The 56,177-nt window shown below is 44.5% G+C and overlaps 2 protein-coding genes across 3 annotated transcripts; one reads left to right on the top strand and one right to left on the bottom strand.

The window, feature by feature from the left end:
- The first annotated feature begins 11,135 nt into the window (after positions 1-11,135).
- Positions 11,136-40,669, top strand: TEKT1 (tektin 1). 2 transcript variants are annotated; one of them, XM_087440604.1, is made up of 8 exons: positions 11,136-11,962; positions 13,181-13,387; positions 22,731-22,896; positions 28,126-28,254; positions 28,722-28,934; positions 30,797-31,019; positions 39,779-39,975; positions 40,422-40,669. In XM_087440604.1, exons 2-8 carry the CDS (start codon positions 13,198-13,200, stop codon positions 40,627-40,629), a joined length of 1,326 nt encoding a protein of 441 aa, XP_087296730.1. In that variant the 5' UTR covers positions 11,136-11,962; positions 13,181-13,197; the 3' UTR covers positions 40,630-40,669. The 2 variants fall into 2 exon arrangements, with proteins under 2 accessions (XP_087296730.1, XP_014645143.1); XM_014789657.2 differs by having other exon boundaries at positions 11,137-11,962; positions 28,791-28,934.
- An 8,453-nt stretch (positions 40,670-49,122) lies between these two features.
- FBXO39 (F-box protein 39) lies at positions 49,123-53,573 on the bottom strand. The gene is made up of 3 exons (XM_014789655.2): positions 52,494-53,573; positions 50,672-50,848; positions 49,123-50,374 (listed from the first exon to the last, which is right to left on the bottom strand). The coding sequence occupies exons 1-3, from the start codon at positions 53,517-53,519 to the stop codon at positions 50,246-50,248; spliced, it is 1,332 nt and encodes a 443-aa protein (XP_014645141.1). The 5' UTR covers positions 53,520-53,573; the 3' UTR covers positions 49,123-50,245.
- Between the last annotated feature and the right edge of the window lie 2,604 nt (positions 53,574-56,177).

Genomic DNA, 56,177 nt, shown 5'->3' with positions numbered 1-56,177 from the left:
GTTAAATACAAAATTTATGTTTAAAAAATGCCTTTCAAGGAAAAAAAAAGCCCTCAAACTTTACTTTTGGAAGATTCTGGTTTTTTAATTAGGAAATACAATCCAGTTTAATCATGTATTTTGAATTTTTTGGCATTCATTTAAAAAAAAGATTACTAAGTGGTTATTCTGTTCCAGGTGCCCTTCTCAGTATTGGCCCAAATTCATCTTTAAAGCAATTTTCAGTGAATATAATATATACTAATTATATGTTAATTATATGACTACGACTAATATAAGATGGAATAGTTAATTTCAAAATAAATTATTTTCTTGGGCATCATTTTAGCAGAAGTTCTGCTTCCTTTGCTTTCATGCAGAGGAAACGTGTTTTCTCCCAGTGCAGTGAGCGGCCGGGAGGGAACTGCTTTCTATCAGCTGATGGACTCAAGGGGTGGCGTTATTCTAGCACCTGTAGGACAGGTGGCAAAAGTGTTCTCATGTCCTGGTTGTTGTCACTGACAGCTCAGGAGCTCCCTTGAGATCACGCCTGCAAGTTCTACACCTCACATAATGAGGCACTGGGGAGAGAGAAAGAATTTCCAATTAAAAAATATGCAAAAGTCAGTGTGTTTTGACGTACTCTTACTCAAATCACTTAGCATAATATATGCTGTTTTAATTTACATTAGGTGCATGATACAGTTTTCAAACGCAACATTTATTTTTTAGGAAAGACTAAAATTCAGAATTCCTTGTAAGGTGAATACGAGGATTTTAAGAGATTGTAATAATATTTTTTTCTCTAAAGATCACTGGGTCTAATTCTTCATTCACTAGATAGGGAATCCATCTGAGAATTACGTAGAAGTGGAAGAAATATTTTTTTGTGGTAAATGGGAAATATGTCATGGGAGAAGAAGTGGATATAAAGAAAAATTGTTCATAATGAATGAACAGATAGGAAATATCATCAAAGAGAAACTATTTAAAAAAATAACCAATGTTGAATTCTAGAACTAAAAATATATAATATTTGAAATATAACATTCACTGGATGGGTTCACAGCAGAATGGAATGAGCAAAAAATAAATAAAGAGTCACTGTACTTGAAGACAGAACAATATAAATTATCTGATCTGAAGAACACAGAGAAAAAAGATTGGAAAAAAATGAGACATATCTTTGGAAAAAAATCAATGCCCCTTGGGAGGGGAATAGGAGCCAGGGGGATGGGGATGGGAGGGAGATTCATTTCTCATTGCACACCCCTTTATGTTATTTCAGTTTTTAATCATCAGCATGTATTACCTATTTACAGAGGAAATAAGTACGTACTATCTTCATATGCCCCCGCCCCACCCTGGTGATTCTGACTGAGTAGGTCTAAGGAAAACTTTCTAAAAAGGTTTTCAGTTGATGCTGATGTGAACCGCTGGTTAGGAAGTACCAACCTATGGTATACGCTGTTTGTATCACTTATTTGATGCAATATACTGCCCTATAAATGAGTGATCCTCTGAGAATGTCAAGACACCAAACACCTTAAAGAAAAGGGACATAAAATATTTATTGAGCATCTAGCAGGTGACAGCACTTTACATATATTATTTCGTTTAATCCATATAGTGCCCAATAGGGTAGACATGGTCGTGCCTATTTTTTACAGATGAGGAAATGAGATACAGAGAGACAAGTCCTTTGTCCTAGATCACACGGCTGATATGAGCCTGAACGGGATTTGAACTCAGGTCTGATTCCAGAGGCTGACTCCACACTGCCCAACCTAAAACATCTAGAACAGTGTTATGCAGCAAGTGGAGTGCAAAAAGGGATTTGTTAAATGAATGCGTAAATAATGTAAAATTCTTTCTGAAATAAGGCACACATCTAATTAGATATTCAGGAAAACTACAAAATTTCTATTCATTATTACGCCTGGACTCCTTCTGGGCTGTGCCTAACTACAATAAGAAACGATTATTGGAACTGAAATTTCAAGAGAATCATACAAATGTAGCTTACATAATGGCTTCACCAAAGCAGAAATTTGATTTCAGCTTTTTTTTTCTTTTTGTGAGGAAGATCAGCCCTGAGCTAATATCCATGCCAGTTCTCCTCTTTTTGCTGAAGAAGACTGCCCCTGGGCTAACATCTGTGCCCATCTTCCTCCACTTTATGTGGGACGCTGCCACAGCATGGCCTGACAAGCAGTGCGTCGGTGCGCACCCGGGATCCGAACCTGCGAACCCCGGGCCACCCAAGCTGAGGGCGCGCACTTAACTGCTGCGCCACCAGGCCGGCTCCCTGCACGTTGGTTGTCGTTGTTTTTCACTTAACATTATCCCTTGGAGATCATTTCATTTGGCTACATAAGGACTTTCCATGTTCTTTTATAGCCTCATAGTTTACAACTGTAAGATGTATTTTATTTTATTTAACGAGCCCCCATTGATGGGCATTGTAAGTTGTTTCTAGTTTTTTACTGTTATCAACAAGGCTGATAAATAACATAATAACATAAATAACACTATGCACGTGAGCATCATTTTAAAGCCATCTCCGAGTTTCATTCTTGCTTACTTTTGATTACATTTGGCCCTATTTCTGGAGTGCCTGTGGAGCCCGGAATATTTTCACATGTTCAACATTTGGTTTGGTTAAGAGCAAGCCTTCTAAGTCTGGTCAAATACATATGTACTCCCTGAGTGTCTCCAGAGCAAAAACTGAAAAGACTTGAAACAAAAGACATTTCATAAAAGTTACTCCAGCAATCTTGGAGATGAGGGACTGCATGTTATCCTCAAAGTCAAACTCCCAAAGCACTGTCAAGACTCTGCTGTGATCCGGAGCCCAGACTTCTGGAGGTAGGACAGCCTGGAGGCAGGGCTCCTGCCCAGGATGTTGTCGGCGGGGAGCAGCTTACAGGAGAGCCCATAGTGGCAGATGGGGAGCGTTCACAGGGTCACTCATGCAGCCCGCTTTTTCATAAGGAGAATCATATAGCACATGGTGAAGGACGTAAGATGGCGACTTAGCTCAGACTCCAGAAGGCAAATATGGGCTAGATGTCTCACCAGATTCAGAAAACGGCTCAGTCAAGCCTCCAGCATTACACTTTGAAAAGGTCACTTTGGACTACCTTGAAAATGACCAGCTTGTCTCTTGTGAGCACATCTGTGAGTGCAGTGCTCAGATAACGGGCACAGTGGATGGATTACAGCCTCCACAGTCAGGTCCTTAAAATCCCACTTTTTTGCCCAGACAACTCAGCTCATAAGAGGTGGAGCTGGGATTCCAGTCACAGTACTGTATCAGCTTCAGGATCAATTACTTTTTTCTTTATTTAAAAATTTAGCTGCATAATAATGAGAAAATCCCAGATACGTAGTAGCAAATGATATTAACTTATTTTCCAGACTTGCAAACTCAATATATTCTTCAGCCAAAGACTGATTCCAAAGCTTGTAAGAGGAATTAGTGGAAAATTTTGGTTTCAAAGTATGCACACTCACAATATCTCTCATTCCTTGTCATAATTATAAATGTCAGACAAATATCATCTTAAATATAATTAGAACTAAAGCTGGTCTTGGCTCTCCTGTGACTGTACAGCTCGCTACTGCGTTACGACAAGAGAACACATCCCTACGGGTGGCCTGAGCCTTGCCTGGCACTGGCTGATGTGGCATCTATGTCCTCACTAGAACAATTTTATATGAATAGACACACACAGGCCTGGATTTTAAAAAAGCTCTGCTGAATAAACCTTTCCTAATCAGTGACACTTTTAGATGTAGTTCGAAAATATAAAAATATGACAAAGCTGTTTTTAGCCTGAGGTCTGCAGCAGAATCTTGGTTGACTCCAATGAGCTAAATGGGCATATAACATTTTTAATACAGGACAGATTTGATTGTACATGTTTTTATTACGGTTTTAAAAATAAAGACTTCAAAATGAAAATCAAACATTTGTGAAACCACTGAAATGCCTATGCAGAACCCTGGAATCCTGGGGTTACGTGGTGTCCTCCTTGTCATTCTACAAATGAGGAAAGGGCGGTCCAGGGAGGGGAAGCAACTTGCTCGAGGGGTCATTGGTGAACTGGGATGAGAAGCCCCGCTTCACACTGCTGACCCAGGCTCCTGCCACTCAACCTCTCCTGGGCAGTTCATTTCAGGCTCTGCAAAGGGCCAGGGTTAATCAATTGCACTACAATCAAAAGCTCTTGTTCTGGGTATTTTGATGCTAAAAAGTCATCCTATGAAATCTATTCCATTAAAATAATAGCCCCTTCTGGTATGGGAGTATGATGTACAATTCTGGCCTATAGGTAAACTGAGATAAGTCAAGAGAAGAGAGGGTGTGATGGAAGGTTAGAAACGCTGTCATGTGAAGAAGGGCTGAAGGAACCTGACTACGTAGCCTGGAAAAGAGACTTCTTAGAGGAGAAAGGGCAGATGTTTTAAAACACCTAAAGGTAGCTTATGTAGAGGAAAAAGCAGGTTTATTTTGCATAGCATGTAAACTAGTACCCATGGATGGAAACTACAGGAAGGCCTTTCCAGCACAGGAGCCCAAAGAAGGACTGTCACGGGACGTGATGAGTTCCCCATCAGCAGGCGCATTCAAGGACTGGAAAACTTCTGGCAGGAATGCTACAGAGGATATTTCAACATCAGATTGGACCAGATAACCTGTCAAGTTCCTTGCAATTCCAAGAATTAGATTCTCTTAAAAAGTATCTCAAAAACTCAAAAGTAAACCTCTAGGTTTAAAAACAACCAAAATTGCTTGCCAAAGTTCTTTCACGCAAAATAAAGATGAGTAGAAACTCTACTACCATATACACTAAGTGCTTAAAAAGTTTGAAGGAATGGAACTATAAGCTGTACCTAAGCTGTCAGAAATGTACATCAAAAGGAGCACTGGGATGAAATAACGGTGTAATGGCACCCTTTCCTAATCTTCTCAAGCCTAAAATAGGTAATCAGGAGAAACAATAAAAAAAATTACACTCAGGGGCCGGCCCCGTGCCTTAGCGGTTAAGTGAGCGCGATCCGCTATTGGCGGCCCAGATTCTGATCCCGGCTGCGCACCGACGCACCGCTTCTCCGGCCATGCTGAGGCGGCATCCCACAAACAGCAACTAGAAGGATGTGCAACTATGGCATACAACTATCTACTGGGGCTTTGGGGAAAAAAAGGAGGAGGCTTGGCAACAGATGTTAGCTCAGGGCCGGTCTTCCTCAGCAAAAAGAGGAGGATTGGCATGGATGTTAGCTCAGGGCTGATCTTCCTCTCAAAAAAAAAATTACACTCAAATTGCATGTTTTCTAAGGTCTTGAAGTATTTTAGTTTTTCTGATAAGGAATTCATAAATGTATAATAATCTTAAAGAAACCTTCATAATTACCTTGACTCTTGATAGGAAAGCAAAGCAAGCTTAAAAAGAGAATGTTTCTCACAGCCTTTTCTCTGTGGAACAAAATGATATTTAACAAAAAGTAGCTAAACAGTGATTGGGTGACACAAGTCAGAAAGAGCTAGCACATTGATTTCTTTACTGAGTAGTTTGTTTCCTGATATTAACACTAATTTAGGCTACAGGACTTGCTTAGACATCTCCCTGCCACTTAGGGGAACTGGATTCTTATGTCAATGCTGCTCACTTTCATTACGGCTGGAGAGCTCCATTGATTAGAGACATTCATTCCACGTACACTTATCGGGCACACACTATATGCGCAAGGAGGCTAGGCACTGTGGGTGTAATAAGATTTAGTCATAGCCCAAAAGGAACTCACACTTTAGTGAAGGGAATGTGCTAGGTCCTGGGTTCAATCTCTGGGAAGTCCAGTTAGCTTCGTGGCCAGCCATCCCCCAGATGCATGCTCTGAATAACAAGAACCGGCAGAATTCACGATGCATTGTAGACTTGGGGAAAATACTACTGGCCTTGCGGATTTGCTGTGACCACATGAAAGAAAGATGGCTGAGAGATCTCTTAGTCCTTTTTGGCAGTGGAAATGGGCTATTTCAAAAGAGAAGCATGTGCTTCACGTCCTCTTTATCTTCTAAGGACCTCAAAAACACACACCAGTTATTTGGTAGGTTAGTGGAAGTCTAAAATTCCAGTGAAAAGCTCTTAAGTTATTATGTTTCTTAACTGCTGACTTTTGAATAGAGCCGTACAACAGAGGAGTGACTCCCTGATACAGACCCAGGACGCTTCATACAATGAATGGCCTATGCTATTGAGACTTAATATGAAGAATATAGAGAATAAACGTTCATGGTTTCTTATCAATAAACTCGCTGTTCCACAGTGAAACCTAAGATAGAAAACAATTCAGCTCTTACCAACACCCTCATATGGAGGAAGATATTTTTTTCCTCATCCAGGTGCAGTTGGGTAGGGAAGCTGATACAGGGCCTAAGACCACTGGCAATGCTACCGAAACAGAGTTCAAGGGTCATGGTGGCACTGTATGAAACTTAAACAAGAAATTAATAATATTGGATGCTTTGGTAGCATTTTTGCATCCACAAAATACTCTCCTATGACTGTCGTAAGCCAAGCAAGACAGGTATTAATGTGGATAAAGAAAACTGAGGCTAGGTAAGTGGTGGGATCCAGGCTGGAAGCCAGGCTTCGGGCCTCTGGCTAGTGTATTTTCCACCATGCCATGCTGCCACCATTAGCTTCCTTCAGAATTCTTTTGGTTTCAAAACGACAATTTAGCTCTGCCCCAATCCTTTCCACATCTGCTCTTCTCTTGGCTGCCCTATTTGTGTCATCCATTTACTTAAATGATTTATTATTATAAAGAGCTTTTACATTTTTTAAAAGTGATCAGATATTGTACACCTCTCAAATGGTAGAAAAGTATTCCGTGAAATCTCCCTCCCCCTCCAGACCCCAGCCATGTAGATCCCTTCCCAGAGGCAACCAGCAAGTTACCAGTTTCTTACGTATCTTTCTAGGGAAATTCTATGTGTACACAATTACGTTTTACGTTTATTCTATCATGACAATGGTAGAATACTATGTATCTTCGTCTGAACCTTATTTATTTACTTTCATTGACTATGTCTTGGCGGAAGATGGCTGCTGTAACTCGAGGCCTCACACTCAAGTCAGGGAAGAAGGGAGAAGGTGGTGGTGCTAAATATACCTGCTCTTTTTTGTCTCAATCAAAAAAGCAAATGATTTTCCAGAAGTCCCCCAGTAGACCTCCATTTATGTTGCATTGGCCAGAACCACATCATATGGCTCCCCCTATATGCTAGCAAGCAGAGGAAGCAAGCACCCCGCTCCTCCAGTCTCTACAGTGGTAGGAGGTAAGGGAGAAGGTTGGGAATGGGTGTTTATTTAGCCAACCAAGTGTTAACATATACCACAAATTCTAATCACAATCTCGTTTTCTCATTCAAACTGTTCTGTCTCCTCAAGTAGAATGTAAATTCCAGAAAAGGAATCTTTACCTTGCTCACCAACGTGGTACCAGACATGTAGTTATCAGTTGGATGAATAAATAGCTTTAATGCCTTGGTGGTTATTTCATATCAAAGATATACAAAAAGATTCCTAATTATACATTTTGCAGCTGAAAAGTATCCCACTCAATGACTGTTTTATGATTTATTTAATCAGTTTCCTCTTGGTAGACATTTAAGTTATTAAAATTTTTTTTCTATTAAAAACAATGCTGCAATGAATAACCTTTTAGATACATCATTTTGCACAGGTGCAGATGTATCTGTCAGATAAATATTTAGATGTGGAATGGAACTGCCATGTCAAACAGCATGTGCATTTGTAACTTTGATAGATATAATAGCTATTAATAATAATAATAAACTATGGAGCTCTCACTGTGGAAAAGTTTTGTGCAGGTTACTTTTGGGTAAATGCAAATATAGATTAGACTTAAACTCTTCTATTCAGGAAAAGATAAGATGTAAAAATAAAGAATTTACAAGGTATATGGTGCCATTTGAGTCAGAGTAAAAAAGAGCTGGCTTATAAACTCCATAAAAAGACAGGGAGCATGTCTTCTTGCCATCTTCCATCCTCAGTGCCCAGCACAGGTCCTGGGACTTCGCAGATGTTCAATAAATATTTGGACAAATTAATGAATGAGTTAGGGAATTCAGAGAATGAGCTCAGAGAATAGTCAATAAATCGCTGTTGAATGAATCAATGAATGAGTACAGAGAATGAATGAGTTCAGCTGGAGTGATCAGTAATGCCTTCACAAGGGGGTGGTGACACTCGGCACCATTTCTTGTATTTCATATATGACTGAAAAATGACATCAAATTTTAAGTTTCTTCATAGTTATAACCTTCTTGTACAACTTTTTAATTTTCTCAGAATTTCTATTTGTCTTTCTTTTTATTGGTCAGAAGAGACATATAATTTCAACTCACCAGGATATAATTCTGGGTTATGAATCACATACTTTGTGTAATTCTGCTTAAAGTTATTCTTCAGGAACTCTTCTTTCAGTTATAATTTGAACTGATTGTTGATACTGAGGTTTCTTTTCATCATAGTTCCACTGCTTCTTATAGTTAATGTCTTCCCCTTTCTGGATTTTTCACTTTTTGCTCTAGCAAATTTTTTTCCCAAAAGAATGTATGCTCAACTTTTAGAGTATTAGCATGTCCAAAAAAATCTTTATTTTTCTCTCATACATGAGGTGTTTCGAGTGGTTATTGAATTTCAGATTTGAAGTCATTTTCTCTAGAATTTGGAAGACATTATTCCAGCATCTTTTCTAGCAACATGTGTCATAGATGAAAAACTTGATACCTATTCATTCCTTTCCTTATTCTTTGAATTAAGAACTTTCATTGGAACAGGTAGGGGTGTGTGTGTGTGTGTGTGTGTGTGTGTGTGTGTGTGTGTGTAAATTGTTTCAGGTGGGTCTTTCAATCTAAAGACTTGAGTCTTCAGCTCAAGGACATTCTCTCTTTCCTTTATCTTTGTTTGCCATTCTCTTTTTTCCCCCCTTCTGGAAGTTCTACTTGAAAAATATTAAATCTCCTGGATCCATCCTCTCTGACAATTTTTCTCGTATTTTCCATCTCTCAGTGGACACAGAGGGACTTGGGGGTAGTTTGCCTGGGCCTCCTGCCCTGTCAGTTGCCCATTCAGGCCTTCCTGCCAGCAGGAAGAGGCCAGGTGTGGAAACAGACTTATACCAACTCTGGAGGAAACTCATTGTCGCTTAACTGGTTTCCTGGTTAAAACCCTTCAATTCCAGGGGGAAAGTGTCAAGAGATGAGGCCAGATAATTAAAGGACTTTGTGCTGGAGAATTCTGGGGTTCACCATATCTCGTTCTCCTCTCCTTTCTGGGCCCATAGGAATATTCTTAGCTCCCTGCTGGACAAAAGTCACCAATTTTGAGGAGTAACTATATCTTTTAACCTTTTTAAATATGTTTACTGGTGAGTTGAGATTCCTAGTTCTGATAAACACCAAAACTAAAAAACAAGTGGTCTTTAACATCAAGCCAAATATCTATTTATTAGAAATAGGTCCATTCTTTTTACTGAAGAACTTGCTTTTAGATGTGATTTTTTTAAACAATAGGTTAGATTTATCACTACTTTTATCTCATTGTTTTAAATATTAAATTTTGTGATATTGTTTTGTTTCATGTTATTTATTTTTATCGTTACTTGCCATCATGCAGTTGATACTAGTTTTCCACTTACGGTAGTGAGGTAAAGTCTCCTTTTAAAATAATTATGCTTACATGTAAAAATGAGTGTATTTGAAAAAAACATCAAAATGATTTTACAGGTGGTGCGTGGATGTCAAAAATTAAGAAGTTGGTACTAGAAGGACTGAAGTTTGGGAAACAGCTTTTTTCCAACCAACCAAAATCTCAAAATCATTTAAAACTTTAATGCACCTTGCTTGAGTATTTCTACTTTGAATATAAGCTTTGGTTGTATGCTTATTACTTTAGCAAATTCTAAGGCCTTGTGCTGGCTATCTGCTTTACATTCCATTATTCCCTACCCACATACTAGTGCCAGATATACACTGAGTAATTGTTGATAATAAGTTGTTCCACATTTCCTCTGTTGGACTCATTCCTTTGCTGGCCTGTGTGTGTGCAAAATAAGCTTTTTCTTTTGAAAATATTTTCAAATGCTTGCAATTACACTTACACTCCAGAATAAATAGCTGAAGTTTTTTTTTTTTTTTTTAAAGCATATCAAGAAATGCAACACCATCCAACATTAGGCCTTTCAGAGCGCAGAACACCAGCAGAAGTGAGGTGTTTTGACTCAACTATCAGCCTTAGTTCCTCGGTGAGGGTCTCAAGGTTTTTTAATCCCCCTCCACCCAGAGGGGAAGTGAGGAGGACTAAATTTGTATACTGATGCAAAATATAATGGTGACCTATGATCATAATTCATATAGCTAATTTCACGTACTTTGGCCAGTTTCTATCATGTTTCCAACAGTTCCAAGAAACGTCCCATTCTGTAACCTAGGGAGCGACTCCAGGGTCGGGGCCTTCAAAGCGGGGCCTGCTCAGGAAACCGTAGATGCCATTCAGGGTTGGCTCGCTCCATCAGGACACGGCCCCTTCTCGCCTAAGTAGAAGGAGACGTTCCCCGAAGAGGGCACCTCCCCCGAGGCCCGCTCGCCGCTCTCTGACCACTGAGCACGCCCACCCGGCGCACATGGGAGCCGGGGCCAGCTTCTTCAGGTGTCCGTGAGAACGCAGTGCTGGCGCTGGGAAGCGGGCAGTTTCCGCCGGCTCGCCTTCCCGGGATGGAAAACCCGGGCACCGCGACCTGAACATCCCCCTGGAGCCGGGACTAGGCACGCTCCCGCGGGGGTGGAGGTGGGGGCGGGGAAGACGACTACACCACACGAGCTCTTCCACGTGCTATTGGACAGGCGGCGTGTTTAATATTCATGACGCTGCGTGGTGCCTTCGGGGCTCCCACCGCCTCGCGAGACCTAGGGGGCGGGCTCCACGAGGCAAAGCCTCCTCTGATTGGGTGTTCTCAGAGAGAGGTTGCATTCGATTGGCTGGTGTAAAGGACGACGCAGCGGTTTACCATGTGGGCGGGAGATTTGAATACCCATTTTCTGTGTTTCAGGCTGTGTGGACAGGATTTAGGTCAGCGTTTCCAATCCGCGTTTCTTCTCCACGGTGTTATCCCTTTATTTTCTATATAATAGTGCTTGCCAGCACAACAACCATAAAAGATATATTTCAAGCGCTGTACTCTTAGTTTGGGAGCTCCAATACGCTCATTTTGTAGATGGAGAAAATACTCTGACTCCTAGCTCTGGGTCCAGCCACCGCTCCGGGCTAGAGACGGCCATCCGCCGAAGGGGTGGGCCCGGGGCGCAGGGCCCAGCGCCTGCTCCATCTCCTCCTCCTTACTGGTCCCGGCCGCGGCAGTGCCAGGAATCTCTCACGCCTCCTCCCTGCAGCACCGGGTCTGGGGCTTAGTGGTCCGGGTCCGGCCTGTGGCTGCGAGGGCCTGGAGGCACCGTCCAGCCCAACTCCGCTGAACACCTGGGTGCGTCCGACCCAGCAGTAGCAGTGCGGCCCGCGGTGAGCCAGCCCGAGGCAGGGCCAGGGCTAGACGCAGGTCTCCTGACTCCCAGCTTGGGGTTTTGGTCGCTGTCTCCTGGTTGGCGTCCCGCGTCTTCGTGATAAGTTGAGATGGCCGAGCATCTGGCCCTACCATTCCCAGGCCCTATCCCTGTATCTCCAGCGCAGGGGGTGGGGACGGAGGAACCCGCGCCTGCGCAGAGCCTTCCGGCGATGGGGCTTCACCACGGAACACGCCCCCTTTTCTCCGGTGACGCGTCACGGGTTGCCATGGAGACTGCGCTGTTTATCTCTCCGTTCTGCAAGAGCCCCGAGCTCCAGTTGGAAGGAGGCTCCCATCCTGGGCTTGTGTAGATGTTCTTTGTGGCGCTGAGGTGAGTAAATGCCGGTTCCACCCCGCCAACCCTTAACTGCCCTACCCAAAGCTATGTGCCCGCTGGGGTCAGCCCTAATTTCGACCTAGTTTAGCCCTAGTTTCGATTTCTCTAGGGGCTACTCAGAGTTATCCAGGAATCTTGGGCTAAAGTTTGAGCCCCACACTCAAACAAATTTGGGAGAGGCCATAGGAGGCACTGGAGTAGGAGACCCCGTGTTGTCTGAGGGGGCTGGGTGGCCTGGGGTGCTCACCCTGGTTATGATCTGACTCCAGTTCCCTCCTTGTATGTTTGAAGGACTTCAGAGATCCAGAGGCCCTTAAGGGCAGGCACTTAGACTTTTGGTAGGGATGTGGATGGGGCAGATTTTAGCCCTGTCTGAGGAAGGCAGTTCTCACAGTCAGTCAGAGCTGTGTGCCAACGAGGTGGGGAAATTTTAGTCTTTCTGTTGCTGCCTGCCTCTGCCTGCTGCCTTCTTATGTGCTCCCCTTCCTGTTCTCTCCTTTTCTTTGTCCTAGGAAGGTTTTGTTACTTTCATCTGCTGAATAGGCTCAATACCCCGTTGTCAGTTTACAGATGTCACATTTGTTCATTCTTTAAGAAAACGTGTCGAGGTTCATTTGTTGGGCAGTATCTACTAAAACTGAACACTGTTGTATGATCCAGCAATTCTGACGAGTCCTAGAAATGCACACATGTGTTCACCAAATGACACATATGAGAATATTCATAGCATTCTCATGATAGCCCCAAACAGAAAACAACCCAAATATCCATAAACTGTAGAAAAGGCGGATAAAGTTTGGTATATTCATACAACGGTACACCACACGGCAATGGAAATGAACAAACTACTACTAAATGAACAATACAGATGAATCTTACAAACGTTGAGCAAAAGAAGTCAGATACAAAAGAGTACATACTGTATGATCCCATTTATAAGTTCAAAAACAGCAAAACTAATTTATAGCATTAAAAGTCGGGAGAGTGGTTCTGCTGTGGGGGTGGGGGTGGAGAAGAGTGACGGGAAAGAGGCATGAGCTGCAAGTAATGCTTATTGCTTGATCTGGGTGCTGGCTACACAGATGTGTTCATTTTGTGTACAAATTATGATTTATGCACTTTTTGGTATGTATGTCACACTTCAATAAAAACCGACATCTAAAAAAGGACAAATTGCTTTCAGTGAATCTAAATAAGTCTGCCTTTAATCAGGACTTTGGAAGCCTCAAATGGCCAAACTACTGCAACCTCCGCCCAAGTTCCTGCCCTCGGAGTGGCACATCGCTAACAAGAGCCAGTACCACAGAGCAGAGGCCCAAAGGTCCCGGTCCGAGCGCCTGGTGGCAGAAAGCCAGAGGCTTGTGGATGAAATTGAAAAGACCACAAGAAAATCTCAAAGTGATGTGAACAAGAAACTAGGTAAGACAGTACACTTGGTATATTTGTAAATGTATTTGGGTGAGACTGTTGGGGTTTAGTTATACTCTCATTTGCATTTTATGTTCAGGAGTGGCAATGTATTTTTCTTGAAACATTAGGGAAAAACATGCGTATTCTCCAGGTTCTATGTTTAAGTTCACTGCCCTAAGATAGAGACATGGTAACTAGTTTGATTTTCAGCCACCCATCATTCATTATTTTACTGATTTGATACACATTTATTGAGCATCTAAGAGCATCCACAGACTAAGCACTGGGAATATCACAGGGAATGATCAGAATCTCTGCTTTTTAGGAGCTCTTAGCTTGAGAAAGATACAAATTGATAATCAGAGAATAACCAGATAGGTGCTGGGGTAAGGGGTACAAAAATAGGGATGAGGTGGACACTGGAGAATTGGAAAGATTTTCTAGAGAGGAACATTTGAGCTGAGTCTTAAAGGATGAGTAATTTTCTCTTGACAATTCCATTCTTAAAAATACTATTTAAAAGGCAGTGCCCTTAAATAAACAAAACAAAACTAAACGTAAAATGAAACAAACAAAACCTTCCAAATACCAAAAAGTGACGAACCAGAGGTTACAAAGTCAATGGTCTATAAGGGGTGGCCAGGTAACCTAGGGGGTTGAATAAGTCCCCCTAAGACAGTCGAGAGTGGTGGGGACGGTGGGACCTGGAGGTCACGTGCTCCATCTAAGGAGGCAGCTGCTACTCAATTTCAACCTGTTTTTTCCAGGAAAGATTATGGGCCCAGCGTTGCCTGATTGTCTGATTTTTTTCCTAAAGAAAATCTGGAAAGCTGGAATTTTACCCACTTTTTAAATGTTGGGAACTGATTTAATGTATTTATAACACTGGGCAGGATGAACAAACACATCTGTAGATAAAGCCTGGTCTAAGAGCTCATACTTTTTCGACCTGTAATAAACCAAAGCTTCATTCAGGCCTGCAATGTTAGAAGTTAGGTTTCTCCTGGTGGGTTGATTCTTATCCCTGATACCAGCTGATAGGCAGGGCTGTTCTAAATAATTGTGCAAATAGGTAGGTGTTGGAAACAAGGATGCACCGTTCATCTTTGATTCATTGACTCATATCAAAAACTAGCCATTTAAGGGGCCGGCCTGGTGGCGCAAGTGGTTAAGTGCGCGCACTCCACTGTGGTGGCCTGGGGTTTGCCGGTTCGGATCCCGGGCGCGCACTGACGCACTGCCTGGGCTTGCTGTGGTGGCGTCCCATATAAAGTGGAGGAAGATGAGCATGGATGTTAGCCCAGGGCCAGTCTTCCTCAGCAAAAAAAAGAGGAGGATTGGCAGATGTTAGCTCAGGGCCGATCTTCCTCACAAAAACAAACAAACAAAAAAAAACTAGCCATTTAAAATGGCATTAAAAAACATCAGATATCTAGGATAAATGTAGCAAAAGATATGCAAGAGTTCTACACTGAACTATAAACTGTTATTGAAGAAAGTTAAAGAAATTCTAAATGTATGCAGGGATATATCAGTTAATGGATTGGAAGAGTTAATATTTTAAAGATGTCAATTCTCCTGAAATTAATCTGTAGATTCAATGCAGTTGAAATCAATGCAGTTGAAAAAAATCTCAGCAAGTTTTTTTGTGAAATTGGCAAACTGCTTCTAAAATTCATATGGAAATGCAAAGTGTCAAGAATGACACAGCTGTCTTGGAGAAGAACAAAGCTGGAAGACTTTCAGTGTAGATTTAAGACTTGTTATAAAGCTGTAGTAATTAAGACAGTGAGATATAGGTAAGGATAGGTCAGTCATTGACCAATGAAACGTAACAGTCCACAAGCAAACCCACACATATACATTCATCTGGTTTATGAAAAAAACAATCATGTGGTGTAGTGGGAAAAGGATGGCCTTTCCAATAAATTGTCCAATTGGATATTCATATGGAAGAAATTATATCCTGACCCTGAGTCAAATATATATATATTTAAGTCAAATCTAGGTGGAGTGCACAGCTAAATGGGAAAGGTAAAACAAAACTTTTAGTGGAGTACATTATTTATGACTTGAAGAAAGCAAAGATTTCTTATTCTTAAGCAGGATACAAAAGAACCAATCATAAAAGAAAAAAATAGTAAATTGGACTATATTAAAATGAGGATCTTTGTTTATCAAAAGGACTCCGTTAAGACACTGAAAAAGCAACCCGCAAAGGAGGAGAAGATATTCATAATATACATATCTGACAAAGGATTTGTATCCAAGGTGTATAAAGAACTTTTAAACATAAAGAAGAGGGGCTGGCCTGGTGGCGTAGTGGTTAAGTTCGGGTGCTCCACTTGGGCAGCCCAGGGTTCGCGGGTTCAGATCCTGGGTGTGGACCTGTGCACCGCTTGTCAAGCCATGCTGTGGCAAATGTCTCACATAAAATGGACGAAGATGGTCATAGATGTTAGCTCAGGGCCAATCTTGCTCAGCAGAAAGAGGAGGATTGGCAACAGATGTTAGCTAAGGGCTAATTTTCCTCACCAAGAAAAAATAAAAAATAAATAAAAATAAAGAAGAAAAAGACAGATAACACAGTAGAAAAATAGGTAAAAAACTTGACAGACACCTTACAAGGAAGGAAATCTAAACAGCCAGTGAACATATGAAGAGGTGCTCTAAGTTCATCAGTCAGCAGGGATATGCACATTAAAGTCACAGCTGAGATGCCGTTACACACCCACCAGAATGGCTAAAATGAAAAAGAATGAGAAGGAGGAGGAGAAGGGAGAGGGTGGGGGAGGAGAACAAGAGGTAAAAAAGAAGAAGAAAAAGGAAAATACCAAGTAGTGAAGACGACGTGGAGCAACTGGAACTCTGGTGCCCTGCTGCTGGAAGTGTAAATCGGTATAACGGCCTTGGAAAGCTTTGGCAGTATCTGCTAAAGCTGAACGTATGCATACGCTTTGAGCTAGATATTCTACTTTTGGGTATATACCCAACAGAAATTCATACATATGTTTACCAAAGATACATGCTGCAATTTTCAAAGCAGTGCGCTGTGTAATAACCCCAAATGGGGAGGTATCCCCATGCTCATCAACAGCAGAATGGATAGATAGTGTTATATGATACAGCAAAGAGAATGACTCATCTACAACTGCATGCAACAATATAGATGAAACTTACAAACTTACTATTGAGTTAAACAAACTAGATACAAATGAGTCCATACCATATTCTTCCATTTATATAGAGTAAGACAAAGAAAATAGGAGAAATTAATCTGTACTGTTACATGTCAGCATTGGTGGGTGGGAGGAGATAGAAACTGGAAGGGGTCGCGAGAGGCCTTCTGGGATGCTGATTAATGTTCTATTTCTTGAATTGGGTATTGGTTACATGAATGTGTTCACTGTGGAAGTTCTTCAATTGTGCACTTCTGATATGTGTATTTTTCTGTAGGTTTATGATGCTTCAATAAAAAGTAAAATAATTTTCAAGTTCCTGTGCTGGTGCTGAGTACTGACATATTAGACTGGTGCCTGCCCTTGTTAGCTTGCAGTCTGTGTGCACAGATACCCACAATACGGTGGGATCTATTCCATATGAGTGGCACAAATGAAGCACTGTTAGATTAGAGGAGAGAGCAATCACTTCCGATTGGTCTCGTCCAATGACTGCCCAGTTTCCCAATCCATTGATCACTTAGTCTTCATCCGACTTGACCACTCTACAATGCTAGATATTTTTGGAATTCCATGACACAAGTCTTTCCTGGTTCATTTCCTTTCTTTCTAGCTATTTTTTCCTCTTCTCCGTGGTTGATTCTTCTTTTACCATTGATACTGTATTGGTATTTCCTAGTGTTTTGTTCTTGGCATTCTTAGCTTTTTCTTCTCTTCCCTCTACCTTCTTTCTTGATGACCTCACTAGAGATTTTATTACTGTCCTCTTTGTGCTATTGTTTTGCAAATAGAAATTTGCAATTCTGAACTCAGAACTTCTTATGGAAGTGGAGAACTACTTGCCATATATTTCCACCTAGATGTCCTTCAGGCACCTCAAAATAAATATATCCCAAATTGAACTCATCACTTTCCCTCAAAACTTGCTTCTATAGTTCCTTATGCTGGTTAGTGGGACCAAGATTCAACAAATATTTAGTCAACAAATATGTCTTACACTGTGCTACATGCTTAGGATTATAAAGTTGAAGAAGACAGACACATTCTAGTAAGTGAGAGAGATAAAATACAAGTAAAAAGACAAGAAACTAAAATTATTCCAAGTTATTATCTTGAACTAAGGCAATGTTGGTAGGTATGGAGAGAAGAGGGCAAATTTGAATCACATTTTGGGGATAGAATCAACAAGACTTGCTGAAGGATTGAGGATGGGGGATGGAGGTGTTGGCAGGGCCGTGCTCTCTCTGAAGGCTCTAGTAGGTGAATCTGTTCCATGCCTTTCTCTTAGTTGCTGGCGTAGCTTGCTGATTTTGGTGTTCTTTGACATGTAGATATGTCACTCCAATCTCTGCCTTAATTGTCACAGAACGTTTTCCCTGTGTATCTCTCTGCATCTTCACATGGCATTCTCATTTCTGTATCTTCTGTTTTCTTGTAAGGACACCACTCATATTGGATTAGGTCCCACCCTAAACAAGTATGACCTTATCTTAATTTGATTACATCTGCAAAGACCCTATTTCCAAATAAGGTCACATTCACAAGATACCAAGGGTTAGGACTTCAAAATATCTTTTTTTTTTTGTTTTTTTTGTGAGGAGATCAGCCCTGAGCTAACATCCGCCAATCCTCCTCTTTTTTTGCTGAGGAAGACGGCCCTGGGCTAACATCTGTGCCCATCTTCCTCCACTTTATATGGGACGCCGCCACAGCATGGCTTGCCAAGCAGTGCGTCGGTGCGCGCCCGGGATCCGAACCAGCGAACCCCGGGCCGCCGCAGTGGAGCGCGCGCACTTAACCGCTTGCGCCACCGGGCCGGCCCCCAAAATATCTTTTTAGGGGACATAATTCAACCCATAATAGCCTTCCATTGCCTACAAATTAAAGTGTCCTTAGCGTGGCACTGAAGAACCTTACTGAACAAACCTCTGTACCTTTCTACATCTTTCAAGTCTAACTGGAGAGCTCTTACTCAAGGTCTCAATTCTGAAGACCATATCAAATAGCTCCTCAATTCTGAAGCCTTTGTTGACCTCCCCCAGCCTCCTTCCTTTGAGCCACCACTGTACTTCTTACGTAGTTTGTAGTATAGAATTGTCACACTGAGTTGAAATTATCTGTTTACATGTCTGCCCCACAGACTGTGAGTAGGGCAGAGGCTCTGACTTAACCGATGTGTCTCCTGGACCTCCTGCAGTGCCTGGGACATTGTCAGTGCTCGATAATAAGTATATTGGATTTATGAATGAATTTTAACAACAGAAGTCCAGGAAATACTGTTCTAAACCTAGGAGTTAGCTCAGACAAAATAATAAAGGCAGGACGCACATGGCATTTATGGGGAATGACCATAGGTCCGAGTTGATGTGTAGAGTACACGAGGGGGAACAGAAGGATGGAGGTGAGAGGGACAAGAGGCTGGACCAAGCCTGAGGAAGACCTTGAATTTGGAAGGTTCAGTTCAGTAGGTAGCCAGTTAGAATTTAGGAGATAGAGCTAGAAATCTGGGAGTCATCTCATAAGGATAGTTATAGAAGCCGTAGGTGTAGATTAGAAAGAATATATTGAAAGAGAGGAGAGGAGGGCATAGGATGAAGAGGAGCAAGAGAAGAGTTGTGGAACAAAAGTTCAGGCAGATGAACAAAGAGAGGAGACTAAGGCCATGGAATGCAAAAGATGAAGGTTTCATGGGTGAGGAAGTCTTCCATTGTATCAGTGGTTGTACAGATGTCAGGGAGGCTGAGAGCTGAATAAAAATGAATTTGAACTGGTGACTTGACGATTATTGGTGACCATTGAGATAACAGGTCCAGTGGGGTAGTGGAGGACGCAAGGTGAAGTCAATTACAAAGTGTGAGGGGGGAGACTTCAGTTTATGTGGTGGATTGTACTCATGCTTTTGTCTTCCCTTCCTTTTAAATTTCCAACAAAGTAGTAGTAAAGGATTAATAAAAATTATGCCTCAAGGATGGGGGGCGGTGGGGAGGGAGAAGCAGCAGAAGCAACAGTAGGCAAATGTTGAAGATGAGAAATTAGAAGCTAGAAAACAAAAGGTCAAGTGTTGGCAGGCTTAGGGACTGCGGAAGGCCTGGGTGGGTAGAGGGCAATAAGAAGCTAGCCGATTCATGCTACAGATTCATGCTGCAGAAACCCTGAAATGCTCAAAATTGAAAGCATCCACTTACCTCTGAAGCTGGAGGTTCAGGATAGAACATAAAACACGATTGGTTGAAAGTCTTTACAGAGAGCCCCTTCCCCACTCTGAGTCTCCCTCAGCCCAGCAGAAGGTTGAAGGTGAAAGGATTCTCTGAAAGTCTACTTACTGAACAGTAATTTTTCCAGTCTCTGGTTCCCAGGACACTTGTAGCCAGCCTTATATCCTCAGAGAGATTAGATTTCTCCGTGGAGAAACTAATGGAAACTTTGGTCCAGAGGGTCCAAAGATCTGTAGACAATAACATTTGGAGATTCTCCGGGGAAATGCCTGGGCCCTGCCTGGTCACAATAAAGCATTCTGGTTGACAAGCCCTGTCACTGCAGACAGAGCTTCCAGTTAGCATTTTAGCGTTTTATTCCTAAATATGATCAGATGAGGACCACCAAACATTGGAGGAAAACCTCTAACATGACAGACACCAAAACAAACAAATAATCAAACACACAGAGACTAAAGAAACACAGTACACAGAGCAAAAGAAAAAATACACTATAAGATCCTCAGGGAGGGCCGGCCCCGTGGCTTAGCGGTTGGGTGTGCGCGCTCCGCTGCCGGCGGCCCGGGGTTCAGATCCCGGGCACCGCCGACGCACCGCTTCTCCGGCCATGCTGAGGCCGCGTCCCACATACAGCAACTAGAAGGATGTGCAGGGCCGGCTCTGTGGCTTAGCGGTTAAGTGCGCGCGCTCTGATGCTGGCGGCCCGGGTTTGGATCCCGGGCACGCCCCAAGGCGCCACTTCTCCGTCCAGCGCGAGGCCGAGTCCCACGTACAGCAACTGGAAGGATGTGAACCTATGACATACAACTATCTGCTGGGGCTTTGGGGGGAAAAAATTGAATAAATAAAATCTTTAAAAAAAAAAAAAAAAAAGAAGGATGTGCAGCTATGACATACAACTATCTATTGGGGCTTTGGGGGAAAAATAAATAAATAAATAAAATTATATATATAAAAAAAAAAGATCCTCAGGGAATTTAGAGAAGACATTGTGTCCACGGAACAAGAAGAGTCGTCTTAAAAAAAAGCACATTTAGAGAACAAGAGAGTGTTCTTGGAAATTAAAAATATGAGAGCAGGGGCTGGCCCCGTTGGTGTGTCTGTTAAGTTCCCATGTTCTGCTTCAGAGGCCCGGGGTTCACTAGTTTGGATCCTGGGCGAGGACCTACTCACCACTCATCAAGCCAAGCTGAGGCAGTGTCCCACATAGAAGAAATAGTAGAACCTAGAACTAGGATATACAACTATGCATTGAGGCTTTGGGGAGAAAAAAGAAAAAGAAGAGGAAGATTGGCAACAGATGTTAGCTCAGGGCCAATCTTCCTCAAAAAAAAAGAAATACTGATATAAAAAAAAATATGAGAGCAGAACACTTTTAAAAATCAAAAGAAGAGTTGAAAGATAAAGTTGAAGAATCTCCAGGAAGTAGGAAAAAAAAAAAGACAGAGATAGGTAGGTAACAGAAAAGAAAAGATAAGAAAATTAGAGGATCCGTCTGGAAGCTGAATATCTAATGGGAATTCCAGAAAGAGCACAGAGAAAAAGGAGCAGAGGAAATTGTCCACGAAAGAATACAAGAAAATTTCCTAGAACCCAAGGATCTAAGTTTTCACACGAAAAGGGCATGCCTAGTATCTGGCATAATAACTGAATAAGATTGACACCAGCGTGAAATTTTAGAACACTAGGAAAATAGAGAAGAAATTCTTAAAAGCTTTTCAGGTCACATACAAAGAATCAGGAATCAGAATGGTATCAGACTTCTCAACAGAAACTCTGGAAACTAGAAGGAAATGAAGCAATACCATTAAAATTGTAAATGAAAATTATTTACAACCTATAAGTCTATACTTGAATATAATCAATTGCTGAGGGTAGAATAAAGGCATTTTCAGACTTGCAAGTTTTCAAAAATTTTACCTCACATGTATCCATTTCTTAGGAAGTTCCTGAAGGATGTGCTTCAGCACTTTGAAGGAGTAAAGCAAGAAAGAGGAAGAAATGAAATCCAGGAAATAGAATTCCAACACATGAGAAGGGTGAAAGGAATTTCTAGAATGATGGTGAAGCAGTCACAGGATGAGAGCCACATAGCTAACTGGAGAGCGACCCACCTAGATTGGAGCAGGAGGAGAAAGCACCCAGGAGAGAGGTCTCTAGGAAAGAAACAAAATCAATAGATGACTTGATGGATTTGAATATATTGAGAGGATATTTATAGTTCTGTCAGAAAGTTTGAAGAAAAACTAATAATTAGTATATGGAAAGTGAATCAAAAATACAATTATTAACCCCTCCCAAACCCAAAAAGTTGTACAAGAAATTTATCATAGTATATTACATGGTTCAGGTTTAAGTAGCATTTACATATTTACGATAATATAGACAAACGTTAAGTTATTATTTAACAACATGGTGATACAGCTATATTGGGAAGATGGAAGGACCATCTTGTGTGTAGGTTGTATAAGAGCAAATCCTTATCTCTCATCATAGGAAATCAATAGATAATATTAAAACCGATAATGAATAATAGCAATGTAAGCAAATGCCAGAAGAAATACTAAAAGTGGTTGCTTCCAGAAAGTAGGAGTGGGTAGGGATGGGTCAGAGAATTGTTTTCAAACAATATACATTTATATCTTTGATACAATTAAAAGTTATTAAAAACAGTGGGCATTGAAGTGTTAGAATCAAGTGTGGAATGATCTTTGGATTAATTTGATGTTGAATATAAGAAGAAATATCTTCCTCCCTCCATCCTGCCCTCCCTCCCTCCATCCCTTCTATCCTTCCTGCTAGTAAACACTTACAAGGATGAAAAGATGCCCCAAGTAGCACAGCTCTAAGAAGAATAGAACACATCTCAGGTAGTTTTACAATAGTCTTCGAGTTTCTAATCCAAAAGTTGGCCGCATTGGGAGATTAACCCTGGTGTAACTTCTCTGTGTGCTTCAGAACAGAGACTTGAGGAAGTCAGGTTCTGGAAGAAGGAGTTAGATGACAAACTTGAGCAGCTTGTGTATGCAACCGAAGATCTGCTCATATATCAGACCAGACTGGAGAAAGCCCTGGAGAGCCTGAAAGAGCCCTTGCACATCACTCAGACGTGCCTGGAATACAGGTAGGAGGGAAGGTTCTTCAAATGAATGATCTGTTGTGAGAAATGAAATGCAGGGTAGAAGAGCTGACTGTGCTAGGTGGTGGGTTAGAGTGAGGCAAATGAGCATGTGTTCTTTTAGATCCTGAAATTATCTTGTTATGCCTGTGGTGCTGGGCAGTGGAAGGAGCACTGGACTAGGTTCATGTCTAAACTCTGCTCTTGACTAACTTAAATATAAGTTAAGACTACATTTGGCTATGGGTAATCAGAAAACCACAAAATAACGTTGAACTTAAATAAGATAGTTTCTTTCTCTCACATTTAAGGAGTCTGGAGATAGTCAGTTCAGGGTTGGCATGGTGCCCCACAGTGTCAGGTTTTCTATCTTGTTGCTCCACTGCACATGGCTTTTACTCCCAAGGTTACCTTGTGACTCAAGATGGCAGCTGGAGCGCCAGCCATTTTGTTTGCATTCCAGCAAGTAGGAATAATTAGGATTTGGCATTCACCATTTCCGCTTGCATCCCATTGACCATAACTTAGTCATATGGCCACACCAATAGAAACTGGGACATGGTAGTCTTTATTTTGGGCAGGCAGAGTGGATACAGTTACTAGAGGACAACAAGTCTGCTCCAATACCCGGAGCCAACAGAAGCCCTTTGTAATCCAGAGAGCACTGTGCAAATATACCTTTTTATTATAATTTCCCTCCTCTAAGGCCTATGAATAGGATGATCCTCTGTGGGGTGATACTGGTTTCCAGACCTGTTCCCCGTCACCACCCTGGCTGGTGCACCCGAACAGGTCTTCTTGCTGCCGGTGTGGGCCACTCAATCCAGTGCATCCTCCACACTGGCTGTTGAGCGAACTTTTCCAAATGCAGATTTTTACAGGTCATCCCCATGCTCAAAATTCTTTAATTACAACCCCATGCCCTGATACCTTCAAGATGAAGTTCAAACTTCTCGGCCTAGCGAACAAGGTTCGTCATGACTGGGCCCCCAGGGGCCTCTCCATGCCCGTAGCTCACGCCCAGTAGTGGGAGATGTTTAGTGTGCTGAGCTTCTTGCCAAACACACCAAGGCCCTGTCCACGCCGTTCCCTCTTCCTGGAAGCCCTGTTCCCCCAGTGAGCTTAGCAAGGACCCTCTGCGGCCGCCAGGCAGCAGTGTCCCCAGGCAGATTCAGAGTCTGTGAAGCAAAGGGAAGTAGCAGGTGATCAGAGGCCGGCATCCAGTTGGCTCAAGTTTACGCCTAAGGGTGGTTAGAAGGTGGATGTTGCTAAGCTGATTGAGTACGTGCTACTGTGCGCCAGGTACCGTGATGCCTGCTTTTATAGCTCATCTGTTCTTGCCACGACCCTAGGAAGTGCTAATACGGTCATGCATCGCTTAACAACAGGGATACGTTCTGAGAGATGCGTCATTAAGTGATTTCGTCATTGTGCGAACATCACAGAGTGTACTTACCCAAACCTAGATGGTCTAGCCTACTATGCACCTAGAGTATATGGTAATAATCTTAGGGGACCGTCACATATGCGGTCGGTCATTGACTGAAACGTGATACACGGTGCATGACTGTAGATGGCCCCATTTCACAGAAGAGGAAACCGAGGCACAGATAAGTTATACAGCATGCCTAAGGCCACACAGCTGGTGGGTAGTGGAGCCTTCGTCCCAAGCACTGTCATTCAGGGTGGAAAAGACCGAAATATCCGGTGGTAACTGGTCAATTTGGGGAGTAACACAGCATAGTGATTGAAAGCTTGTCTAATCCCAGTTCTGTGACATTAGGTCGGTTACTTAACCTCTCTGAAACTGTTTCCTCACCTGTACTTGAAAGGGTTAAGTGAGAATATTCATTGGAAAAGCCCAGCACAATGCCTGTCACATAGTGTGTGCTCGGGGGTGGGGTAATATTAATGTTGTCATTATTATTATTATTATCATCATAAAGCATTTTTCTGGATTCAAATCTTTGTCAAAAAACAGGACTAGAGTCAAGAAAGGAAACATGTCTTTTTTTTTTTTCATTATATATATATTTTTTAAATTTTTTGTTTATTGCAGTAACATTGGTTTATAACATTGTAAAAATTTCAGGTGTACATCATTGTACTTCTATTTCTGCATGGACCACATCATGTTCACCACCAAAATACTAATTACAACCCATCACCACACACATGCACCAAATTATCCCTTTCACCCTCCTCCCTCCCCCCCTCCCCTCTGGCAACCACCGATCCAATCTCTGTCCCTATGTATCCGTCCATTGTTGTCACTATCTACTACTTAATGAAGGAAATCATACGGTATTTGACCTTCTCCCTCTGACTTATTTCACTTTGCATTATACCCTCAATGTCCATCCATGTTGTCACAAATGGCTGGATTTCGTCGTTTCTTATGGCTGAGTAGTATTCCATTGTGTATATATACCACAGCTTCTTTATCCATTCGTCCCTTGATGGGCACTTAGGTTGCTTCCAAGTCTTGGCTATTGTGAATAAGGCTGCAATGAACACAGGGGTGCATGTACCTTTGCAAATTGGTGTTTTCAAGTTCTTTGGATAAATACCCAACAGTGGAATAGCTGGATCATATGGTAGTTCTATCGCTGATTTTTTGAGGAATCTCCATACTGTTTTCCATAGTGGCTGCACCAGTTTGCACTCCCACCAGCAGTGTATGAGAGTTCCCTTCTCTCCACATCCTCTCCAACACATGTTGTTTCCTGTCTTGTTAATTATAGCCATTCTGATGGGCGTGAGGTGATATCTCATTGTAGTTTTGATTTGCATTTCCCTGATAACTAGTGATTTTGAACATCTTTTCATGTGTCTGTTGGCCATCTGTATATCTTCTTTGGAGAAATGTCTGTTCAGGTCTTTTGCCCATTTTTTAATTGGGTTGGTAGTTTTTTTGTTGTTGAGATGCATGAGTTCTTTATATATTTTGGAGATTAAGCCCTTATCAGATGTATGGTTTGCAAATATCTTCTCCTAATTGTTAGGTTGTCTTTTCGTTTTGTTGATGGTTTCCTTTGCTGTGCAGAAGCTTTTTAGTTTGATGTAGTCCCATTTGTTTATTTTTTCTATTGTTTCTCTTGCCCGGTCAGATGTGGTGTTTGAAAAGATGTTGCTAAGACCGATGTCGAAGAGCGTACTGCCTATGTTTTTTTCTAGAACTTTCACAGTTTCAGGTCTTACATTCAAGTCTTTAATCCATTTGGAGTTAATTTTTGTGTATGGTGTAAGGTAAGGATCTACTTTCATTTTTGCATATGGCTATCCAGTTTTCCCAACACCATTTGTTGAAGAGACTTTCTTTTCCCCATTGTATGTTCTTGGCTCCTTTGTCAAAGATTAGCTGTCCATAGATGTGTGGGTTTATTTCTGGGCTTTCGATTCTATTCCACTGATCTGTGTGTCTGTTTTTGTGCCAGTACCATGCTGTTTTGGTTACTATAGCTTTGTAGTATATTTTGAAGTCAGGGAGTGTGATACCTCCAGCTTTGTTCTTTTTTCTCAGGATTCCTTTAGCTATTCGGGGTCTTTTGTTGTTCCATATAAATTTTAGAATTCTTTGTTCTATTTCTGTGAAAAATGTTGTTGGAACTTTGATAGGGATTGCATTGAATCTATAGATGGCTTTAGGAAGTATGGACATCTTAACTATGTTAATTCTTCCAATCTAAGAGCATGGAATATCTTTCCATTTCTTTGTGTCTTCTTCAATTTCTTTCAGCAATGTTTTATAGTTTTCGGTGTACAGATCTTTCACCTCTTTGGTTAAGTTTATTCCTAGGTATTTAATTCTTTTTGTTGCAATTGTAAATGGGATGGTATTCTTAATTTCTCTTTCTGCTACTTCGTTGTTAGTGTACAGAAATGCAACTGATTTTTGTATGTTGATTTTGTATCCTGCAACTTTACCATATTCGTTTATTACTTCTAAAAGTTTTCTGGTGGATTCTTTAGGGTTTTCTATATATAAAATCATGTCATCTGCAAATAGTGACAGTTTCACTTCTTCCTTTCCAATTTGGATCCCTTTTATTTCTTTCTCTTGCCTGATTGCTCTGGCTAGGACTTCCAATACTATGTTAAATAGGAGTGGTGACAGTGGGCATCCTTGTCTGGTTCCTGTTCTTAGAGGGATAGCTTTCAGTTTTTCACCATTGAGGATAATATTAGCTGTGGGTTTCTCATATATGGTCTTTATTATGTTGAGGTACTTTCCTTCTATACCCATTTTATTCAGAGTTTTTATCATAAATGGATGCTGGATCTTGTCAAATGCTTTCTCTGCATCTATTGAGATGATCATGTGAGTTTTGTTCTTCATTTTATTAATGTGGTGTATTACGTTGATTGATTTGCGAATGTTAAACCATCCCTGCATACCTGGAATAAATCCCACTTGATCATGGTGTATAATCTTTTTAACGTATTGTTGTATGCGATTTGCTAGTATTTTGTTGAGGATTTTCGCATCGATGTTCATCAGTGATATTGGCCTGTAATTTTCTTTTTTTGTGTTGTGCTTGTCTGGTTTTGGTATCAGGGTAATGTCAGCTTCGTAGAATGAGTTAGGGAGCTTCCCCCCCTCCTCAATTGTTTGGAAGAGTTTGAGAAGGATAGGTATTAAGTCTTCTTTGAATGTTTGGTAGAATTCACCAGGGAAGCCGTCTGGTCCTGGACTTTTATTTTTGGGGAGGTTTTTGATTACTGTTTCGATCTCCTTACTGGTGATTGGTCTATTCAAATTCTCTACTTCTTCTTGATCCAGTTTTGGAAGGTTGTATGATTCTAAGAATTTATCCATTTCTTCCAGATTGTCGAATTGGTTGGCATATAGTTTTTCATAGTATTCTCTTATAATCTTTTGTATTTCTGAGGTGTCTGTTGTAACCTCTCCTTTTTCTGGATTCAAATCTTTGTCAAAAAACAGGACTAGAGTCAAGAAAGGAAACATGTCTTTAAATTCTAAGTCAAAAGACAATGTTTCCAATAAATAGGTAAGAAGGAGAAGGCTTCAGAACTGATGGCCAAATTGAGGGGGAAAAATCCATCTGGATGTTGTGAAGTTGCATAGACACTAACTAATGCACATCCCCCACCATGTCATCTGGATGGATCAGGCGCTGCTCAAGCCGGTTATCCAGTTAGTTTCAATGTCCAGATGTTAGCACAGACCAAGCTGCGTCCTGGCATGTGTTGGATGACCATTCTCTCGGTCAGGGAGAAGCGAGTTGGCATTGACTTGGTGCATGATGAAGTGGAGCAGGAGCTGATAAAGGAGGCTGAGATCATCCGGGGGGTGATGGCCCTGCTGACCCGCACCTTGGAGGAGACGTCCGAGCAGATCAGGTATGGCTTTCTGGGGCCTGCCCTCCATGTCTCCACGGGGCAGATCTAGAAGAGGCAGTGCCCACAAAGGCCAGGCCCACGGCACAGAAAGATTGGGCTTTAATGCTCCCACCAGCACTTTCCATGCTCTGAGGTGGTCCAGGAACACTCCGAGTTGAGACCTGGACAACCTCTCATACATAACCATTGCCCTCTGGTGGTGGGTGGGGATGGAGTCAGATTTCACTCCGATTATAAACTGGAGGACACTGGAGCTGTTCCCTGCTAGACTGACCTCACACATACAGCATGCCACAGTAGTGACATCAGAAAATGTCACAGTCGGAGGGAGGAACTTGAAGTCCAGGCTTGGTTACCTTAATCTGTCACCAAGCCTCTAATGGTACGTGTGTGTGTGTTGGGGGATGGAAGGCGGGGAGGCAGTGCCGCCATCCTGTGCTAGACCTAGCTGGAGCTTCATTTTCCAGGGTCTCCCGAGAACTCGTAGGTGCCGCCTGGGCATTCCAGAGGGAGAAACCTGTGCCTTCTCCCTTCAGGCTGAACCGCTCTGCCAAGTACAATCTTGAAAAGGATTTGAGGGACAAGTTTGCGGCTCTGACCATCGATGACATCTGCTTCTCACTCAACAACAACTCGCCGAACATCAGATATGCTGAGAACGTCGTGAGGATTGAACCAAAGTGAGTGGGTCCCTGGCTGCGGGCCTGGCTGTGCCATCGTCCCCTCTGCTCTGTAATGTCCCAGGGCTTCTCAGGCAGGCAGGCTGGTCCCTGACAGCAGGGTGGGGGCTAGCGAGAGGTGGGCTTGGGGCAAAGGTGGGTGCCGGGCAGTGACTGCCCTGACACAGGGCCCCGAGCCTCCTCGGTCCTCCAGGTTAGGCCCCACTTTAAGAGAATCTGATGTAAAATCTTTAAACATTTATAATTTATTCATTTACCTATTCATGTTTTTAACAAGTAAAAGAATCTAAAAAGGTAACAAGGGCAACTTAATAATTTCCTCCCATCTCCCTTTTCCCATTATTGAACCCCCTGAGATAACCAGTGTTGTCTGTATGTTCCTACAAACATGTGTATACACTCACACACACATTTTATTTTGTTCACAAAAATGAGATTATACTATGTACCTTTTCTGTAACATCTAACTTATGTTTTTCAATTAACGTCACATCACAGACCTAACATTCTAATTTTTAAAACGTTCTTTTTGAAGTAAAACATACATATAGAAAAGTGCATGAATACTAATAAACATAGTTTAATGAATTATCACTGTTTTAGTTATCTTTTTCTGTATAACAAGCTGCCCCAAATTTAGCAGCTTACAGCAGTAAACATGTGTTGTCTCACGGTTTCTGTGGGTCAGGAACCCAGGCACTGCTCAGCAGGGTGCCTTGAGCTCACGTCTCGTGAGGTTGTGGTCAAGCTGTCTGCTGGGGCTGCATCTCATCTGAAGGCTCGGCTGGGGTGCGATGGGGATCTACTTCAGAGCTGACTCGTGTGGTGTGTAGTTATAGCAGGCCTTGCCACGTGAGCCTCTCCACAGGGCTGTCTCGTGACGTGGCAGCTGGCTTCTCCCACAGTGAGTGACCCAAGAAAAAGCAAGAGAGAGAGAGAGTGTTCCCAAGACAGAGTCACAATTTTCTTTTAACCTAATCCCAGACATGACATCGCATCACTTCTATTGGTGAGAAATGAGTCAATGAGTTCATCACACAACTCAAGGGGAGGGGGTTACACAACAGTGTGAATACCAGCAGGCGGGGTCATTGGGGGCCATCTCAGGGGCTGCCTCTAATCACACCGTGAACAATCCCCATGTAACCACCAACCAGGTTAAGAAATAAAACATTATCCCAACACAGAGACCCCCACCCTGTCCCACTCTTGATCAATACCCTCTCCCTCCTCCCCAAAGATAACCACATTCCTGACTCCTAATAGGCTTGTTTTGCCTGCTTTTGTACTTATTAGATAGCATCATATACTATCCATTTTGTGTGTGTGTGTCAGTTTTCTTCCAATCAACATTATTTTGTGATTCACCTATATTGTTGCATAAAGCAGTTCCTTGTCAAACTGGCAATTTATTTGTTTATTTATATCAGTATGGACTCATGGTTTCCTATTTTATTCAGTGTATTATAATGTTACTATTATTATATATTTTGATACTCAAATTGTCGCTACCAGTCTGATCTTGACCAAGTTACTCCATCTTTCTGAGCCTTAATTTTCCTCATCTGTAAGATGGGGGTTATAAAAGTTAGCTCACTAGGCCATCGTGAGGATTAAATGAGACAATGTCTGTGAAGTGCCAGCCCAGTGCCTGGTACAGAGTAGGTAGTTTTCCCAAAGTGACAGCAATTGCCACTGACAGACCCCTGTTTGCTCTGCCTAGAGGTGGGGAAATGTTCTAGGTGCTTCCAATGGTGGAGGTGGGCTTAGCTTCCAGAGGATTCCCAGGAGCTTGTCCCCTTCCCACACCCCCTTTCCCAGCCCAAACATGCTGTGAATGAGATGCGCGGCTTCTGTTTCAGCTCTGTGAGTCTGGAAGACTGGCTGGACTTCTCCAACGCCAATGTGGAGAAGGCTGACAAGCAGAGGAACAACTCCCTGATGCTGAAGGCCCTGGTGGACCGAGTCCTGTCCCAGACGGCCAGTGACCTGCGCAAGCAATGTGATGTGGTGGACACTGCGTTCAGGAATGGGCTGAAGGAGACCAAGGATGCCAGGGACAAGCTGGCTGATCATCTGGCCAAGGTGAGCTCCCTGGAGGGAACAGAGAAGAGTGTGTGGAGATGAAGAATGCCCCCTGGGCCAGGCCGTTGGCCTTCTGGGCCTCTGGTTGTGGGTTAACTAAGGAGTGAGGGTCATTCATGTCTCTCCATCTTAGCTGTAGGCTTTGGGCTTTTGGGGACTAGAGTGGGACTTGACCCCATTCTGGGCCTCCTTTGTCTCTCACTGCTGCAAAGAGCAGGTCGTTTCCCCTCTCTGGTCCTCAGTTCCTCGTTATGTGAAATACGGAGACGGACTATATGGTCTCGGACATCCTTTATGACTCCGAAGTTCCATAAGTTGAATGCAAGTGATTTCTCCAACCCCAGCTGCAACTTCAGGATTCTGGCTGGTTGTCCCTCCCGGTTATCCAGTGATGTGCTGGTAAACTGGCTCTCAGGAAAAAAAGGCCCTGACTCGTAGAATTTGCAGATTTCCGTGGTGTAAATACTTCTACCGTGGTCAGTTTCAAGCTACCCATTTAACAATGGTCTGGAGAAATTCCTGAATGTGTAGCAATCAGAGCCCACATGGGCCAGCTCCAGCACCCCTCCCTCACCAGCGAGGACCCCGGATCCTGAGCTTAGAGGACCCCCCCACAGGCCCGGCTCAGGGACGCTGAGAAGTAGAGTCTAGCGGAACAAGTGCTGGATTTGGCTGAAGATATGTGGGCCCAAATCCCAGCCCTGTGACAGGCCAGCTGAGGCCTTCAGCAGATCCCTCAAGCCCTCTGAGCCTTGTGCCTCACCCGTAGCGTTGGGACAGTAACAGCCGCCTAATGTGGCCACCGTTAGCCCAGCCCTTGCATTTTACTGGTGGTGAAACTGAGACACAGCAGAAGGTTCTCCAGGTGGCAGGGTGCAGCGCTGGCAGCCTGGGACCGGAGCCCAGGCCTGCTCAACTCCCAGAGCCCCGTTGTCCTGCTGCTGCATCTGTACCTTGCCCTCCTGGAACCAGAGTCCAGCTGTAAGACAAGATTTACCTGTGTGACGAGCAGGACAAACCGGAATGCAGTCAAAGTTTACACTGCAATATTCAGCAAAAGGAGAGGTGGAAGTGCCTTGTGGGGAAGCGTGTACACTCCAGAGCCGACAGCCTGGGTTTGAACTGGGGCTTCAACACTTCTGTGTGATCTCGGGGAGCTCACCTAATGTTTGGTGTTCTTTTATGAGATGGTCAGTCAGGTGTAGCCACGAGGACATAGGAGGCTCCGGAAAACACAGTTTATCCTCACAGCGCCTAGAGACGGGAGGCAGGGCTTGCCACGTAGGGCCGTATGGGAAGGACGTTAGGGTGGTCAGGAGGCAGATGACAGGAGTGAGGGGAAGGTTTAGGCCACAGCCTTTATTGGGGTTTCCTCAGGACAGGCAAGGAGCAGGGTGAGCAGTTTAAGATCAGCTAGTTTGAATAATTTCAGTGGGCTCTGGCCTACAGAGTCGTCCCTAGCTCCCTGGCACCTGGCCCTGAGATGATTAGGACAGAGGAATATTGCCTCCTGGGGTGTAAGGGCCAGATAGAGGAGGGATGGTTCTGGACTGGTCAGTGTGCATATCAAAGGCATGCTCAGGCTGGGTGCTTGGCCATCTCTAAGCACTGGCTAGCCCAGGGAGGGCCAGTCTCTCCCCACCTATACAGGTTTTTTAAGGCATCAAAACATCATAATATATAGAAAATTAAAAATATTTATGATATACTTTAGTTCCCTGTTTCTTAGTTTCCTCATTGATGAGATGGACAGCAATAGTGCTCACCCCCCAGGGTTGGTCAGGGTGAAATTAGACAACCCAGATCAAATACCTAGGACAATGCCTGGCACATACCAATTTTACACACACACACACACACACACACACACACACACATACATACATATATATAATTTGTGTATATATAATCAATATAATATAATATATAATCAATAAAAATTGGCTAATGAATAATAAGAATAAAAGTAGCCCCAGAATAGTCCAGAGGCTTCCTGGTGGAGTAAGAAATTAGTCTGGGCCTGGAAGGATGGCTCTGAGGGGAGGAGAGACCATTGTAAGAGGCAAGCAGCTGGCTTGTGCTGCGGCCTGCGAGCAGCCCAGTCCCGCTGGAGGAGGCAGTCCCTGCAGGAGCCGGGAGCCGTCTGCTGAGGGCTTGGAAGTGACATCTAAAATGAACATCCAAAATGGCCTGGACTGGCGAGAATGATGGACTAAAACAAATTAGGTGAGATTCAACAGGGACAAAAGTAAGGTCTTTCACATGGGTCTAAAAAAATCAATTGTACCAGCACACAAGGGCTTAGGGGCAGCAGGAAGAGTGAAGATTTTAGGTGAAAGAAAGTTTGGAACAAACCAATCAGAGGCAGGAGGTAACTGGGACACGGGAACTAATGGTCCTCCTCTCTGTGGTGGTAAGGCCCTTCCTGGAGGGCTGTTAGTAATAATAGCACTGATGACGAAGGTGATGGTCATGTGGACTGAGTGCCAGGCCCTGTGCTGGGTGTGCCACATATACGCCGCTGTGCCTTAGCAACCCTGGAATGGGTAGATAGTATTATCACCCCCATTTCAAAGATGAGGAAACTGAGGCCGAGAAGGGTTAACTACTTGGTCAAGCCTCATGACTAACAAGTGGCAGAGTTGGGTGTTGACACCAGGTCTGTCTGACTCCTCAGCTCGCACCTATCGCTCCCCCACATTGTGGGGGAAGCACAGAGACCATGTCCCCTTCTGGCCTCGCCCCGCAGGAGGGACCAGGAGGACTCTAGAGCACATCCAGGGGGCAGCCTGATGAAGGAGGGGCGTGGGACAGGGGCTTTGCAGTTGAGAGAACCAAGACTAGGGCAGTGCTGTCCAGGAGGAATGTAATGCAAGCCACACACGTCCTGTTAAATTTCCTAGCAGCTGCTTTAAAAAAAGTAAAAAGAAGCAGGTGAAGTGAATTGTTATGCATTTATTTAACCCAATATATCAAAAATATCACTTCAACATGTCATCAACATAAATAATTAATAATATATTTTACTTTTTTTAACTTTTTTTAACTAAGTCCTCAAAATCTGATGTGTATTTTGCACTTACAGCTCATCTCGTTTAGGAGGAGGCACATTTCCCCACTCAGTGGCCACATGTGGCTAGTGGCTGCTATGTTGGCACAGCTCTGGGGGAACAGGGTCTCCTCCCTCAACTATGGGAAGGGTTGTGAGTGGGTTCATGTAAGAGAAATGAGCTAAGAGATGGTGGCCGCAAATTGGGTGGAGCCACGAGAGATAACCAACATTTAATCTGAAATCATTTTAATATTCAGAAGAGTCATGGCCTAAGAGACAGAAGGTATATGAAAAAAGGCAGGATTCCATCAAGTTCGAAGGCCTTAGGAGTTAGCAGGGGGAAACTATTTACATCTCTTAAGAGCCAAAAAATTTTAAGATCCCATTAGGAGGCACAGCCAGCTGGGTGAGGGTGGCGTTGTTCTGCAAATGGAAGGATTAGGGAATGTGTACTTTGAATGACTCTGAGACCCGCCACCCCCATCTGGAGACACAACTTAGGTTCTATGAGAAAAGGCTCCATCTGGTTACCCTCTGGCCAGAAGCCTCCCTGGCCATGAAGAGACTCAGCAAGCTGAGAAGACGGCCTCCAAATTAAAGGGTAGGGTAACCCCCATTTTATTTCTGATGACACAATAGTTTCTTTATTGGGAAAAGCATATTTTAACCCCAGCAAAATCTAGAATTAAGAATAGCAATGTTTAAAATAATATAACCCAGGGTTTAGATTACTTTAAGGGGTCAGAAAAATTTTTCTATAAAGGGTCAGATAGTAAATATTTTAGGCTTTGTGGGCCCAGAGACAAAATCAAGGATATTATGTAGGTATTTACATAATGAGAAAGAAAACAAATTTCCACAGATTCTTCATTGACAAAATTAAAAATACAATAATAATAATTGAGTATAGTTTTTATAGATGAGAAGAAGGGGATTCTTTTGGGGGAGGATAATTTGTTTTGTGGGGGTTCCAAGTTAGTATTTTCTATCAAAACCTATTGCAAATTCATCTGTTAATGCTGACCTGTAGTGAAAATGTCTTTTCCTTCAGATAGTTACTGCCAAGTACTGATAACAATCTATGAGCATAGGATTTTAATTGGATGTGTTCATCACTTGGAAGGCATTTATAGAATTCTGTTCGATTCTTCTCCTGATATTTGCCTTTTAGCATGGCATTACATTTCAGATTAATCACTTCCAGTTGAAGGTGGGTAGAAGCTCTTCAATTGCACAGTTAAGTGGGTTATGAAATATGGAAATTTCCTTTGCACTTGCTTTGAGGTCCAAAAGACACTGCTGGAACTTGGAAATGTTTCTTCTGAGACTGTGTGGGAATGGAGGTCTTGCTTCTTGATTTAACTTTTGACAGCACAGGAAGTGCGCAAGGCAGCTTGATATTACTTGCGATTCAGTCACGTTAGCTGTTGAGATGACTTCGCCGCAGTGTAAGCTTTGCGTGTAAGTCCTTCTACCCTGTGATTTTAGGTTGGATTCATTAAGAAATATTATTAAGTCTGCAGCAAAAGCTAATTTCCAAAACCGTTCAGTGTTGGTAATAGTGGCTGAGGGTGGTTCTTCTCCTTCAGAAAAATTTCAGTCTTGGTCTTGAGCTAAAATAAACCACAAGAAAATTCTACCACTGCTAAACCATTGAATCACTGAGTAGTAGGGCAAGTCAGGATATTCAGCTTCTGTTTCCAACAAAACTCACAGAACCGATGATGGTCAAATCTGTGAGAGCTAAGGAGGATACTATTGATGCTACTGGTTCAATAATGTGTGATGGATCCAAATATCTTCTGCAGAGTCCTTTCTGATGAATAATAAAATGAATAACCATGGGCTTTAAACAGCTTCCGTTTCTGCAAGCTCTGTACATATGTTTAACTAAGACTTTTTTCCTCTCAATTCATATTTGTGCCATCATCAGCTGTCACACTTCGTAGCAGATTCTACTTCAGGTTGTATTGAATTAATGTTGTCTCAACTTTTTGAAAATATCCTCGCCTGTCGTTATTTCACGTGACTGTTACAGAGGCTAATTCTTTAGTCACTTCCAACTCAGCACTGACTCCTGGAATAAACAACACTGAACCGTATCAGAACACCTGCCAACTCATGAAGAGCAAAGGAAAACCATCCAAAATTATGTGCCTTGTGTTTTCATTGACTCTTGATGTTGTTCCAATGTCCCTAACTCTTCGAGCCACCATTCTTGCAGAAAGACTAATAGGTTTAAACAAATTTGTATTCTCTGGACGCCCTCCTGAGCTGCTGCAGTCAAACGTGATTTAATTAACTCAATGTGAGTAAATGGCTTTCCTTGCTTGGCTGGCAAATGAGCCACTTGGAATCTTCCTTTGATTGCAGCCCCATTTTCATTTTTCTGAAGAAATTCTGCAGTGATGAGATATTCTGTTTTAAATTTATAATCTTTCTGGTCATTGCTCTTGTGTGAGTTGGGAATATTGTGACGGATGCTTAGTCTGGTAATGTCGACGTATACCATGCTTTTTCGGCACAGCTATGGTGTCATTGCATAATAAACACAATGCTCTGCTATCTAATTGATAACACAACAGACGTTTCACTATGCCTTAAAAGTGCAACACAGAGCCCACTTTTCTTGTTTTAACATGATGGGTATGCACTGGTAATAAAAAATAAAATAAGATGTCACTGTATGGTGATACATGTAGCACTCGGAAAGCTGTCAAGTTATAACCGTGTCCTTGGGACTTGTAGTGCTCTGGACAGCAGCGCAAAGCAGTGAGAGCATAGGGTACAGTCTGTTGCAACATTGTACTTCAAAAGCAGCCATATATAAATGAATGAGCCTGACTGCGTTCCAATAAAACTTTATTTATGGACACTAAAATTTGAATTTTGTATAACTTTCACATGACATGAAATGTTATTCTTTTGATTTTTTTCAACCATTTAAAAGTGTAAAAACCTTTCTTTTAAGATAATGAAAAGACAAGCCACAGACTGGGCGAAAATATTTGCAAAACACATATCTGATAAAGGAGTGTTATCCAAAATATACAAAGAACCCTTAAAACTCAATAATAAGAAAACCAACAGCCCCAATTAAAAAATAGGCAAAATATCTGAACAGACACCTCACCAAAGAAGATATGCAGATGGCAATTAGGCATATGAAAAGATGCTCCACAGCCTATGTCATTAGGGATTGCAAATTAAAACAACGAGATACCACTACACACCCATAGAAAATCCAAAGCATTGGTAAGCGCCAAGTGCTGGCGAGGATGTGGACCAACAGGAGCTCTCGTCATTGCTGGTGGGGATGCAATGGTGCAGCCACTTTGGAGGACAGATTGGCAGTTTCTTACAAACCTAAACATACGCATATGATTCAGCAATCTCACTCCTTGGTATTTACCCAAATGTGTTGAAAACTTATGTCCACACAAAAACCTGCCTATGAATGTTTACAGCAGCTTTATTCATAATTTCCCAAACTTGGATGGGCAATTATGTTCCCAGCAGGATGTTCCTCAGCAGGTGAATGGATAAACAAACTGTGTTACATCCATACGGTGAAATATTATTCAATTATAGAAAGAAATGAGCTGTCAAACCACAAAAAGACGTGGAGGAAACTTATATGCATATTGCTAAATGAAAGAAGCCAATCTGAAATTCAGACTGTGACTCATACTGTATGATTCCAACTTTATGACATTCTGGAAAAAGCAAAACTATGGAGATGGTAAAAAGGTCGGTGGCTGTCAGGGCCTCAGATGTGGGGTGGGAAGGGAAGGGAAGGAGGGATGAAATGGAGGAGCACAGGGTGTTTTTAGGGCAGTGAAAGCTATTCTGTATGATACTGTAAAAGTGGTTACATGTCATTATACATTTGTCAAAACCCATAGACGGTACAACACAGAGAGTGAACCCTAATGTTAACGATGGACTTCAGTTAATAACAATGTATCAACATTGGTTCATCAATTGTAACAAATGTCCCACACTAATGCAAGATGTTAATAATAGAGGAAACTGTGTAGAGAGGGAGAGAGGGTCTATGGGAACTCGATACTTCCCGCTCCATTTTGCTGTAAATCTAAAACTGCTCTAAAAATCAAGTCTATTAATAAAACAAAATTCTTATTTCACAATCTGGACAAAACAGGTGGCAGACTGCATCTGGCCCGTAGGCCATAGTTCGCTGATTCCTGATCTAATCCATAGTGTTAGCAGTTTTGTTTTAAAGAATCTGTGCATTTGGGATATTTTAAGAATTTGTAAAATTTAAGAGAATTTTGCCTATTTTTAAAAATATTATAACTTGAAATATGTAATTAAATAGTTAATTTAGCCTTATGATTTTAAATTGAAATTTTAAGATCGAAGATTATTAAAATATGTCAGAGAATTCAAGGTTAATCATTTTTACTAGTTCACTAGATTGATGAGGGCTTTCAAGAACTCCAGGAGGCCTTGTTTGTTAAGACAATTCAAGTATTTTTAAAAAGTTCTAGATCAAATTTATAAATGCTATGTTTATGTTATATATCAAATTTATAAAAGCTGCTTTAAATAAATGTTCAAAAGATTTCAACTAAGTTTGAAATGGGAGCAACTATTGATCAAAATTAATTTAAAGTGATTGTTAACATTTGCTAAATTTAAACATAGTATAATATCTGTGAATTGAATTCGAGAAAAGCTTAAGAAATGTTAAGGCCTAAGAACACCAAATGTAATGTGTGGACATCATTTGGATTCTAATTTGAACAAACCAACGCTTACAAAAAATATGGGACAATCAGGGAAGTTTGAACACTAGATATTAGGTGATATTAAAGGATCATTCTGTGTGTGTGTGTGTGTGATAAGGGTATTGTAGTTATGTTAAAAGAAAAAAAAAGAGTCCTATGTCTTAGAAATCATACTCAAGTATTTAATACTGAAATGATATAATATCCGGGATTTGCCTTAAAATAATTAAGCTGATGGGTAGGGGTGGGGATGGGGGTTATAGATGAAGCAAGATTGGCCATGTATTGATCATTGCCTAAAACTGATGAGGGGTCCATGAGGTTCCTTATAATGAACTGATAGTGGAACTATCCACTTTTTTGTGGGTTTGGAAGTTTCCATGATGCGAAGTTTTTTAAAAAAAAAGCTTAAAGAAGAAATAAATTTTTAAACTCATTAAGTATTAATCAAAAAACCCAACTAAATTCTAAGTAATCTTTTCTGTGCACAAAGCCACTATCAAAGAAACCAACAAAACACAGATTAAACTGCTCACACTCTTTCTTCAGGCTTCTAGGGGGCAGAACCAGTGCTAGTGGGTGGATTGATAAGGAAATAGGCAGCTTTCTGCTGATGATACAAAGGTACTTTGTACCAAGGTAAATGGGCAGCCTCCAGCCTTTGCTGAGGGCATTGTCCAGGGAATTCACCTTATTTGGGAAGGAGATGAGGCAACAAGGGCCAGTCATGTACATTCCATCTGTGAGGCTCTAAGGTTGGGTGAGTTACCTTGCCCACCAGCAACCACCGCTATAGGGAAGAGAGATCAGACTCATCCCAGGGCCCTGCTGGGGTAGAAATCTGAGGTCTCCTCTTCCTGACTTACGTGATCACAACGGACCTCCTAAGAGTGTCTGCTGCTGAGTTTTAAGGAGCACGACCTGGCCTCACCTACTCTAATCCTTTTTGTAAGGTCATGGAAGAGATTGCTTCCCAGGAGAAAAATGTTACAGTTCTTGAGAAAGCCATCCTTGACCAAGAAGGGCCTGCCAAGGTGGCTCATACACGCCTGGAGACCAGGACACGTCGGCCTAACGTGGAGCTGTGTCGCGACGTGGCGCAGTATCGGCTGATGAAGGAGGTTCAGGAGATCACCCACAACGTGGCAAGGTAGGCCGGCAGCTGTGGGCAGAGGGCCGCTGGGGCTCCATTTAAGCCTGGACTGTGGGCAGGACTAGGCAGTGCACGGTGGGTGAGCCTGCTAGGCATGAGTTTGCGTCTATAATGTTGGAGGTCTTCCTGTCTAGAGGGCAGTCTCTACTAACTCCAGCCAATTGCTGCCATGTAGGAAATGGATCCCAATGTTTAAATTTTTCTAAAGTCCAAATCCAGACGTTTAGGTAAAATCTACAGTTTTAAATGTGGGCAGTTCCTGGGTTTGTCTGCCTTGCGAATCTGGCCTGTGGCCACCAATTTGAAATCTCTGTCTTAAGGAGGAGAGAAACAGACGACATATCAATTTGGCTTCTGCACTGAAGACATGAATACATTTTTTTCCCATGAAAACGCGATGCAGAGCGATGAATCATTCCCTTATGTTCTTCCTCTTCTCCTAGATTAAAGGAAACATTAGCCCAAGCTCAGGTCGAGCTGAAGGGGCTGAATCGCAGACAACTCGCCCTGCAGGAGGAGATCCAGGTCAAAGAGAACACCATCTACATCGACGAAGTGCTGTGTATGCACCTGCGGAGGTCCATCCCGCTGCGGGACGGGGATGACCATGGGGAGTGGGCTGGGGGCCTCCGTCCGGATGCTGTCTGCTAAATGTATGGAGAGCTCAGATTCTCATTAAATCGCGTCGTGAAACAGTAGTAGGGAACTCTCATTTCAGGTGGGCAGCACTTCCAGTCAGCCCGCCGCAAGCTCTCTGCCGGGATTCCAAGCCTGCTGGGGAGCTGGGATTTGGATGCAAGGCTCTGTTCCGCTGCTGCTGTGGGTGTGGTGGTTGGTTAGCAGTTAAATTCCATGTATTAGCACAGGCCATTCTTATGCCATCACAGGACTGGAGCCCTGGGGGAGGGGTCCAAGACATTTTAGTTCAGATTTATCTCAATTCAGTAGTTAGGCTGGATCCCCTATTCAGACCATGCCCGTCCTACTCGTGAGAGGGGAGGCCAACATTTCTCTTGGCTCTCAAGATCCCTTTTCCCTAGAGGACGATGTGGTGACTGCTGACTTAGACCCCTGGCTGGTCCACGGGAAGCATATTCAAGTCATATAGAACTTAGATGGGAAAGGTGTGGCCCTGGATCAGGAGCCCCCTTAAGTCTTCCCTGACACCCGCAGGCGTCTCTCTTGGCCTCTTTGTCCTGGTGAAATGGAGAGGACAGGACAGGGCCAAGAGCCTTCCCGCTCTTAGAAAGGCAATCTAGTGGGACGGGTTGAGAGCAGGTGGGCCAGGTTGCTGTTGTCTGGGGTCACGGGGTATGAAGGGGGATGTCTCTGTTCACAGGTTGGAGGGGGGCTCGGAAGGGCACCAGTGGACACATGTGTCAGCTGTGGGGTGGGAGGCTCTGGCAGGAGGAGGGCTGAGTGACACTCTGGGAAGGCTGGAGGTGTCAGGACCCACAGGGCAAGGTGAGGAGCGGCTTATGGAGGGTGCTCGGCTTGTGTTCAGAGCCCAGCGACTGTGGTCTCAGGTTTGTAGCCTGGGAAAGAGAGGGCAACGCTCCTGGGCTCCAGAGGTAAGCTTTTCTAGTGGCCTGGAGACCACATCCTTTAGCATCACCACGTGGAAAGGATTTCCGGGTTTTGTTTTCTTTCCTGAATGTAAACAGAGAGTATGAGTTCGGTGTTGGTTTCCACATCAGTTAGTAATCATTTGGAGTATTTTTTTAATACTTAAGTAACAGTAAAAGGAAAGAAAAAAAATTACTCCAGTTCTTGCTGCAGACTCAAGTCAGTGGCTAAGAGTGGAGGTTCTGGAGTCAGACATTCCTGAGTTCAAGTTCTCCGGCAATACCTGCCTCATGGGGTCACTGTGGGATTGACTGAGATGATCTTGTGGGAAGGGCGTCATACAGAGCCTGGCCCGTGGGGAAGTGAGTGTTCACTAAATGTGAGCCATTTTTAACGTCCCCACCCCTATACCCGCATAATTTCCGCACAGTTGTACTCGTGGCACAGGCTCAATTTTGTATAATTGTTTTCTTCCTTAATTGTACATTGCAAGTAGTTTTCCATGGTGCTATATCATCTTTATAATTATTTTAATGGTTACATTCCTCTTTGAAAGTTTTCACCAAGACCATTTCCATATACTTACTATTTCTTTTCCAAAGAGCGTTCTGCTTAGAGCTGACTGTCTTCTGCTGAGTCACAGCAGCTCAAGGACACATCCGGGTGACGGTCAAAGGAAGACCTTTGCTGTGGGAAACTGCTCATTCATTCATTCATTCGTTCCGCTGACATGGAGGGAGCACCTTCCAAGTGGGGGGTTCACCGTCTCAGGACTCTTCTGCATATGGAGCTGCTCGCCTGCTCTGCGCTAACACTTGGTTCCCTAATGCCTACTGGTGGTATAGGGCAGAGCACCGGTGGCCGGGGTCAGGAGACCTGGATTCTAGTTCCGACACTGCCCAGAAAGTCCCTGCCTCTCCCAGGGCCACCTGTGAAGTGAGAGGATTGGCTTAAATGGCCCAGAGCCCTTCCCGTCTTTGACGTTCCCTGTGTGGTGTCTTGGGACACAAAGGCACAGAGTGTGGGACGCAGGCCTGACTCCAGGTTTACAGTCCACGTGTTCCTTGGTTCAGAGATTCTTTGCTGTCAGCCTTGGATGGAGAACTCTTTGAGGCTGAAAGCATCAGCTTAATGCTGATCTGTGCTGTGACCTGCCCAGCCAGATCCTGAGCATCACCTCTCAGATGCTGAGCAAATATGCAGCCCTCCCCAGGCCCGACAAGGTGGGGGCCCCTCCTCTCTGCCCTGGGGAAGTGTCTGGGGGCTCTTCTGCTCTGGCTTGGAAGGGTCTAAGCAGCCCTCCCCAGCTTACAGGGCAGACTTCAGAGTCTGTGCTCACTTAACAGGATTATGAGCCTTGTCCCCAAGGATGTGGCCAGCAGGGTGGGAAGATTTGGGGAGACACCCTTCCTTGTGAATATGGCTCTGAGAGGCTCAGTGGTTAATTAGGGTCACATCCTTCTCACAGGTTGTTGTGAAGATAAAATGAGGTATTGTGTGTAAAGGACCTAAGATAGAGCCTGATTTAGTAGGTACTCAATAAATGTAGCTAGTTTTTTTTTTTTCAAGTGAGGAGTTAGTTTCTAATATTCTAAAAAAAGAGCATCTGTGAACTAAGAGAAAATGTTGAAAAGTAACACTAGAGCTTAAAAAAACTACAAATTTCAAAATAACTCATCCCACATTTATTGAGCACCTATCATGTGGCAGGGGTAGGGAGACTAGGAAGCTAGGATGATGCTGTGGTGGAGGCAAGGACAGCCATGGCCATGAGAACAGCTGGCGGGAATCAGGGAGGGCTTCCTGGAGGGGATGACACCTAAGCTGAGATGTGAAGGACAATGATGATAATAGTGGAGACAACCATTACCAACTAGTGAGCACCTGTTATGGAACATGAGTCGAGATTAGCGTCCTGGAGGAGAAGAGTGGGAAGGACTACTCCAGGAAGGTGGAAAGGCCAGTGCAAAGCAACAGAAGCTTGAAGGGCAGAAGCTTGTGGGCACCCCTGTGGGGATGGGGTGGGCAGAGATTGGAGCCAGAGGCCTGAAGGCCTTATAGGAGGCCCAGTAATCCAGCTGGACATAATGGGAGACTGAGTTAAGACGTGAACATAGGAATAGCAGAGGAGGGACAGAGTCCAGCTGTCTAGGAATTATGGGGCTTGGTGACTGCTTAGATATACAGGGCGAGGGAGGGACAGGAATCAAGGATGGCTCCCTGGTTTCTGGCTTGGGTAACAGGGTAAATGGTGGCACTTCTGGTGAGAGGGAGTGTGGGAAGAGAAGGGCTTCTACAATGAGGGTGGGGCGGGCGGGTGAAGGTGACCAGCTCACTGGTTGAGGGTGAGGAGCCTGTGGTGGGAGGAACGTCTGGCTACAGCCAGAGAGCTGGGAGGAACCCAGAGAGGCGGTGGATGGAGTCAGGGGCGCGTGGGAGTTTGAGGTGCACGGAGAAGGATCTGGGCCTGAGCCCTGGGAAACACCAACACTTCCAGGTTGGGTGAAGAAGAGTCCCACAGGTAGACTAAGAAGGAACATCCAAGGGACTGGAGGAAGCCAGGAAAACGTGGTGTCACAGATGCCAGAGTAGAAGAATGTTTCCAGGCACTGGTGGTCAGCAGGTTCAGGGCTCCAGAGCATCAGCTAAGAAAGGCAGAGCATCCTCTAGATTTGGCAATTAGGCAATCACCAGTGACATTTTGCCAAAAGCTATTTCAATAGGGTATTGGAGGAAGAAAGCAAGAAGTGTAGATGCTTATTTTTAAAGATGCTTATCTTAGGCTGTGCTTTGAAAAGAAAAATACTAGCCTCTGCTCTCTGCTGGTACATATTCTGCCCCCAAGGACTAAGAAAAGCTGAGAGGTCAGAGCAGAAATAGTGCAACATTTCCCCATTTACTACATGCGAGGCTGCAGTCAGTCTTACAAGGTGCCAAGCTGATTTCTTTCACTGTGGCCTGTGGCTTTGAAAAATAAGTGTGTCTTGGAAGTCACAAATCTTAGAGCTGTGAATGCAGACTTTGAAAAGTATCTAGTCCAAGTCAATCATTGTACAGTTGGGAAAACTGAAGCCCAGAGAGGGAAGTAGCAGAGCGCGAGACCTAGCTGTCTTCCAAATAATGAAGTCTCGTTAATGCCTTTTGTTGTGTTTGCCTGTGTATGTAAATTACACAATGGAGTCATCATGGAGATCCAGATCCCTTGGTCTGAGCCTTGTTTAAGAATAGTGGCCCTGATATCTTCCTGAAATCCTTGAAGAAGACAATTCTTTATAAAATATTTCCCACTGCATTCCTTAGATCATAAATGGCATTTAAAAGGAAGATCTCAATTAGGTACAAAGACTCTTTAATGGCCCCAAACTCAGCGTTCTTCTCACCGTGGCCTGAGCTAACTTCCTGGCCCCCAATCATTTCTTCTCTGAGAACCACACCCCAATATACACAGGGAGGGCTCCACAACCACGTCCATATGATAGGACCTGCTCTCCCTGGCCACTGCTCAATGACCCAGCTGGGCCATCCTAAGTCGGCCTCCTGGGAATCGGGATTTTGAAACACACAGAGACTGGAGTGACCAGAGGGCTCTGGAGAGGAGAGTCACTAACTCCTGTGGTCCCTACAGCTACCTTGGGTCCTCCCGTGCAAAATGTTCAACAATCAACTCTTTCTATGACATACCCCTATATAGTCCCTTTCTTGGCTTAAGCATCCAGAAGTTTGTTTCTGTTACTTGCTCCCTTAGGAACCTCAACTAATATACACTGAAGGAAAGAGTGAGTGGCTCTGCTGGGACCAGAGAATGCGGTGGGTATTACTTCTTTATGTGAAGCAGGGCTCTAAGTAGGTCACAGGGTGACTTCTTGCTTATATTTATATTCCTGCACTCCACTGTGTGCAGATTCCCCTTTCAGGAACTGTCCCCGCCCCTCCACATGACTCAGTGGGAACTACTGTATTTGCACCACTGGCCACGATACTCCTCACCTTCCTCCCTGGTTGACTGGGTGAGGGGTGAGCGGCTAACGAGGTCGGCCAGTGAGCCCTCTCCTGAGGAATGTGGACTTGGGACTAGGAGAGTCCAGTTCCACCCGGCTGCTCTCTGGAATTCAGGAGATGTAGGCTTTGGAAAGTGGATGACAGCTGCTGTCTGTCATGTGGGCAGGAAACAGAAGCCAGTTTGCAGCAAGAGAAAAAGTGGAAGCCAATGCACCTAGAGAAAGAGAAGAGAGAGAACGGCCCGCATCCCCTGCGGCTTTCGCTTCCTCGGCTCCAGGCAGGTTCTGAGGCCCTTGGATTCTGTGGGTTTTGGGAGACTCTCAAGAATCCTCATACCGCATTCCCCTTTCTGCTCACTGACTCCCGGTGGTTTCTCATGGCTGCCCACCCGAGAGGGTTGTCACTCATAGGCCATGCCGCTTGACTGGACAAGCGGGCTGACCAAGAAGGCTGGGAGTGGGAGTTACCCGAATGGGATCTTGATGGAGAAATAGATGTTTGCTTGGTAGAAAGTAGTGGGGGGCATTCTAGGGAGTGGCATGGCATACACAAAGGCAAGGGGTCTCAAAGAGCCAAATCTGTTTCCAGAGGAATTGGCTGTGGGTCCCTATGAAGGATGTTACAATCTCACATCAAAACCAAGGAGGACTTATTATAGCCTTGGAAGACAGGTGTACCATTGGTAATCCCAACAACTGTGGCAACCATTAATGTAGTGAATGCTTCTAGTGAGTTATTTATACAAACTGTTATTATCCCCATTTTACAGGTGGGGAAACTGAGGCTTAGAGAGGTCATACAGATAAGATTCAGGCCCAAGCAGGCTAACTCTAGAACATACACTCCTAAAACTATTATGTCTCACCATCGAGTAGCAAGGAGAGATTTTTAGACGGAGAAACCAGGCACAGAGTTAATAACCGGTTTACAGTGACTCACTGCCAGATTTAGAGACTGAGCTTAAGTTTTTTTTTTTTTTTTTAAATTTTATTTATTTATTTTTTCCCCCAAAGCCCCAGTAGATAGTTGTATGTCATAGTTGCACATCCTTCTAGTTGCTGTATGTGGGACGCAGCCTCAGCATGGCCGGAGAAGTGGTACGGTCGGTGTGCGCCCGGGATCCGAACCCGGGCCGCCAGCAGCGGAGGGCAAGCACTTAACCCCTAAGCCATGGGGCCGGCCCAGAGCTTAAGTTTTCTAATCAGACCTGAGACTTTAGTATCTTCATCTTGGGGAGTCTGTTTCCTGTGAGGACCTAAACTCCACTCTTTGCCTCTAAGTTTGGGAAGCGTTTGGTAACCTCAAGTCCCAGGTAAATGCCAAAAATGGTCTTTCATATTGAGGAACCACAATCAGGGACTCAGCTTCCCAAACGTAGAAGAGTTAGGGAAATGACGAAATCAATAATGCGAGCTGATCTGGCTTCTGGGTTTCCTAATGAGCTGCATCTGAGCGCACTTGTTGTACCTGACTGTGACATTGGGGCTGCGTCCCCTCAGGAAAGGGCTAAGGCCCCTGTGTAGCCGCTGGACTCTGTGCTCCCAGATGGTCAGCCCCACACAACCCCCCGTGGTGGAGGAGACAGTGCCACTGCTAGCTGCCTAACCCAACCGCTGTGCCCAACCTGCAGAGTCTCCCTTGCCCACCTCCCTTATAGAGGCTCCGTGAGCTAAATTCGCTCCCGGCCTCCCTTGCATGTGAGGGTGGCTTGTGACTCAGTTCTGGCCACAGAGGCAAAAGCAGAAGTCATCTGGTGGCTTCTGGAAAAGATATCCACCACTGGTGCCTTCCTCACTCCCCGTCTTCCTGCCTTGGAACGGCTGAGGTGTTTGGAGCTGCAGCAGCCTCTGGAGACCGTGGTGAAAGGCTAAGAGGGGCACAGAGATAACTAGTCCCAACCCTGGGAGGCCTAAAGCACAACTAGCAGCCAATTCACTCCAGACTTCCCATTAGTAAGGAAAATAAGCCCTTATTTGTTTCAGCCGCTGTTGGGTCTCCTGACACTTAGCCCAGAACATATCTTGACTGATAACCTGTCTCAGAGCCAGAGTATGGGCCTGGAGACTGATCGGACCAAGGTTTTGTTTCTCTTTCTCTCTCTCTAGATTGTTTTAACCTCAGAACCCTTTGTCAAACACAATCTTATGGGAGAAACAGAAAGCAGGGTGTCTGGGAAGAGTGTCCCCACTGTTCCCCCAGCAGTGTTCCCCAGGGTGCTCCAGGGAGCACAGTTTGAAAACCACTGATCCTATCTAACCTCCTCATTGTACAGATGGGAAAACTGAGGCCTGGAAAGCAGCAGGGATGTGCATCAGGCCATCTGGGGCAGAGGCGGCGAGGGAACGCAGGCTCCGGCTCTTACAGAGAGCTCTCCCGTCCCTGTACAACAGAGCTCTACAGTTTATAATGCCTTTTCACAAACAGGATCTCATGAGGAAACTGGGGCGCAAAACATGAACTGACTTGTTGGAGGTCACACGGTTAACACGTTACTGATGCTTCATCGGATCTCGGGCTTTCAGCTCCTGAAACCAGGATCTGTTGCCTCAAAGTATTTTTACCTGAAAATTCATCCATGAATTTTGGCAAGGCTGTTTAAAAATGGAAGAAGATTGGGAAGAATCTTACCAACTCCCTCGAGGCGAGGAGGATGTGCTTGTTCCTCTAACTGTAGCTGAGTTTGGAAACCTCGTGTGCTCTGGGTTTTCCCACCGGGACGCTCCCGGTCTTAGTCCTGTTTCAGTCCCTCAGAGGAGCTGGAATGTCTGTGCAGTAGTTCTCGGTGTGGCCGAGGGAATCTCTGAGGGTCCTGGAGACCTTTTGTCAAGGGATCCACGAGGGTCAACACAATTTTAACAATAACACCAAGACGTGATGTGCATTTTGCACTCTCATTCTCTCTGGAGTTTTCCAGAGGCTACGTGGTACGTGATGTGGCAACGTTCTGCAGAAGCAGGGATGAGAAGCCAGCTGAATACTATTAAGCCAGACAGCAGAGAGATTTGCAAAACTATAAAATGTATCCACTCTTTTATGGAAAACATGTTCATAAAAATGTTATTTATGTTAACATGTTTTCCATAAAGAAGTCCTCTACACTTAGAATCTGCATTTGGGGATGAAAGGAAACGAACCAGAACTGGTCTACACATGGGTAAATCATGATACCAATCCACCTCCCAGGCGGTCTGGATTCCAGCCGAGGCTCCCTCCTCATCTCAAGCCACCTCCTTTCTGGTCCACTTGGTACTCGATGGCTCCCAAGGGCCTTCTGGTTTTAGCATTTCATGACACTTCAAAGTGTCTTCTCCCATCAGTCCTGGGAGCTCCCCACAGATGGGGACCCCATTCGCCTCACCAGTGTCCATCTTTTCTGAATGTTAGTGACACAGGGACCATCTCTGCCCACCAGCACTGCAGGGACATCCAGACGAGACAGAGAATGTGGACGTGCTGTGAAACTGAAAAGCACTGGATAAATAGGAACTTCACCAAGGGCCTAAAAAGCTAGGCATAAATATAGACACAGCACACGAAAGGCGAGACAAACAAAATCTGAAATGAGACGCTGGTCCAAAGTATTCTGAGATTTTATTAATTTATATCTATTGAAAAAAACCCCATATGCACAAAAATCTCAAAAGACCAGAAGAAATATATGTCTGTGGCATGGGCTCAGGAATTTATAATTACTCCCCGTTTAAAACACACTAGATTTCCCTGATTATAAAAATAGCATATGGTCATTGTAGAAAATTTGAGAAATAGGGGAAAACATAAAAAGGAAAATAAAAACCACCCATAATTCCACCACCCAGAGATAACTGTTCACATGTTTGGTGTATCTCTTCTATGCTTTCAAAAAAACCCTTATATAAGTATATATAAGTAAATATACAGTTTTGTGTCCTGCATTTTTTTCACTGAACATTCATTGGGAACATTTCCCCATGACATTACAAATTCTTTGTAAATATGCTTGTAGGGGCCACTTCTGGTTCAGCCCCACACCTGAGGACCGAGTGATCACCACAGGCTGGGCGCCTCGCTGCCTGGATGGGAAGGCAAAGGAGACACAACAAAAGCAGAGGCAGGAGATCCGAGTGGACAGTGCCGATAAATTAGGGGCTGAGTTCCTTCTGTGGGTGGGGGGACTTCCGGCTCCTGCTAAACATGGGGATCTCCCTGCTTCATTCGAGGGCAAGCTGGCGGATTTCCATTCATCGGACATCAGGGCTCACCAGCGTCAGTGTCGGGGGGCTCAGCTGAAGGTCAGCCAGGACAGAGAGCACTCTGAGCTGATAATGTCGGTCAGGAGAAATGCATTTCTATTTGCTCCCTGGCTAGTGACCCCTTTTCAGGAGCACAGTAGCAGGAGTCAGGGTCCCCTAGGAAGACACTGCTCTGAACTGCTTTGGGCTTCCAGCTCTGTGGCTGAGTCAGGGGGTCAAAAAGCAAAACCAAATAACAAAAAGGAAGTTACCCTGGATAGTTGAATAGATAGCACTTTAAAGTCACCCGGGGCCCTCAGGTCACCAGCAGTCCCAGCCTTTGCTGGGACATTCCTGTTGGTGTGGAACTGGCGAAAAGGAGAGGGAGAGGAAGAAGGGGTGGGGGGAGGGGATGCCCCAGGTGTAGTTCTGTGAGAACCAGATGGTCAAGTTCACAGTGTTCCTGGCCTTCTTCCTGTGGAGAGCGCTCATTACATCATGGGGTAAGCGATGACGAAATAGTTAAGGTTTGAATTGATCAGCTTTCTGTACTTCCTGTAAATCTCCCGCAGGGTCCTGTCCTCTTCATTCGTCTCATATCTGTTCGTATAAATTCTCACCTGTGCCAACAGAGAAACACACCCGCACACACACAGCCCATGACTGCATCATTCAGGCACTGAAAACCATCCAAATGATGTACACGTACAGTTGTTGGCAGGATCAGGAAAAGCCCAAACCCAACTACTAAGGCAGACAGCTCCAGAGTCCCTTTCGGGGACAGACTCAGGTGAGAGGGCTGCCCCCACTCCCTGCCTCGTCTCTGACCTTCGTCCCAGAGCAGAAGCGCCATGGCTGGACGCCTGAACACCCCTGCTCTGTCCCCGTGGAACCAGACCTGGGCTAGGGGCTCTTACCTTGAGCGTGCGCAGGGCACACTGCCCTTCTTCCTGACTCTTCAGGATCCGCTCCACAAACCTGACATCAAGGAAAGCCCAGATTTTGAAGTAAAACAACTTCCTGCAGGATAAGATGAGGAGGTGCAGCTCCTCGTCGAGAGACTCATGGTTGTTGTTGAACTCAAAAGTTAATTTCTGGAAAAGCACCAAAGGAGAAGGTGTATGTGGGGCAGGACTGGCCGCATCATTCTGCAACATCAACATGACTCAGCTTTGGGCCTGATGGCCGTGGTGCCTCGAGGGCTTTACTAAGGGATACGGGACAGTCAGTGCACAGAGAAAGAGATCTGAGGTGCTCTCATCCACAACGGCAGAACTTGGAGTTTGGTAGCAATGTGTTTGGAGTCCAGAGACCAAGGTGCTGGTCTAGCCCTGCAGTGGACTCACTGGCCAGGTGACTGTGGGCGGGCCACCATACCTCAAGTTCTTCTGCAGCACCAAAGGATAATAATGATGTCTGCCTGCCCAGTTCAGGGCTATGTGAGTATTGTCAGGGGAAGAGGGAGAATCTCCCTCTGCCCTTTTCCTTAAGGTTCTTATGGCTGGCCAAATAATTAACAAGACAGGTTAACAGGAGAAAATAATACCAAGTTTAATAACATGTATACATGGGAGAAAGCAGGGACACTGCGTTTCTCAACACAATAGCAGAAATTCTCGTCTTAAATACCATGTTCAACCAAAGACAAGGAGGATGTTGGGGGTGGGGGTGTCAGTTACAGGAGATTATCACTAAAGCACTGTAAACAAGAGTAAGGTTTATTATGCAGTTTTAAGGCCTCACCTTCCACATTGATAAGTTTCTAGAAATGAGGTCATCCCCCCTCTTCCCAATACAGAGAGGGAGATACATTTACAAATGGAGACTTCCCTTGTAAATGATTGTCTGGCAACTCCTCGCAGGGCCATCCAGAGAATGTGGCCAGAGAGACAGAACTTCCGATAAAATGGGCTTGTTGGTGCCTTTTCTATTGTAACCTCTATCCTACATTATCTTTATAGCAGTCATGATAATAACTCCTTCCTGAAACAGATCTTTTGTTTTAAATTCTTTAGGCAGTTTGGGAGGGGAAACTCAAGTATTCTTCCTGAGTTCTCTGAGTCCTTATTGTCTTCAGCTCGAAATAATCCACATACCAGAGTGGTGCCTCCTGGGGTAGCTTGCCCTGAGCACCATCAGTATCAAATGAACTATTAGCATTTGAAGTCCCTCACTGTTAGCAGTGGTGTTTATACCCATGAACATTAATCGTCACAAGCTTCTGTGAAGTCCTTAGGAGGGAAAGAATGATGCCAACTTGACAGATGGGATGCTGCCAGGTTAGAGAACAGCCCATACCCCTGAGCTCTTCAGTGACTTGGGTGAAATGTGGCTTTTTGTTTGGTTTGGAGTCACACTGTTTGCTGCCTGCTGCTGTGACTGGGTGGAAAGGTCTGAAGAGGCTGCCGACCTGACACTTACCTGTAGAGGCCCCTTCCTGCTCAGACATCACAGCTCTGAGCTGGGGATCTAGGGGCTTTCCTTGATTGAGAGCTAACCAGAAATTTCCTTGTGTTCCACGTGTAGGAAGTGAGCAGCAGCTCCCGTCGCCTGCCGTGGTCTTAGGGGGCCGGGAGAGGCTTAGTTTGGTAACATTTCCCAGAACCTCATGTTGAGATTGAGTGAGTGTGTGCAAGCCCAACCAAGAGCAGGCAGCCAGCCTTTCCTCTGAGGAGGCCAGTAACCTGAGCGGCAGACAGACCCTCCTCGAAAGCCTCCCCGCCCTCAGGTCACACCTACCTGCAGAGTGTGCCGGAAGGTGGGCAGGAGGTCCACGAGGGTGGGCCTCATCGACCAGTCTGGGTCACTGAAGTAACAGCTTCTCAGGCTGATGCTCCTGATCGGGATCTCCTGCAAGAGGATCCGGGCCAAGCGCTCGTACTTCATGACCCGCTCAAAGAAGAAGTTCACCTTCAGGTTGGCGGCGTGCCTGGCCAGGTTGGCCCAGGACATGCCCCAGATGACCTGCCCGTGGGGGTCATGAATGTGGCATTTGATGTTTATGGTCCCGAGGGTACCGGCATTGTTCTCGCACAAGTTCTCGAGCAGCTCGTCGGAGATGCAGTTGTAGTTGAGGGTTAGGGACACCAGCTGGTGGAATGCGGCCATGGCCTTGTTGAAGCGGGGGCTGCTGTAGACGGCGAGATGGTGGCTGAAGTAGTCCTCGAGGTTGAGCTCCGACGCCACGCTCTCGTTCCTTAAGTAGCTCAGGGAGTTGAGAACATGGCAGCCTTGCTCCACGGTCAGCCTGGCCCCTTTCAGGTTGAGATAATCCAGGTGTTTGCCCATTTTCTTTAGGAAGAAGCTCAAGCTTTTGATGAAGGAGCTCTTGATGCTGTTCCTCCAGACGAGGCGGTCCAGCTCCAGGTGCTGAATGGAGAGAGATTTCAGACGGTTGTTAGTCTTGCCCAGCCACGAGAGAAGGGCTCGCATGGTGATCTGGAACTTCTTGGTCAAGACAGCGTTGTAAGGATTTAGGAATTTGATCTCCAGGTGCTCCAGGTAACGACCAAATTTCTTAACATACCAAAGAGCTGACTCGAACTCGGATGCGTGCACCCTGGAAGGTCTCCCACTGAACGTGATGCTCCTGTATCGCCAGAGCTCGGCGGAATACATCGTCTGGTTCCACTTTCTGCAGACAAGGGCCGCCCTGGATCTGTCCCTGTCTCCCAGCCACCAGAAAACACGCCGCAGGCACACATCGGGCAGGGTGGCCCAGCAGCTCTGGTCTGGCGGCTGGAGCAGTTGGCTTTCTTCGTCCATCAAGGAACAGCGATGTCAGTACAGCTGTGTGGTAGGCAGGGCTTCCAAAAATGAGGAAAGAAAAGCAATCACTCGTTTTCTGTGGGGAGGAAGAAGGAAGAGCCATTACCTGCCAAACAGAAATTAAACCCAATTGAATGAACGTGCACTGTGGCCGTGGGTGTAGTAGGCACCATGCTGGTGCAGGTGGTGCAATAATAAAGTCCCCCTACAGTCCACACCTGGAAGGAGTCACGGTCCAGCAGGGGTCTCTAAGGGACACAGACCAGGAGTCAATTACAATACGGTGAGCCAAGTGGAAAGGTTCGGGCATATTCATGGTGCAGGGTAGTACAAACAGTGGGCGATGAATTCTGTCTGGGTAAGGAAGAAGTAGAGAGGGCTGCTCAGAGGTGGTGTCGTCTGAGCTGGGTGTTGCAGGGTGAGAAGGATTTGCAAGGCAGACCAGGTTGGCGCAGAGGTGGCGGTGGAGGAACTGATGCATTCTGGGGCAGAGGGAACAATATGGCGAAGCCACAGAACTGTGAATGCACGTGATGTAGTCACATTCAGGGAAGTAAAAATTGCTTGGAGCTTGACTTGTAAGGGGCGGGGAATGATGGAGCTGGAGCTGGAGCAGTGGGAGGTGCTGGGTCAAGGGGCCCTGAGTGATGTGATACAGGCTGTGTCCTAGAGGCCGGGGAGTCCCACTCTCCCCTCTCCTCAAGACTCTGGAATTCTGACATGGCCGGCTCCCTTCCCCAGATGAGAATCACTGTCGGTGCTGAGCTACATTGAGGATGGCTGTGTTTACATTCAAAAGGTAGAGCAGTGGAACGAGGGTGGAGGACCTCAGCTGAGGTCACGGGGAGCCAGGGAAGGTCTGAGGGTCGCATGTTCAGAAGTGATGTGGTCAGTCTTGAGGTACAGAAACGACACTCTAGGAGAGGGGAGGGAGGATGGTCCAGAGCAGCGTCTAGGCTCGACCCTGGGACTGGGGCAGCATTGTGGTGGGAATGGGGTGGGTGGTGAGTTCTTTGGAGGACATGATCTGGTAACTGGTGAACACAGAACTGGGAGGACTGGAAGGTCTCTGACTTGGCTGTTGGATTGCAGGTGGTACCTCCAGCCAGGCTAGGGAGTCCCAGGCGAGAGCTGGGCAAAGGCCCCACCTGGTACGGCAAGCCCTCGGCTAGACCTTTCAGGGCCATCTTCTGAAACCTTCATGACTTTGCTTTCAACGTTTCCCTGCCTGAAAACTCCTCTCCTTTTCTTTACCTCTTCCCAACACCCCATTCTTTAAGGTTCAAGCCCTACCACTCCATGAAGCTTTTATTGGGTACTTTACCAAGTTGCCCAAGATTATGTTCGTGGCTCATAAAAACGCAGAACTGGAAGACATCTGAGAGTTGATTTCTTTACAGATGGAAACTGAGCCCCAGAGAGGTGAAGGGGCTTGCCTACGGTCACACAGCAAGTTAATAACAGGGCCCAGGCTAGAACCTGGGCTTTCTGATCCTTTTTCTTACCTCCACTTCTCAGGCCTCAGGTGCGGAGGGACAGATTAATCATATTTTTCCGTTCAGGACACACATTTGTGCAAGACCTCTCTTTGGTTTTATTTATTCCCTTTCAACTCTACGTCCCACTCCATTGCCCCCTACCATAGGCAACTATTCCATTGTGTTTGATGTACTTCTTTTTGTTTGTGTGCGCGCTTGCCAAATGAGCAATTAATGTGTGTAAGCATCATTCATGTTGCTCCTCGTACATCTCACTCACTGCATCTATCATCTGAATAGAACCCGAGGTGGGTACCCCCGCCTTTCTCCTAGCCATACCTCCTGGGATGGACCCTGGCCTGCTCCAGCTCCCACCAGCACCACAGTGGCACAAGCATCCTCAGGCGAGCTCCTGGGGAGGACTTTCCTTGGGATCTTCTCTCATGTCTTTGTCCTCTCTGCCCCATCATCGCTTACGAACAGTTTGACTCCTGCCTCCAGCTGGCCCTCCCATCTCCAGATCCAGACAGGCTTCTGCGGGATTTGGCAGCAGCCTGCCCCCACCCCGGACACGGTGCTCCAGCGGGTCCCCAGAGCCACTGCCTCCATATTCAGCTTGCCCTCTTCTCCTGCTCTCACCAGTGTCCATCCTGTAGTATAATCTGTGTCTCAGCCTTTCCCTCCCACGGGACCCACACACTCCTTGAGACTAGGACAGCCTCGTTCTTCTTTTGAGTAGGTACTTAAACATTTAACAAATGAAGAAATATTGTTGTGTCTTCAATTACACATAAACTGCCCGCGGCTAGGGGCCTCCACAGCACTTCACATGGAGCGAGGCACCTAAGAGATGCTCAAGAAAAGCTAAACCAATTCAAAAGCTAAGCAAAACCCTCTGCCCCAGCAAAGTCACTGGCGGGAAGAATTGTCAGACACTTTCAGCCATGGGGTGGGGCTGGAAGAGTATTTTTGGTGGGAAGTTGTTGCAAGTAGTCCAAAAGTCCTAGGTAATTACTGGGACACCCCCCACCCCAAGACCTCCTCACCAGGGGGAGGCAGAGTGGGCTAGCGGGTTAGATCCTGGTCCTGTCAATTGCTATGTGTGACCTTAGGCAAGTTAACTGCTTTGTGCCTCAGCCTCCACCTCTGTAAACAGGAGTAATAATAGTCCCTTTCT

This window comes from Ceratotherium simum, chromosome 16, assembly GCF_057802395.1.
Source record: "Ceratotherium simum simum isolate JZ-2026a chromosome 16, ASM5780239v1, whole genome shotgun sequence".
Taxonomy (NCBI): Eukaryota; Metazoa; Chordata; class Mammalia; order Perissodactyla; family Rhinocerotidae; genus Ceratotherium; species Ceratotherium simum.
This window is presented reverse-complemented; position numbering and strand designations above follow the sequence as displayed.

Excerpts from the sequence above, each read along its gene's own strand:
- FBXO39 (XM_014789655.2), bottom strand. The coding sequence starts at position 53,519 with ATGGACGAAGAAAGCCAACTGCTCCAGCCGCCAGACCAGAGCTGCTGG. Across the intron at positions 50,849-52,493 it reads CCTTCCGGCACACTCTGCAG|AAATTAACTTTTGAGTTCAA; the intron begins GTAGGTGTGACC and ends GTGCTTTTCCAG. Across the intron at positions 50,375-50,671 it reads GTGCCCTGCGCACGCTCAAG|GTGAGAATTTATACGAACAG; the intron begins GTAAGAGCCCCT and ends CTGTTGGCACAG.
- TEKT1 (XM_087440604.1), top strand. The coding sequence starts at position 13,198 with ATGGCCAAACTACTGCAACCTCCGCCCAAGTTCCTGCCCTCGGAGTGG. Across the intron at positions 13,388-22,730 it reads TGATGTGAACAAGAAACTAG|AACAGAGACTTGAGGAAGTC; the intron begins GTAAGACAGTAC and ends TGTGTGCTTCAG. Across the intron at positions 28,935-30,796 it reads GTCGTGAGGATTGAACCAAA|CTCTGTGAGTCTGGAAGACT; the intron begins GTGAGTGGGTCC and ends CTTCTGTTTCAG.